Source organism: Silurus meridionalis, chromosome 26 (assembly GCF_014805685.1).
Source record: "Silurus meridionalis isolate SWU-2019-XX chromosome 26, ASM1480568v1, whole genome shotgun sequence".
NCBI lineage: Eukaryota > Metazoa > Chordata > Actinopteri > Siluriformes > Siluridae > Silurus > Silurus meridionalis.
In genome coordinates, this window is record NC_060909.1 from 13,273,319 (window position 1) to 13,345,407 (window position 72,089).

Sequence of the window (72,089 nt, forward strand, 5' to 3'; positions counted from 1 at the left end):
AGTCTCCCAACTTCTTTCAGGGTCAGAGCTCACTTAGCTCGGACTCTCATTCCCAGGGCACTGCGTCTTCATGCCACACTGTCTGCGTCCCTGCAGTGCTTCCTTCCCTTTTCAGAAGCTATTTATAGCTTTCTGGTCATGACTGCTAGTGACGCCTTGCTTCCCATTTGACTGATTACAAACGTGATTCAGAGCGTGGACAACTTCTAAGCGTTCCCAAATCGTTGCTGACGCAGCGTGTTGTTCCTCGGGAAACCATGGGTACATACGTAACCTGGAGACGATCTTTGCCATTTTGTTTATTTGCCATTTTTGTTTTTCGCGCTCTCTCTCTCTCTCTCTCTCTCTCTCTCTTTTCTCTCTCTTCCCTGATAACTAATTTAAACCTGAACAGTTTTATAACTTCGCTATTTTACATCATCTTCCAATTTCATTTTCATTCCACACATCCTGGTGTTACTGGAAGATTTCATCACGGATTTTATATGATGCAAAAGAGAGAGAGAAAGAGAGAGAGACTTGAAGCCCCTCAACTCCTCACATGATCCCAGCTCTGTCGTGCGATTGGTTGATGGCCTTCTCTCCCATCACCAGCTGTATATTTGCATTCACATCTATAAAAATGTACTGAAACATGATGACATGCAGAAGTATTTATTCAGGTTACGTATGTGCAAATCAAATGATAAAGCTTCTAAACAGCTTTTTAGATTGTTTATTTATGAATTTATGCTGATCTCATTTTTCTCAACATTCACAATATTAAGTTCTGGAGCTGTTAATAGTTGTCAAGCATTTTTTTAAGAATGTTTATTATATATCTAATCTAATCTATTTATTATTATTATCATTATTTATTTATAGTATTTTGTTTATTTATTTATTATAGAAGTGATCTGTCCATAGGAAAAAAGTTTAAGATGTAAAGTAAAAGTAAAAAGTAAAAATGTTTATAAATAAAATTGTAATGAGAAATTATTAAATAACATTTTATATCAATTTAACTTGAATTTATCTTCACTTGCTATATTTATCTTTGTATTTGTTAGTTTTAATACATTATTTATCTTTTAGTCTTTAACATATATTTGTGGTCATTATTATTATTATAAATCATGAATGTAGTGTAGCTATTTTTCCAATGCACTTCTATCACTTCATTTTTTCCATTTTATCCCCAACATTAAACATTCAACTTTATTTCATTCCCTTTATCATTCTACTTTACTTCAGCCAGTAACATCTGAGAATTTATAAATGGCATTAACCCACACTCTAATATTATTAATATTATGTTATGATGATGATGATGATGTTATAATTATAATTATCATTATAATTATTGTTGTTGCTGTTGTCATTTGATGATGGTGATTTCTTTCTCTGTTTGTATATGTGTTTAAAATTGGAGAATCTTACAGTGCAGATTTCCACCCACTTGGATTAAAACACACCCGTGTGTAGCAGTAAACTGATCTCTTTCGCATACATTAAACATAATATTTATATACATGCATTAAATAACTAATACATTAAACACAACCATATTATACCATTGCTGTTTTTTTTTTGCACCTCTCGACTGCTGCTATTGCTGTTTTGCACTGCATTGTGTTTGTTTACATATACTCTTGTTCATAGTCTTTTATAGTCCTCTTTGCACAGTAGTGTATATTCAGAGTATACAGTAGGTTTACTGGTCGGCGCTATTTTGTGTTATGTGTATTGTCCCGCACTGTCTTGTGTTGTCTTTCTGCACTGTTTTTTTGTCTGCACTGTTTGCACTCGGTTGCATTCGATGCACTTTATGTAGCTTTATGTTGTGTGTTGTTCTGGAGGAAAGTTATCTCATTTTCACTGTGTACTGTGTTCCACTGTGTATGGTAAAAATGACAATAAAAGCCTCTTGACTTGACGAAACATTTTTTTCCACTGTGTTGTCTTTAACTTAAACTGCTTTGATGTAATGAGAGTTTAATAAGCCAGACTTCATATCGGCCTTCTAAACGACCACATTTATTTCTATTAATGATTTAAATAACAATTTTGACATATCTACTACTACTACAAATAATAATAATAAGATGATGATGAGTATTTACAATGACAGAGGGCAGTAGAGAAATATTTTACACCTCTAAAGCTTTTTAAATAAAGTTCAGGAAGTGTGTGTTGAAATTAATAGTCCTTTCCCGCCATATGTTATCAGAAGTTTATGCCATCCGTGCTGGAAGTCCATCCTCCTGCTTCTACTTCCTCCTCCATCTACGCCTGGTTCCTGTAAGCTTCACCTATTTGATTGAGATTATTACAGTCCAGAGAGGGTTCTCCGTTTCAGGTCGTGTCTGGATTCTCCCCTCTCGCTGCTCACACTTTGAACCGCTAATCGAAAACACGCTAACTGCTAGATGTCACAGCAAAATGGGAACTTGAGAAGTGTAATCAAAACAATTCATAAATTTACACTTCAAAGCTTTCTTGCCTTGGCAATGATAACGCTTTTATTCACTTCGAATTTTAATTTGTGTTTATGTAATAAAATGACTGGGAAGTGTTTTAAATTTTTTGTTAAAATTATGTTATTAAGTTATGTTAAATAACTTTATTTAAAATGTTTTATGATTGTCATGCTAAACGATGATTATGTCTTTTTTGATATCCTAATTATGTGGCATTTTTTATATTTGTAAATTTGTAAATTGTGTAAAAAGGAGGATGGTGAGCGAACAACTGCACTAATATCAGTGAGAATAGGAAATATCGTGCTTCCCCCGATGTCCTGTAACACTGATTGTGTACTATAACAGATAAAAATTTAATCGATGGCCATTTGCAGTGGTATAAGAGGAACAGGAAAGATAAATTGCAGAGAAACACAGGCTAAACCCACTGTGAGGTTAGAAAGCATTTTGTGATGTTTAAGGGTTTGCTTGAGTTCTCTGCTGTCTTGGTTGCTCTCGTATTCCTCACCATGGCTCCGTCTCAAATACATCAGATGGGCTTTAGAAGTTCTAAGTCAGTGATAACTTTGACTGCAGATAAATGATTTTGGAGAGGGTGTATAATTCACAGATAGCAATAAAGATGAGGACGGCCGAGCCACACGATGAGGAGGACTTTGAAGATTACTAAAAAACGGTTTACTTATTTATATATTTTTTTTTTCCATGCAGGAGATTTGAGGGTTTTTCTTTGATGCAAAGTGTCACAAAATTCAGGGTGAAAAATCAATGCCTTTCAAATCATGACACGTTATTTATATTATCGGCTGTTTATGCCAGAGAGTCAGAATAAGTGGATTTCAAATGTCTTATTATTTATTCATTCATTCATTCATTCATTGACTCATTCATTCACTTATTTGATTTAGATAGATAGATAGATAGATAGATAGATAGATAGATAGATAGATAGATAGATAGATAGATAGATAGATAGATAGATAGATAGATGGATGGATGGATGGATGGATGGATGGATGTGTGGAAACCAAGTCATGTAGTCAGTCACAATATTTCCTGTTACATGTTTCCTTCTGGTGGCGAAATTGTTGTTATGGTAGCCAGAAGAGGCAGTATGCTTTACTGATATATAGAACAGCTGAATTTTACAGGACTGGAGCATCATTGCTGTGATTAACTGAACCCCTTGTCACCCCTTCTCCTCAGACTCCCACTGGAATCTTCACCTGATTACTCTCCCTTATCTCTCTTGAAACTTGCACCTGACCCCGCCCCTTCAGCCTTGACAAATGTGTAGTATTATTAATTTATGCAGACTTATATTGCCTTTTCCTTCCTGTTGTGTGAATTATTTATTGCTCTCACATCTCAACCTCCACGTTTGCACGTGTGTGCATTCTCTTAACCAAAATACACACTATATGCTAATTATTTATGTAAATATATGATAAATACCTATGAATTCATTCATTACATATTACAAATCTTCTGCTCATGTTTCTGTGATGATTGTAATATACCTGTTGTTCTGCAAAACCCCAGTTTCCCTCCAATACTCTTCTTGTTTCTCCTGATGACTGACTCCTGAAGTGAACAGGAGCCAAGTTTCACAATGGAAAGCATTTTCTTTTTTTCCTTTTAGTGCACGTCAGCGTTGGCATGAATGGACCGCTCTTCCCGTAACCTCGGCCTGGCACGGAAACCCTCCGTTGCGATCCCAACTAATTAATAATGAGATGGGGTATAAAGAGTGATGTAATGTTTGAGGAGCAAATCAAATCTGCATCGCGGCCTAACTCATTTATGAACACATTAGTTCTCCATCTGAAGATGGATGAGAGCACGAGGGGGCAGAAGAAGATGCACTGCGGCTGGAGAGAGAGATAAACTGATTAACAAAGAACTCCTTTTTCCTGTATGCACCGGGGCTGATGGGTGAAATGGACTGGCGTGCCCGGTACTCGCGTCCTCCGATTAGACTTTTCCCGGAATGCGCTCGAGATCGTTCCCGACGATTGTAACACTTCTGTTCCCGCAGCTCTTTAAAAAGAAACCCGATCTGCACATTCGGACGAATCCTCAAGCCTTTTAACTCTGATTGTGTGTGTGTGTGTGTGTGTGTGTGTGTGTGTGTGTGTGTGTGTGTGCAGAATGGAGAATGGAGAGAAGAGTACTTAGCAGAGCTCTTCATATTTTTACTCTCTCTGCTCTCTGATGGGTGAAACACGACAAAACAGTGCAGTGTGTGTCAATATAGTGCACGATATTTATGAAGCAGCCCTAATGGAGGTCACAGAGTTGAACCTGAAGGTCAGTCTGCCTTCGATTCCTCCTTTCAATGTCAGCTCCTAAGGTCTGAGTACAATCCTAGCAAATGCTTTTCTTTTTGTTTATGAATAACTTATATTAAAACATTGTAGAAGCATAAAAAATATAAAAATCTACAGTATAAACACATCACTATTAATATTAAACACAAATGTACTTCTCATTCAATGCATAGTGAATTAATTTTTACAGCAGAAAATCAAGATTATTTTGTAATTAAATGTTTTAAACTGCAAAGTTAGCAAATTTTGGAAAACCATTAGACTCTAATTATTCCATAAACATGCAATGTTTATGACTATAATGCATGCCAAATATGTATATTATACCACAGTTATTGACCACAATTATAATTAGTATTTATTAAAGAATGATGTCATATTTTATTTTTTATAAATATAAGAATATATATAAAAACCTGTAATTTTTCTGTTACTTAGAAACGCAAACTGAGTATAAATTCTCTGTCTTGAAGATGTCAGAAAACTTGTCAAACCCCTATAGCTTTGTATCTCTGACTGCAACAAAGCACTGGTACTGGAGACTCCTTCCATCACACCAAAAACACTCATGCATTCATGAGTTAAAATGTTTTATTATTAACGGAGAGTCCGCTGTCAATTATCTATTATTATCGAAACTATAATTTTTTAGAACGAGCTGGGTCTTTATGATGGCCAGATCAGAATGCAGGACGGAGCTGTTATTATGTAGTATAAAACAAGCACAAAGACTTGGTTAAAGATATTAACGAAACAAAACAAAAAAATGATGATGATGATGATGATGAAAATGATGACAGTTGTACAATGTGTGTGCCTAGGTAAAGTAGTGTGTCTTGGGTTCACATAGCTGCTGTCTCCAATGCTAACCCAGCAAGCATTAGCTCATTTCCCGGTGCAGTGGGAGCTTAATTAATCTGCTCACTAGGACACGGTGCAGCGACGAGGCTCCCTGAGGAACACATACAGCTCGCCAGGAAGAGTGTGACACCAACACGTGTTCAACAACCTCTTATTATTACACAAACATGTGTCACGTCGCTCCGAGATGTCGCAGTGTTACAGCCAGAAAGTGTGGCCTTACATCATTTCATCATTTCATCAAGAGAACGCACAGAACCGTGTGTCTATACCTCACGTCTTACATCATTTATACCTCTGACAGTGTTTAATGTCATTGCACAAGCACAGTAAAGTTAAATTTCTCTTTTTATTTTAGTCTATTGTCCTTATCTATGAGATAAGAGAGACATCAGCACAAGCACACTAACAGATCATATACACTTTTGACATTCTCACACACACACACACACACACACACACACACACACACACACACAGACACACCAATTCGTGCATGTGTGTTTCCTTACTGATGCAAAATGCTTGTGTGAATGATTGTTTCCGTGTGTGTGTGTGCAAGTGTATGGGTGTGTACAAACTAATTAACACACACACACGCACATGGAAACAATAAATCCCACAACAGTTATCACAGCAAAAAGTATTGCACACTGACACGACACACACTTATATGCAGGCACACACACGACACACACTTACAGTATATGTTGATCCGCACAAGCACATAGAAACAATAAACTGTTACACACATCACACAAGTATTGCTAAACTGACATGATACACTTATATGCAGGCACACACAAACACACACACAGAACAGACGCCTTAAACAAATAACACCCTGTTACACACGTCAGACCCCGCAATAAAACTGTAATCATGACGTCAGAATCACATGATGGATGGAGCAAATATATTGTTCTTATTAATGCCCTCTTATGTTTAGACTTTATTCACACTTTAACATTTTGTCACACCTCCTGGGTAGGAACTTGCTCCCTAATTCCTTAATGTGAGTGATCCATGTTCTTTTTCTGTTTTTTTTTTTTTTTTCTTTATAACTTTTTAAACATGTAATGCTATTAGAGGAGTGTCCAGTGTGGACAAAATGATGGATTTTATTTTTTTGCAGAAGTCTCCAAGAAGCAGTTGAAATGAAACAGCTAATTCTGAAAGTGCTCAATTTTAAGCATGATAAAATATTAACATGCTAACACAGCTGTTAAACTGCTAAAGCAATTTTGCAATGTAACTAGCAACTAGCAAAACCGGCTAGTTACACAGAAATGGAAGCATGTATGAGGTGGATATAAAACGAGAAGAGTATGGAGAAGGATTGGAAACATGGAGCTGAAGGAGGCTTCGTGGAGTGCATAAGGCAATTCTTGCATTTTTAGATCCTCATATAGAAGATAGTACAGGATCCAATTTTATCTTGGAGGAGATGGAGTTCCTTCTGGACCTAGTGAGTTCAGCAAGAGAGAATCAGGAGTTAAAAATAAAAAATGTGATAAAATAGGACACAATATATTGAAATGAAAGTGAAAGAGTTTATACACAGTAGTACAGGTGCCAATCGTGGGGATATATTAATATACCAGTAATTATACTTATTCCAATACGTTATCATTTCTATAGCAACAGCTAATTCTAATCTAATCTATAACTTATACAATTTAAACTTCCTTTCGGCTTCTCCCATTAGGGGTCGCCACAGCGGACCATCCGCATGTTTGATTTGGCACATGTTTTTACGCTGGATGCCCTTCCTAACGCAACCCTCCCCATTTATCCGGGCTTGGGACCGGCACTAAGGCTTGTGCAACCCTAATGGCTGGTTCCCTGACTGGGGATCGAACCCGGGCCGCAGCGTTGAGAGCGCCGCATCCTAACCACTAGACCACCAGGAAACCTTATAACTTATACAATTTATGTTTCTAAATTACATTTCTAACTATATATTTGTCTCTACATTAAATTCTATCTGGGGTTAATTTATTTTGTTAGTTTAAATGTTTTTTTTGGGCTTAATTTATTAATCGATCAGTCTTAGTAAAATATTTAATGTTACTTGTTAATGTTACAATATTGATTGTTCCAAAGTAGCTTCATAGAAGTAAATAGATTATAAATATATATTTTAAATGTATAAATCAGTTTATACCCTAAGTTTATACCCTGAGATGGTATGAGGAATAAAACCTTTAGAGGAACCAGATTCAAAATGGAACCCATCCTTATCTGGACGATCCTGACTGTTTATTATAGTTCCATCATTTTTAATGTTATAAACTGTTTATTGATTGAATGCAAAAATGGCAACTGTAGTCATAACAGAATTAGTCTTTTTATATTATTTGCAGTCCAAATCCATTTTCACGGTTCTTAAGTTTAACCCTGCTACGTAACCTCATGGATCTTTAGACTGTTCATGTGGAACCATCTTTAGATGCACGGGATGGTCTCAAATTGAAAAAAACTCCATCCAGAGGTAGGACGTCAGTATGAATAAGGCAGATCCGGGAAGAAGAATGGGACTTGATCACTGGTACCTCAGGATCATGTTTAACTTGATGAGGTGGATAGAAAGAAACATGCATTATTAGGTATCCTTATTAGTACATAATATATAAGGTGTAAGTAGGAACTCTGGCAAGACTAGCTATGAGAGCTAAGTACAAGGAGAAGCCAAAAGGTAATGCAGACCTAAGGGAGCTCTGAATGCAACTAAATACATAAAAGGTAAATAAAATATTGTTTTTTTTGGCAGCCTGCATTGGTGTAAGAAAAAAAAAAACACTTAAGTATGTGCTGTTAGGGGAAAGTAATCAACTTGGGAATAGTAACTCTACCTTTACTGTTACTTGATTTTAGAGACACACACAGAGTGCTTTGTTTATATTAAACTTTCTGCTTTTTTCTATTTAAATACACTTTATTCATCTATGCATGTATATTAACCTTCACACAGACTTGCACAAACACACACACACACACACACACACACACACACACACACACACACACACACACACACAGAGTTAATTAGTCACCAGATCGTTAGCACTAATAGACTTAGTGTTTATATGCTGCATGAGTTTCAGGCCGTTATTCAAACCTGACACAAACAGCATGGTCTCTAAACTCCTGTAAAAGTAAAGCACTTAAATGAACAAAGAATGCCACCTTCACACAACTCACTGAACCCTACAGAGTGGAAATGAAACGCAGCCCTGTGTGCAAGCTTTATGGCCCATCTAGTCCAGGAGCGTTAAATAAACACAGACACACAGCTGGTGATTAGAATGCTTTCTCCATTTCAGCTTAAATGCTGTATTTGTAATTTAAACCCGGACGTTTAGGCTCCACTTTTTCTCCAAAGTGTCTCAAAACTGGCTACTAGGAGGATTTTCATGCGAGACTAGAATTACATGTTTGTCTGAGCTGAGATTTGTGACCGCACGTGTCTAGTGTTTCAAAGGAAACAAGGCAACAGGCCTCTGTAGCAACAAGACTTTATTACAACAGTATCGTCAGTGCAACATGACACCCACAGCTTCAGCAACATCAGAGCTGTATTGCAATGTAATATCGCTGCCTCTAACTCTAATCTCTAGCTCTACTTTCTCTATTTCTAACACTAAGCACTATCTCTAGTACTAACTATATCTCTATTCTATCTCTAATCTCTGTTACTAATTTTGGTTCTATTTCTAAATCTATCCTTAATCTCTATCACTAACTTTGATTTATCTCTTGCTCTATACCTAACGCTAATCTTTCAATTCAATTCATTTTTATTTGTATAGCGCTTTTAACAATGAACATTGTCTCAAAGCAGCTTTACACAGATAATGTAGTGATTAAAAGTGAATATGTTCTTTATAAGTAAGTTTGTCCCTGAGGAGCAACGGGGAGGCAACTGTGAAAGGGAAAACTCCCTGAGATGGCATAAGGAAGAAACCGTGAGAGGAACCAGACTCAAGAGGGAACCCATCCTCATCTGGGTTGCACCAAATGTCCAAGTCTTTGAATCTATCTCTAACACTAATCTCTAATTCTAACCTCTGACTCTTTCTTTAATACTTATTTCTAACTCTACAGCCAACATCTCTCTTTATCTCTAACTTAAACTCTAACTTTAATTTCTAATTTTAACCCTATCGCTAATTTCTATCTCAATCTCTAATCTCTATCTTAAATCTGCATCTGCAACTCTAATGTCTAACCTTTACTCTATCTTTAACTCTAATTTCTTACTGTACTCTCTGACTTAAGTTCTGATTCAATATCTAATGTTAATTTCTAACTCTAACCCTAACTTCAAAATTAATTCTGATTTTCAAACTGTAATCTCCCTAACTGTATAACTCTATCTATTATTTTGAATTATCTCTAACTTTAATTTGTAATTCTATTCTATAACTGTAATTCTAATTTTTATTTCTAAATCTATTTTCTAACTATGTCTTAGTCTTTAACTCAAATTATATCTAGGGTTAATTTATTTTGTTAGTTTAAATGTTTACTTTGGGCTTAACTTAACTAATTTATTGTTCAGTTTCAGTTAATTTATTGTTCAGTTTTAGTAATAGAAGTAAAAGTAGACATATAAAAGTTTCAGAAACAGAAAGTTTTCCACACATTAGCATACATGTTGATGATAAAAATCAATCACCTAGAAATTACCAGGTGCATCCATAAGACAGCTGATCTTCCTTTCCTGATGCCCACAAAAGTTTACTGATGCTCGACCATCAGGATTTAAATGATTTATATAAGAATTTTTTTATTATTTGCAGGATAACTACCAAAAGAAAATTAAAAGGGCTGAACGTATTTTATAATATAACTCTATCCATCTCCAGTGGAACTTTCTGGAAATCTTCTATTTAACATGACTGAGTGAGCAATAAATGAAACCACATTTCTTTTTGTCTGTACAGAAGGATGGTAGAAATCTGGTTTTATTTTGGAAGTCATTAAGGCTGGGTTAAGGTTGAGCTACTGGAGCTAACCGCTGAATAGAATCTTCTGTTAGTGTCATGCTAAAGAACTTGATCTTTGTGCTGTGAGCACTACTGCCAGGTTCCACGAAGAATAATCAGAAATGTATGTGCACCAATCTGAGCTGTTTTTCCTACACACACACACACACACACACACACACACACACACACACACACACACACACACAGCCTGAAGCTTTCTGGCAAAAGGAAACAAACAAATAAAAGGGCTCCTCCTGTTTATATCGGATTGTTTTACACGGACTATAAAAAAGAAAAATAGGAATCAAGGAATTGTATGTTTATGCATATTAAATTATACAGTTATTTCTAAATAAAAAAAGACTGACACTGAAACAGATTTTTATTTAGGACCTATAGAAAGGAAATATTTTCTTTCATTTATTTTTCTTTGTTCAAAAATTCTGTTTGAATTCAGCAATGTTATAAAACGCATGATATAACCTCACATTCATAGACAATGTGGAATTTTACTGCATTTTCAAACCGAGGTCATTATATCTTTGTGTCATTTCAATACAAACTGACAAGCAACATGTTGTATCTATTACATGCACACACACACACACGCTCGCACACACACACACACACACACACACACACACACACACATTTACTGAACAGAGAACAAGAACAAGTTCACTTTTGTTCAGCTTTGAGAAGCAAGAAGAACAGGAGCGACTGTTCAGAAAGAAAGTGTGTGTGTGTGTGTGTGTGTGTGTGTGTGTGTGTGTGTGTGTGTGTGTGACATTTGGTTACACAAGACAGAATCAGAACAATAAAAAGCATCTCTCAACAGGTCGAAGGGACTGTCAGCGAGATGCTAATGCAAATAAGAAGCACTTAAAGAGAGAGAGAAAAACAGAGAGAGAGAGAGAGAGAGAGAGAGAGAGAGAGAGAGAGAGATACATACACTGAAAAAGATAGACAGTACAGACAATAAAACAGCAAGAGAAAAAAAAAATTGAAATGGAGAGAGACAGAGATGAGAGAGGAGAGAGTCAGAGAGACTTTTGATTTTTACAATACTTTATTTGACATTAGTCATTAGTTTAATGCCAGATGGTATCAAGTTTGATTTGTCAATTGAATAAATAGATAAAGAAATATCAGGTAATGCCATTCAAAGGTTGGGGAGGGGGGTCATTTAGTTCAGTTCTGTTGAAAAATGCAGTTCTTTGTCTCTCACAGAACACAGAAATTCTCTGCAACACCACACAGCTTCAAACATCTTCACATACCCCATACTCTTATGAAAATTAGAATCAACCAAAATCCTTGATTTCGTTAGTCTTGAGAACATTCTGACTGCATCAGTCAGTATTTTTTGCATTATTTTGCTTTTTCTGCTCAGGTATATTGCCATTTTCACCTGCCCAAAAATTAAAATGAATCAGTTGGCACATATACATGTTACTCCTGAAGTACTTAAAACAAAGAATAAACAACTGAAAAAGTAAAATTACATGAAAATAACTTAAAATATGTTTTAAAAGCTCCAACAGTGACTGTAATCTGGAGCAGTTAATAAAAGCATGAAAAAAAAATTCACATTCTCCCTGTGAACAGCATGGACAGCCTGTCAGTCTTTTTTGGTTAACAGTGGTTTGCATTGGGCCTTTTTACTCTGGTTTAATAGTATCATATATACCAAAAAAAAAATTCCACTGGGTGTCTACCCTCCCACTCATCTTATTTAAAGCATTAACACAGGCTCTATAAAGCAGCTTTCCCAACACTGTCCCAAAGTTCACCCCTGCACTCCAGGAGTGGACCTTCAAACCCATCAAGGTTGGGAGCAATGTCCAGCTGGGGAAAGGGTTCCTTCTGTGCAGGACCGATCTCACCAGTTTTGTAGTCCTTCAACTGAACACGCTCTCTGCTCTTAGGGTGGACCCTCAGCAATGTAGGAGCTGGTTGGCAGTGCGCAGATACCAGAGTCCTGTACATGCTGCCAGGTCCCCACCCCAGGTCTGTCCCTGTGACAATCAACAGCTCTTGGAGTGTGATGATCTTTGAGGAGATCAGAGCACTGGACAGTGTGGGGGTGGTCGCATCAGAGATGTCCAAACAACACCCGTAGACCAGGGGCTCCTCCAGCAGCCAGTGTAGTGTTCTGCAGCCCTTAGGCCGTTTTTTCTTTTTTTTAAGTCCATATTTTAAAAGGTCTGCGGTAAAACACTGGTAATCCAGAAACATCCGCCGTATTTGTGTACATTAAAAACAAAGTTCTGTCCAGCCCTATTCCTCCCACCATGTGCAAAAGTTCACTGGCCGCTGTTCTCCATACCAGGTTCCTGGGCCTAGTCTCTGGATGAACTGGAGGCGAAAGGCTGCAGTTCTGCTGGTGAGATAAACCAGTCTTTGCCCCTCTTCCTGCTTGGGAAGATGGCGTGCCAGGTTGTTGATGACCAGCGTTTGCCCCCTGTAGGACATCTTTGGAACCAGCCGCTTCCACCTGCCTAGTCTGCCCTGGATGTGCTCTACAATGCCCCCCTCTCCCCAACTAAAAAAGCTTCATTCTTTCAGCAGTTTACCTTTACTGATGATAAAAACTTAAAGTCTCTTAAAATATCACTTAAAACATTAACATCAGTCTGGGATACCACCATTACAGCCAGGTTGTCTGCATATGCATACAAGTGAGGCATTAGAGTGTGGAATATAGAAACCAGAAAGATGACTTCTCAGATTAATTGAAGGGGTTTGATTGCCATAGAGTACAGTACAGTATTCCTGACAGTGAACAACCTTGTCTTATACCTCGGTAAATTTTAAAAGGGGCACATAAACCACCATTAACCTTGAGTACACCTTCAATTTCACTGTACAACACCTTGATCATTTCTATGAAACCAGGGTTGAACCCAAAGCTTTCCAGCACCTTCCACACACATGCTCAAACCCGGTCAAAACCCTTTTCCTGGTCTAGGAAAATCAGACCAGTCGTTAAGCCCAATAGCTTGGAGATGTCTAAAATGTCATGAATTGATTAGACATTATTAAATATCGACCTGCCAGGCACACACTACATCTGGTCATGGTAAATGATCTTCTCCATCACCTTCTTCAGTCTCGAGGCTAATGCATTTGACAGCAGCTTGTAGTCACTGCACAGTAGTGACACTGGACACCAGTTTTTCAGGTGGGTCAGGTCTCCCTTCTTTGGCAGCAGGGTCAGGACGGCTCTACTGCAGCTCGACGGGAGCTGACCTCCACTCAGTCGGTCCTTTAGGACCTTTAGCACATCCTGCCCTATTACTGCCCAGAAGGCCTTAAAAAACTCCATGGGGAGAACATCTATACCTGGCACCTTTCGGTTCTCCATGCCCTGGAGAGCCTCCTGAAGCTTAGCCAGTGTCAGCTCCTTACCTAACTCCCTGGCCACTGACTGCCCCTGACCTCTATACAGTTTTGACTAGAAGCTGACTAAATAGCTGGCGAAATTAGTAGGACACGAGATCACCTGATTCTGTTTGCACGGCATGCATGAATCTTTTCTGTCTATTCTTTTGTTTAAAATTGAAGAAGAACTTAGTAGGAGCATCCATCTCAGTGATGCTTTTAAAGTGTAGTGTAGGGAGTTAAAAGCTGCCTTCTCGAGTTTAAAACAATTAGGAAACAGTAGGCACTCTTAGGTTTTATGTTATTTTTACTGATTGTACACTGTACAATGCTGTGGTTTCTTATTCAGTTTTTCCATATGTCACAGAGATCGTGGGCCTCTACCAACTTCCAGAGGTGTTTACGGGAAGCTAGATGAGGCTCATGATTCCTGTATTAAGTTGTCTGCTGTACAATTAAATCACCTCCACCACCTTTAATCTGCAGTGCTGCAGTTTAAAATAACATTGTTGAGTTTGTCTAAAAACTCATTCTCTCCACTGCACTGGTGAGAGCATATACATACATAAAAACAAAAACCTAATTCTTGTAAAAAGCATTTACTTTTAAAAGGCTCCTGTTTAAAATTTCTTCTACAGTTTAAGAAACAAATATAAAATTGTGAGTAAAAAGCAAGGCAACACCACCACTAAGTAATGGGCTGTGACTTAAAATTGTCAACCCGTCCCACTCCTTCACCCAATCAGCAGTGTTTCTGATATCGCTGTGGGTTTCCTGCAACATAGCAACATTGACACGTTTGTACTTAATAAGCTCATATAGCTTAGCTCTCTTTCCATATTCCCTTACTCAATTTATATTAAAACTCGCAAACTGGTTCCTGTTTATTCTAATGGAATAAAAGTTAAACAAACAAATGGTAAAAACTGATGCATTCTTTTGCCACAAAATTCTTTGAAGTCCTTAGCATTATCAAACATGTTCAATGGTTCCTTCTGTGATTCTGAGTTAAAAACTGAGTCTGACATTGTATGTTCAATGTCTTACTCTATTTCATCAACCTTTAAATCTTTTTTAGCTGGATTTTTCTTTGTCCCTTGCTTCCTTCTCTTAGTTGGTACTTTTAAAAGGGGCTCATTTTCGATCTCCTTGTCTCCTTGTCCCCTTGCACTGGTCTAGTGACTGGTGTTTCCTGGCGACAGCTCTGCAACCCTTTACCTGCCTCTGACAGTGCAGGCAGCTCCAGCAATGCTCCAGAGTCCACTGTGACTTTTCAGTTTCTGCACAATTTATTTGGGTCTGGTTCAGCCCAGCAGGTCTTCTCTGGGCCCTCAATCCTGAACTTAAAAACCATGTTTAGCTTTTTAAGACCTTCATTAAGGACCATAAAAACCCTTCTCCTGAAAGACACAATTCCTTTTTGGATCAGTTTGGTCACTTTGTCAAAATTATAAAAAAACAACAAAAAAACAAATTGCACTGTTCATAAGGGGGCAGAGACAATATTCTTATGTCCCACCACATCTCCAGCGCTAACCACACTCCCCTACACTTGCCCTGCACACCACCCGCACACCGTGCCGGCAAGTCAAACTCTCACACAGCCTCGTGCTCGGAGACACCATGCTGCACACACATGCGCAGAAAGCGAGAGAGGAAAAAAATAGACAGTTCATTCTAGAGGTGCCAAAAGTACACACATCCTTCAATTAAGTAGAAGTACAGATACTCATGTTTAAAAAATACTCTGATAAACGTTGAAGTACTGACTATACTTACTGTAAGTTAAAGTTAAAGTAAAGAATTTTGGGCTCTGACATGTACTTAAGTAAAAAGTAGCCTTTACTATTACCTGTTTTAGTGTCATGCTGATAACTGGACACCACGTCATATTAATATTAGGTCTGTCAATCCATTAAATCTTTTTAATTTGCACAGTTCTATGTACATTAAATTAATACTTTACAATTTTTAATACTCTAATCAACATGGGCATGGACAAATATTGATGCTTTATGTAAATGCATGTTTATTATTCATGAAACCAAACTGAACATAGAGCGTGAAAACAAAATATTCTTGTAAAAGTTTTAAAGTAATTATGGTGCTTTAAAATTACGTAAATTATCAGGACACCAAACGGAACCTTTGCTATGTTTCCACACGGACGGTAAATAGGGTGATATAATAAATGTATCCAGGCTGAACAACCATCATATAAAACACAAGCAGAGAAAAGATGATTATCAGGTGATCAGGAATGTCTCTGTTCTTAGTCATCTTTACATCACTGACTCCCTCTGTCTCATCCACATTACCCCCATACTTCTTGTTGCCTTCTGACTGCTCATTATTAGCTTCATAAACTAGTCTACTTCTGTGGTGTGTGAGAGCCAGGAAATTATACACCAGTGGTAGATTGAAAAAGCCATGCAGTGACAGGAAATAGGCTGATGGTCTGAAAACGGTGCACAATAAGAAGGAAAAAATTTACATTTCACCAAATAGATTAAAACAAAAGTAACGAGTATGTTTTGAAAATGGAAGAAATAGACAGTACAAATATAACATTATGTAAAAATGTAAAGAATGAAAGTTTAAACTAAAAATAAATTGTGAAGTAAAGTACTAATACCAGAAAAATCTACTTAAGTACAGTAATGAAGTATTTGTAGTTCATTACTTCCCACCTTTAGTTCAGACTAATACAGCAAGAGAAAAATAATTAGAAATGGAGAGAGACAGGGATGAAAGAGTTAGAGTAGAGTGAGAAATGACAAAGAGAGAGAGAGAGAGAGAGAGAGAGAGATACTGAATAATGAAAAGAAAGAAAGAAAAACAAACAAATGACTACATTTTAAACCCAGTTTATGTTATATCTGAAATAATTCATCCTAATCTCCAATCTCATAATCTTAAACCCTTTATCCCTAATATTTAACCCCCAAATCCTTTAGAATGAGCCCCAGACCTTAACTTGTAACCAACCTTAATTTCTAGATACTAACTTTAAATCTAAATCTTTGTTGCTCCTCTCATCTTTAATCTCAAATCTCTTAATTCTGACCTTACAAATGGAAGTAGGAAGGACACAATAGGTGGTGTGTTAATTTAGTGGAGCAGTAGGTGGTTTGGGATGAAGCCGAAAAGAAGATGGATTGACCTTACAGTTTAGTCCTGAAGCAATGCAGAGGTAATAAATACTTTCTTTTTTTTTTTTTTTTTAATTCAGGTTTATTTGAAGTCTCCACATTGAATTTTATTAAATTGCACTAATTGCTTGACAAACGTTGGTGAGTCTATTATCGCTTAACGAGACACTAGTGTGTGTGTGTTTTCTTGACAGATGTGACCATGTTTGTTTGTCAATTTAATCCCCACTGACACCGGCAGTTGTTTTTACTCTTGTTGGCATTCCAGACGTTAGCATTGACTGATTGTGCTACATGCTACATTAGCACCTTCCAAAACCTAATTCCAAATCCTACAGACTAGAGACTAAACCGCAAATACTAAAATGCACATCCTTAATCCTAATACCTAAACATCAGAGTACTTCTTTCTTTCTTTCTTTCTTTCTTTCTTTTTACATTTTTAAGTTCACAAGTAAAAAATGACACCAAGAATAATTTTTTTTTTATTAAATAAACAATAATGAAAACACATTTCCTTTAATTCTGTTCAGGTGGTTGTACATTCAGTTCAATTTATTTCTGTTGTTTTTATTCAGATTTATTTTGTGTGTGAATTCAACATCAACACTGAATCTCGCTCTGTGTCTCGGCACTGCGTAATGCCTGGTGATGGTATGAATCTTAATATTGTCCCACTTTGTCGTCTCGTTGTTGCCGGATTGGGAATCTAATAATCCCTGATTGTCAACACGCCACTGTTTGTTGTTTTCTGACTGCAATTAGACTCCCTCGTTCCCTTGCCACCACGCTGATGAAAAAAAAATGAACACAGCAGCAGCAGCAAATCATTCTGGCACTCGGGGATGAAGGTCAAGCGCTTCAGAGAGGAAGGACAATTAATTGGAGGAGGCACACATTCCCTGGATACTGGACACAACAAACACACTGACGAGACGAGACCTTCATGCTAATATGTTAATATTGGGTTTTGATTTTAATTTTGTTGATACATTTGAAATCAGTGCTGTAATGTTCAGGAATCCTGGCTTTAAATTCACTTCTGATTACGCTAACACAAAGTAATTTCTAGCAAATTATAATATGGTTTAAAATTGCATACATGTAATTGGTGAAGTGATAAATTTTGTACTAATAGATAATAAATTCAGAAAGTAATATTTTCTTTACATATATATATATATATATATATATATATATATATATATATATATATATATATATATATATATATATATATATAATGTATGTAGCTGATGTAGGTGAGAAATTAGAGACCTGGGCAGCAATCAGCATATATATATATATATATATATATATATATATATATATATATATATATATATATATATATATATATATATCTGAATATATCACAAGGATTTCTGAAATAAACAACAAAACAAGCTGAATAATATATTCACAATCAAAAACTAAAGTGGCTTCTGCTGTTGTGTTGAGCTCTTAAAAATGTTCCTTTCACAGCTAAAGTATGAAAACAATGTAAAACAGAACACCGGGTTAGCTTCTAGCTCCTAGCTTCTAGCCTCTAGCATGGAGTTTTTGAAGGAGCTTCAACAGATTGGAGTTGCTGTTTATCGCAGTAAATACGAGCTTCGAACCAGAAAGACACAGCTTACATTTGACTTAAAAGTTTTTGTCTTTATACTCAACTAAAGTGAAATAATGAGCATATTTCCACTTTGAGAAACTCGTCTTGCTCTCGCTTCGACTCGCCATTACTGCCGCACAGACCTGAATAAACGGAGACATGCCCACAGTGCGTCTTCTTCGTGAATACAGAGGGTAATCCACCAATCCTACAATGCAATGCTGCTGTAAGCAAGTTAGGCTGTAGTCTACACTTCAGCTGAAATTAATTAATTTATAAAAGTAACGGGTAACGCACCATACGGTAACGTAACGAAGTTACTTTATTTTTAAAAGTAACGCGTTACATTATTAGTTACTGTAAAAAGTAACGCATTATTGGTGACCGTGATTGGACTTGATTGGGAAAGCCACACACCTGTCTATATAAGACCTTACAGATCACAATGCATGTCAGAGCAAATGAGAATCATGAGGTCAAAGGAATTGAAGAGCCTGAAGACAGAATTGTGGCAATGCACAGATCTGGCCAAGGTTACAAAAAAATCTCTGCTGCACTTAAGGTTCCTAAGAGCACAGTGGCCTCCATAATCCACAAATGGAAGCCGCCTGGGATGACCAGAACCCTTCCTAGAGCTGGCCGTCCAGCCAAACTGAGCTATCGGGGAAGAAGAGCCTTGGTGAGAGAGGTGAAGAAGAACCCAAAGATCTGGCTGAGCTCCAGAGATGCAGTCGGGAGATGGGAGAAAGTTGTAGAAAGTCAACCATCACTGCAGCCCTTCACCAGTCGGGGCTTTATGGCAGAGTGGCCCGAGAGAAGCCCTTCCTCAGTGCAAGACACATGAAAGCCCGCATGGAGTTCTCCAAGATGGTGAGAAATAAGATTCTCTGGTCTCATGAGACCAAGATAGAACTTTTTAGCCTTAATTCTAAGCGGTATGTGTGGAGAAAACCAGGCACTGCTCATTACCTGTCCAATACAGTCCCAACAGTGAAGCATTGTGGTGGCAGCATCATGCTGTGGGGTGTTTTTCAGCTGCAGGAACAGGACGACTGGTTGCAATCGAGGGAAAGATGAATGCGGCCAAGTACAGGGATATCCGAAGGTTTACCTTCCAACAAGACAATGACCCTAAGCACACAGCTAAAATAATGAAGAAGTGGCTTTACAACAACTCTGTGATTGTTCTTGAATGGCTCAGCCAGAGCCCTGATTTAAACCCAATTGAGCATCTCTGGAGAGACCTAAAAATGGCTGTCCAAAAAATGTTTACCATCCAACCTGACAGAACTGGAGAGGATCTGCAAGGAGGAATGGCAGAGGATCCCCAAATCCAGGTGTGAAGAACTTGTCGCATCTTTCCCAAAAAGACTCATAGCTGTATTAGTTCAAAAGGGTGCTTCTACTAAACACTGAGCAAAGGGTCTGAATACTTAGGACCATGTGATATTTCAGTTTTTCTTTTTTAATAAATCTGCAAAAATGTCAACAATTCTGTGTTTTTCTGTCAATATGGGGTGCTATATGTACATGAGGAAGAAAAATGAACATAAATGATTTTAGCAAACGACTGCAATATAACAAAGAGTGAAAAATGTAAGGGGGTCTGAATACTTTCCGTGCCCACTGTGTATATATATATATATATATATATATATATATATATATATATATATATATATATATATATATATAGGTCAAACGTCTTGTTTTATTAGTGTGTGTTGTTCTGCAGGTGTTTGTTCATTTATTTTACATTTAAATGTATGAAGTCACAAAGGAATTGCTGCGGGTAAATTATTCATCACTGTCACTTAGGCTTCTTCAAGGTCACTGATTTTTTTTAATCCACACAAACAGAGAAACAAGAGCAGCTGTAGGTCTTTAAACATTAAAAATAGAATCAGTATTCAGCATTGTTAGTGTTCTGGATTAGTATTTAAATTTGATGTACACTTTTCTGAACAAATTTCCTCTAACCTGGAGCTCAATAATGCACAAAGAATACGTTTACGACACGGGAGAAACACAAGGATTTTTTTTTCAGTGGATATAAAACAGGATGAAGTTATCAGGAAAAAAAATTGTTGAATTAAAGCCAAATAATTAAATAAAGTAAATAATATTTTACCTAAAAATGTTATCTATTTTAGTGTGGAACTTCAGTTATATTTATGTGTCTGTAGCATAAGTGTGTTATTAAAACAGTGTTTTATTCCTCTTAAACCACAACACCACAACATTTCAGAATGATTACACAGCTTCATTTTAGATATTAATAATTACATTTAAGGTTTATGAAACATTATAGCAGCTAGACAGTTGTTTCCTCACCAAACATTTATTCAATTTAAAACACATATAAAGACCCATTTTTTATTTTTCTAAATGAACAAGAACATTATAATTTCCATAGTATATAGTGTACATATTTAACTTTACCATTCACAATAACCAAATTAAATATTTTTCACATGCTGCTCAATCACTTGTAAATAACTGTGAGACACTACTAAAACTTCAAACTACTCAGTGCTGTTTTTATTTAAAATGATATACTGAATAATATACATTTGATTTGATTTCCCATTACTGAAGCTGCAAAAAGGCTACAGGTGCTACCCCTGCTCTCCTGCCCTGATCCCAGCCAAGCAGAACCATTTGCACCTGTTCCACTTCACAATCAGGAGCCTGTGTTCACATTTTCTCAAATCCTGTTTTCTTTCCTTTCAAAAATCTGACTCGCTGTCTGAGTGCTGTTTCTCACAAGAGCTTTCTCAGATTACTGTCTTTTTTTCCTGGAGAAAACCCGTTACTGTGGCCATCACTCCTGCCGCGATCAGGCCTCAATCAAAATCAAAAGATTTCTCCTTTCTGTTCAGAGAGGAGAAGCCGAGAGCAGCTCGTTTTCACCGATATGTGATGGGCTTCGGACAGACGAGAGTCTGATTAAACAACTTTTTTTCTCTCTTTCTGTTTCAAGCTGAAACGTGGGCAGAATTCTGTTCAGAACATTACTGTGCGGTTTCTTGGCAAAACCATGCAATAATACATCACCTTGTGTTGCGCCGAAGGAGCTCTAACGGCTTCATGCATTATACATTTAAAGACAAAAGCCTCTGTGATGAAGATTGCATGAGAGTGAAGTCGTGACGCTTGTAAATAAACCCAACTGCTGAATAAACAACAGAAACTCGCAAGTTATAATAAGTTAGCGTGATGTGGAGGACAAACTGTCCAACATGGACACATCCTTAACATGATCTTTAGTTCTCCATTCGGGAACTTCGAGCTGCATCGTAACGGTTTGGGATCGCCCCTGCGTTATGACGCAGCATCTTGTTCCATCGGGGAACTAGGGTTACATTCGTAACCTAGAGACGTTCCCCATTCGGGAATTTCGAGCTGCGTCGTAATGCAGGGGCGATCCCAAACCGTTACGAGGCAGCGTCTCGTTCCCTCAGGGAACTAGGGTTACATTCATAACCTAGAGACGGTGGTTTAAGTCTGCTACCAAGTGAACTCTAGTGAGGAAATTACATGACTGAATCTTGTTGATTTGATTGAGTTGTTTCAACGTTTTATTTTTCTTTATTTTTTGGGGTTATGTTGTTGTTGCTGCTTGTTTTGGGTTTTTTGTACATTTTTTAGGTTGAACTACTGTCGATCTAAAGAAATTTTGCATGATCTGGAATTTTAAGTAAATGAAAGCTGGATGTGACAGGCAAAATGTTTTAACCTTATTATTTATATAATTATCTTATCATGTATTGACTTTTTACAGCACTTGGAAGACAGCCTTATCCAGAGCAACTTTTATTTGAACTATTATTTATAACTCAGCAGCTATGGGGTTAAGGGCCTTGCTCAGAGAACCAGTAGTGGCAACTCGGTGTTGCTGAGATTTAAACTCATGACCATCTGATAAAAAGTATGTTGTGGGAATGATTTCAGTCTTAATTTGCCTTATTTATCTAATTGTTCGTTTATGTGCAGCTTGCCACTAAACCAAACCCTGTAGCATATATATTATAAAAGTCATTTTACCTCTGATTCAAAATGGGCACCCATACATTTGAAATAACTCTTATTTTCAGCACTATTAAATAGCTAAATAAATAAATTATATTTCCTTCATCCTATTTGTGCCCAGAATGTAATCTATTTATAGTTGCACAACAAATTTAGTCAGATACAACACATCGGTATTCAATGAAAATCTGGCCGAATTTGAAACGCTTCTTTCGTGGAGAATTTTGTCTGACTGATCTCTATCTGGTGTCTCGTTGATAAAACTCTTTAAAACAAGAATATGCTCTCACAGTGTAGAGTTCTTGTAGACGTAATTGCACAAATTGCTGATAAGAGAAGCTGCACTTTCTTTTCACCACATGAATGGAGGTTAAACGTGGCCACACACTTCACCTCATTCCACTATTATTCATTGACACGTAGACATACATTTATTTCTTACATACAATAAGGAACAAAAATCATCATTCAAGTCATCTTTAATATTAAACACTTATCAGTAATTGCTTTTCAGAGCACTTTTAGGCATTCATTTTAGCAGAACGACTTGAACGATAATTATTATTAAATCCCCACTCATTGTCCTTACACAGGTTATTAGCACTGAGGGCTTTTGTTCAATTTCTAGCATGTGGGATGTGAACGTAGAGAAGGGAGATGTGTAACCAGAGAAAACGAGGTGCAGTGATGAAATATTAAAGTGTTGCATCATTCTGCTGATGCGGTTATTTATTATGCGCTAATAAACCTCTTAGTGCCGGATATCATTTAAATGAATGCACTGGAAAAGAACAGAGAAAAATGAGCTGCCTGCAGGCATACGCATACACATATACACACACATGCGCACACACACATCATGTTGTCACTTAGCCGGGAGATTAGTGAATGTTGGTGCATTATTTAAGGAGCAGCAAAAACAAACAAACCTGGGCTTTGTCCCAAATAGTAAAAATCACATTTATCTAGGGTTCTAATAAGAATATTGACTATATTCAGGCTCCATCTCAAATGCTGAGTTCAGCTCAACTAATGTCAGCCATTTTAAAGGATAATATTCATAACTGTTTAGAGTTTCTACTGAATCCTGTTACTATAATGAAAAATCAATGTCAGCCATTTTAAGGGACTGCAGCAACAATCCATGCAGTTACTGTGTCAGACATTCTGCTCTCATTTATTATACTCCATATTTTACATTTACATTCATGGAATTTGGCAGATGCCCTTATCCAGAGTGACTTAGAAAGTGCTTTGAAGTCTCCATCACTAAATATATTTTCATACTGTTCGCTAGGACACAGACTAAGAAAAGAATAAGGAGAATTGTTAGAATAGGAACAGCAGCCAGTTTAAGATTCAGTCTAACTTAATAACACTGGTAATACTGGTACTTATTACAATAAACACTTGATGTTAGTCATATAGTGTTTGTGAGAAAACTTTTTATGGGTCTATACTGAACGTTATATCTAGTTAGTGTCTAGTTCTTATCTAGTCTTACTAAACTGACATAAATCCTTTTACTACTTAGGGTTACCAGAATAGAATACTACCAGTCCCCATATCTAGTTGAGGTTCTTTTCCAAATACGTGTATTTTATAATTTTTTACTAAAAGTATTGAATTTGAAACTCTAAGTCTCTAAAGGTTCTTGGATAGATTTGCAGCACATTAGCAATTTCACGGCTCTTTCTCATACACAACAATTTATATCTTGTCAGTATGTAATGTTCTTAAAAGAATGGAACATTGGTTTACCTTAAGGCTTTGTCCCAAACATTAAATTAGGATTACTACAAGAACATAGTCATTTTAAAACTCAAATGTATATGTTGATAATTCAATTGTTTTAGTAGTTAGGGTTTAGTTTCTTCCATTTGGGGGACTCTTAATATAGTGACTTTGCTCAGTACCTGTTGGTCTGTGACTCTGAGCAGTGCTAGCTGATGTATGTGTAGATGTTTAGTGGAGTTCTGATCCTGACCCTGAGTCCCAAGTGTCTTGTTTTTGACATGAACACAGCTGAAGAAGACATAAAACTAACTGAGTAATGCCTGAGGGCACTAAGGGTTCATGAGGTTCAGCTAGTCACTGAGGCCAAGTATGTTTTTGACCTGGAGTTTTCCGCAATTTCTCAGTCAGGAAGCATTCTGACCCTCGGAGACCTCCGTCTGCTGTAACACAACACCGAGCATAAAAACCACTTCGACACCACCATATAAATCTTATTTATGAACAGTTTTAAATCAGGTGCTCCAGCTGAGTCACAAAGAGACACAGAATGCAAGGCCAAGAATGACTTATCGCATGCCAAGCTTAAACTATTGTAAGTATTATGACAGTAGTATATTAAATAAAAGTAAAGCAGGTTCAATTAAATTATATGCTTTTAATTTATTGTTATATGTTTACAGGCCTGGGGAAATAAAATAAATAAACATGATTTAATGATAAAGGATGTATATATAGGTTTTTTTTTTTTGATAGGTGCTTTCTGTTCCAAACCTTATTGACCTGACTACACTGGAGTGTGGTTCTATCTTAATAACTAGACTCCATATGTAAGCACTTAGGGTTCTATACAAATGGAACAAAATAATTTGCTATTTTTAAGCTCTGTCCCAAACACTAGTTCAGCTCCAGTAAGTGCTTTTATTAGAATTGAACTTCAGCGTCAGCCCTGTTAAATCTCTCTCTAAACACTAACTGTTTGGGATTCCTACCAAATCAAGTTATGCTTCGAACTGCAATCAGAGGAAATCAATGTTGATCATTCTGAGGCTCTGTATTGAGTTAGTGTTTGTGAAAGAAAGTCCGTTTTTGGACTGTTTTGGAAACAGGAGGTGTGTAAGTACTGGTTGTTCACAGATTTACACTACAGGGTGTTTAGGATCGATATCTCCAACTGAGCAGTGTTCGGAAAGCATGAAACAACACACACACACACACACACACACACACACACACACACACACACACACACACACATTCTGTTCAGACATGCCATTGTTAGGAGAAAACACACACAGAGGTGTGAAAGGTGTGTTATACTGCCTGTTTGTACACAATCAGTCACGACAAGACCAACAATGAACAACAATAGACATGAAATACATATGAAGTAAATAATGTGTGTGTGTTTGTGTGTGTGTGAGTAAGAGAGAGAGAGAGAGAGAGAGAGAGAGAGAGAGAAAGAAAGAGAGAGAGTGGTGTTAAATCAGTGATACTGTTTTTGGTATAATAGCTGCATGTAAAGTTTGTGTAACAGGTTTGTTCCTGATGTCACTTACATTATAGCAGCTATAAAGTAAATAGTATACAATGGAACCCCATTGTACGAGCAACCTATAGTATGAGCAAACGGAGATACGAGCAACCTTGCTCGCAAAATGTTACCGTTTCATGAGCAAATTTCGAAGGCACGAGCAAACTCACGCTGCCGGTTCCACGTTTTTAGCGGAGGGTCGCATTAGTCTCTTAGTTGATGACGTATCACACGGTCGCTCTCTTTGTTGTTCAGTGCAGCAAAAACGTAACTGTGGCAACGGGGGCGTGGCCGGGCGGGGGTTTGTGAATAGAGGGCGGGTCCGGGAGCAGATAGGCAGGGGATTGCCTCACTTGAAGTTAATGTGACCTAATGATTGTTCTCTCTTTTCAAGTGATCGGAGGGTGCATTTAAGGAGGAGAGCATGTGTGTGCGTGTGTGCGCGTGCGTGTGCGCGAGACGTGCTGCGTGGGGCACTAAGCAGACCGACACAAAAAAAACAAATAAAAGTGGATGTGAAGCCTTTGCACCTGACCTGTTGTGGTGTTCCTTATTCCCGTATTCATATGCTCTCCGAAAGTAACTTTTTTTAGTTTTATATTTTTATTTCACTAGAAATCTTGAAAAATGTCTTCCAAGAAAATCAGTGATGGTGCTGTGAAAACCAAGGAGGTTATATGCGTTTGTGCGTCTCACACTCGCAATCAACCACTACCACATGGGTAAGTGTTAAATTATCTTTATATTACGATCGTTTGCGGTGTATTTGTTTGTTAAATTAGGCTACAAATACTTTTAAGTGCAGAAATAAGCGATCGAATGAGGTCTCGGAACGGATTAAATCACTTTTACATTCATTCCTATGGGGAAAATCAGTTTGAACATATGACAAATGGACACACGAGCAATTTCCAAGAACGAATTATGCTCGTACAACGGGGTTCCACTGTACTATATAGTCGTTCACTCTCAATTATCGCTTTACTCTTCCTACTGAAGTTAATAAGACAAAATTTTACACAGTTTGATGTGTTACTAATAAAACAAAAAGCATGAACTTCTTTGCCCTGAAGATGCCAAAAAATAAATATAAACATCTCCTTATATAAAGTAATTTTTAATCCATTTATGTTGAGTCTATGCAATACATGTCACTGTGAATGAGCTGTTACTATAGAAAAGTATAAAATATTAGAACGAGTGCATTAATATAAATCTGCCCTGTCTGCAGTACTGTCAGCACTACTCTCTGCACTGCTATTATAGAAAAGTAATCAACACTTTCTGACCAATAGGATGTTGTAAATTACAGTGATTGTCCCCACCCCCTTGTCCACCACTCTGTCCTTAATTTCCCTTAAGCAGGTGTAAAATATTGCATTATGCACCGAATTTGAAGTGGACTGTAAGTGTGTGTGTGTGTGTGCGTGAGCTCACAGTGAAACACAAGGAGAGCTTTTACACTCTTTATTTCAGCAGAATGAATGAGAGCTAAAAATATAGCTGAGTAAAGTGAACACTTTGAATGAGAAACAAAGCAGTGAGTCATCTGTAGCTGCAGGCTTTCATTGTGTCTCTGTGTGTGTGTGTGTGTGTGTGTGTGTGTGTGTGTATGCACATATACGCATGTAATGTTCTAATACAGGAACGTGCACCACTGTTCAGTTAAACAGATTTCTATTGGCTTGAATGTTAAAAATCACAAGTTAGAATAACTTCCACAGTTTTATTAGAACATTGTAGGTACCGTCAGGTTAGGCTTCAGGTGAGACCTGTAAGTGAACCTGCTCATATGTATGTGTGTATTTATACACACATACATATATACATATATATATATATATATATATATGTTGCATAAATAAAAGAAAATATATATGTTGCATAAATAAAAGAAAAAATTGAAATACATTTTTACACTGATGACTCTCTTGTATCGTAACATTTCCCAGTGGCCTTCCTGACGCTTTTCTCTCCACACATTTCTCCACTTTAACACGCCTGACTCAGCTCATGAAGGAGTTGATAATTAGTTGATGATCTGAGTCAGGTGTGGTAGTGCAGGAAAACAACAACATGAAAGTATGCAAATATCCAAAGCTTCCATAATTTGAGCAGACAAAGAAAGCAACTAGAAGAAAAACTGTCAACTGACAACATTTCCCTGTTTTCCTGAGTGAACTAAACACTGTGTCAAGAACGCTTTGGGAAGGCTGTCCATTCTCTAAATCATGTGTGTAAACCGTCCAACCATCCGCCTCAGGGGTTACAGCTCAGAGTCTCCACAGATCTGAGCAGGGGTGAACTATTGTGCCCCCTGCCTGAACTATTGTGCCCCCTGCCTGAAACTCTCTCCAGAACTCCCAGAGGCAGCACTTTGGGGGGAATGGCGTACAAGTGCAACTTTGGCCATGCCTGTGCCATGGCATCCAGCTCTATGGGGGGCTGGAGGTGTAAGGGAGAACCAGAGGGAACAGTGCAACTCTTGAGTCCTGCAGCTCTAGGAGCCTCCAAGGAGGCAGCAAGTTCTCCAGGTTCGCTACGATACCGGGCGAAAACCAAGGAGGGTGCTCGCTGGAGCTGGCCATGCCCTGAAGCATGGATTGTGGCAGGGTTAACAGACCAGGTCCCTTGGGGCAGGCACCGTGTGATAAGGTGCACCACGGCAGAATCCCCAGAATGTCCCGTTTCATGACTTCTTGGAGCACTCCTATTAAAAATGACAGTCCTCAGATCTGTCATCTCACAGGACTTAGGCATCTTAGGCCTCCCCCTGCTAGGGATCCTGTGTTATGCTTTGTTTTTAAACCTGCCCCTCATGTCTACCTGTCACAGCAGGTCAGCCTGATATGCCTGTAACACCGTCATGTCAGTGTCGGGGCCTTAAGGGACGATGCAACACCCGGGCTAGCATCTCTTCAACCCGGGGCACCGACCCGTAACCAAACTCTTTCAGTCCCACTACGTTAGTCTAACATGGATTTGGAACTGAAGAGGCAGGCCAAATACAGCTTATCCCAGGATCTGGAAACCTTGGGAAAGAACGGCAGACCCCGATGTGGAGGTTTTGACATAGGTTGCAGAAAGCGCGCTCATCAAGCATACTGGGTGGAGCAGCTTTCTGTTCATTAGCCAGCTAATTCAGATCTAACTTGAGTACAGCATGGGTCACAACCTCCATAACTAGCTTCCGAAACAGGCAGGTGAGCCAGGAGAAAGGGACAAGCCTGTCTCGAAACCCTCTGCAATCGCAGGAACTAGTGCACTGCTCTGCCTCAGTAAAAGCGAGGCCAGAACTGCGAGGAGCGGGGCACCCTCCTCAAAGCACCAGCATTTGCAAAGACATGCAAGTGCAATCTAGAACCAACATAGCGTGCTCCACTCCTAGGAAAGCCACACCCTGGCTGTGTGAGCAAAAGCTTTACCAAAGCATTGTTGATGCAGCTTGGGTTCCTGAAAGCTTTAATTCATGCAGATAGAAGTTAGTAAACTTCAGAAAGTTCTGAGGAATTTATATCATCCTCTCAAAACATTTAATTTGTTTTCCCAGTGTATGATGTGTACCTGATATTGTATTCAAGGTTTATTTTAGAGCACACTAGCATCTCAGATTGAAAAGATGTTTAAAAGTCTTACACAATTTAAAGTGGAAGCCAAAAAAGTACTGGAATCGATGTTAGTCGAACCTGGCTTTAGCCAAGAAAACAGGCTAACTTAGTTTTGTGACAATGTCATTGTTAAAAGCTCTATACTAATAAAATTACAATTGAATTAAATATAACCAAATGGAACTTTTTTTAAATGGGACAAAGTTATAAAGAAATTAAATTAAAGCATGCCTCATTTTATCTGAATCTTTGTTTTCTCCAGGATATTAAAACTAAGTGAAATGCTTAGATGCTAATCTAAGCTTCTTGTATTGATAGATAGCCTACAGTGTGTGGTCAAATAAGAGCACAGAGTGAAAATTTACAAATAAAATATACAATTTTATTTTTGTTACTATGTATTCAATTTCCAATAACAAACATTGACGTATGGCCGGTGTTTTTTTGAAAAACATACAGAGAAAAGGTTTTTCCCCTTCTGAGCCACACGTTTATGAAATACATGTTAGAAATGAAAGTGTGGTTTTATTTTAGCTGAAATTGAACAAAGTGCTTCTACTTAAATATTTATAAATCCGATTTCATTTTCTCCTCTTTCCTCCTCCTCCTCCTCCTCCTCACACTTTATTCTCAACAGATGTCTCAATCTAACTGCCATTTATACGTGAGATTTTTATTCCATTTGTTCTTCAGGACACAATAAGTGGTGACTGCAGTTTAACTTACACTGAAGGAAAACATCTTTAGTCTCTCTTATAAAGAGAATGGATTGTTTTCTTTTACATTTTTTTGTTTTGTGTTAGCAAGAAAGCAACTCAGTTTTTTGGAAATCTGTATTGTCTGTTTTTTTGTATTATTATTAAAAAAATGGAAATATCACATGTACATAAGTACTCAGACCCTTTGCAACAACACTTTGCTGAGATGTTTCAACACTTTGATTAGAGTCCACCTGTGAAAAAATGTGTTGATTAGACATAATTAGCAAAAGCACACACCTTTCTATAGAAGGACTCACAGCTGACAATCAATATCAGCGCAAAAACCAAGCCATGAAGTCGAGGAAATGACAACAACAACAAGCACACCAGAATTACACTGGAGTGTCTTAGGCACAACTCTGTGAATGTCCTAGACTGGCCCAGCAAAAGCCCTGACATGAACTGTATTGAACATCTCTGGAGAGATCTGAAAGTGTCTGTCAACAGACAGTCTCCATTCAAACGGACCCAGCTTGAGAAGAACTGCCATTAAGAATGACTGAAATTCCCCGAATCCAGGTGTGCAGAGCTTGTTGTGTTCTACCCTAAAAGGCTGTAATTGTAACTGTAAAAAGTGCTGATATAGTAATTATATATATATATATATATATATATATATATATATATATATATATATATATATATATATATACTGTATATGTTATCTTTCAATAGTGACTGTTCAGAGATGTGCATAGCAGCTTCACATAATCACATACAATATACTTAAAAAAAAAAAAAAGTCAGAAGATATTAATGTAACATTAATGAAAGGAGATTGCAGTGTCAGCACTGTGTAAGTCTGAGGTTGTAACTAAAAGTTGTAACTTTTAGTTTTCTGACATTTTTGCATAGAAAAGCTTTTGTTTGCAGTTTCCTGGTGCTAGATTTATTTTAATCTTCAAGCGAGAGAAAAAAGAGAGGCTGGTAACTAAACGTATGTGTATAGCTGCTATAATGTAAGTGAGTACAGGAAGTAACATCTAGCAAGGAGGATGTCATGATTATGCTGAAATCTGCACAATGATTACATTAGCGATCGGCCCCCTGCATGTCACAATGCCTGTCACACTTCACAGAGCACTCACACCTGTTCTGTTTTGCCACTAATTAGCACCCACACCTACAGTAGGTTCTGTTTTTGTATCTCTCATTGTTAAGCATTTGTTTTTGCCTTGGAATCTTTTCATGTTCCACTGTCTTGCCCACCGTTTTGTTGAATATCCAGTATTTACAGTATGTTTGTGCTTCTTGCTTCATTCTTTTTTGTTGGTTGTTTGTTACTTGTTTATTTCTACAAATAAAATCTGCATTTGTATCTGCCATTTCCTAAATGACCTGACAGATGTTCAACATCACTAAATATGTGATTTTCTTTTCATAAATAAAGAAATTCTGCTTGTTTGTAAGTATAAGTGGAATAAAGCATTTGGTTGACATGCTGTTCTAGGAAAATTATCAACTACAGGGTGTTTACTGTAAGGCTGCTTCATCACAACGTTTAAATTAACAAGCACACAAGTAAAGCTGATGTCGATTAATTATTTGCATGAATACAGCTGTCTAGCTCAAGTTGTATAAAGCATTTCCTCTTATTCCTCCTGCTGATTAGCAATCCTACACTGCATTTACAATAAATAAATAATCAAATAAATAATAAATGAAGTGTTGTGCCTGTAAAGACTCCATCTGGCAGGTGTAGGAGGTTCTTCTGTCGAGGTTAATCGGAAGGTGATGATTTTCTGAAAATAATGTGGGTCATGTGCATGCTGACGCTTTGAAGAGTCACATGATCACAGTCTAAACACACAACTCATTGAAACAGAAACTTAATGTTCCTTACATGAAGAAAGGCAAGGAACATGTAAAAAGCTTCACTGAAAATGTGATGCAAATATAAAGATGCAAGATCATTCTCACAGCACCTGAGAGGTGACTCTGATGTTAAACTTCATCAGAAGTCCTGAACAGTTCAGAATCCATATTATTAGCTAAAGAAATATATTTGCTTCATCCTTTATAATTTCCCTTGAGTCTCGGACACAGATGGCATTTTATTCACCTATTAAACAGCAATAAAATTACATCTGTTCTGTATTTAACTTTACGGTAGAAAAGGATAAAGTAATAAAATGTACGTTTGTTCCACATGATTGAGTGAAATTTATAATTCAGCTCTTTGGTAGAAGAACTGTTCAAGAAATGTAAAATGTCCAACCAAACGAACATAGGTATGTTGTTTTTATTTGATTCTTTTGCTGCATGATTCTTTTTTAATTATTTATTAAATATTATGTTCTTTAATGAAGACATTTTATACAAGAATTAAACTATAAGTACAATTGTTTTATGTGTGCAATTTGAAAATTTAATTCTGCATTTAGTCCCATTTGCCCTTATAATAACCTCCACTCTTCTGGGAAGATGTTCCACTAGATTTTGTGTGCTTGTGGAGATTCTTGCTCATTTAGTCACAAGGGCATTAAAAAGTCAGGAAGGAGGGTGAGGAGGCCTGGGGTGCAGTCAGTGTTTCATTTTATCCCAAAATCTGTTCAATAGAGTTGAGGTCAGAGCTCTCAAGCAGGCCACTCAAGATGTTCCACTCCAAACCATGTAAACCTGGGTTGTCCAATCTTTTTCACAAAGGGGTGGTGTGGCTGCAGCTTTTCATTCCAACCATTCAAGGGCCACACCTTATAGTAATTGAAAATAAAATTCTTTAGATTTACACAGGTAGAATTTAATGTGGACTTGCTTGGTTTGAATGAAAACCTGCACCCATACCTGCCTTTTGTAGAAAAAATTGGACACACATGATGTAAGCCATATCTTTATTAGGTTAACCGCTCACCGCTGCGACCCGGGTTCGATTCCCGGTCAGAGAACCATCCCCAGCCACTCTCAGTGCCGGTCCCAACCCCGGATAAATTGGGGAGGGTTGCGTTAGGAAGGGCATCCAGCGTTAAACGTGACAAATCAAAACGTGCGGAGGATCCGTTGTGGCGACCCCTAACGGGAGAAGCCGAAAGAAAGTTAGTTAGTTAAATAAACGCTTTGCAGGTTAGGTTCAACCAGTTTGAAAATAAATGCATTCATTATAAAGAGCTAAATCCTGAACCAGTTCTCTAGATAACTCATCATAACTGATTCTATATTACTATTCATCTCTCGTGTTTATTCCCTTATTCCCTCACTCTGTTGATATATAGACAAAAACCTCATTCACAAGTGATGTGACCTTTACACTGACCTTTGAACTGAAAACTCAGACACATTTCACATTGTTTCTTTTGACTCTGGCAGCTGTAATTGCTGTAATTACATGGAATTGATAAATATGACCTTCTGGACAAAAGGTTAGTGTTCACATTGACAGGTGTTTTATTATGTCATTTTTGGTTTTATTTATTAATTTTTGTTTTTCTTTCTGCCAGTTTGTTTGTTGCTGACTTTACCTTCATTGCGTTATTTCACTCATGATGAATCAGGGATAGAAAATACAGACTGAAGGACATACGCTATTTTGTTGGCAGATATAAATAATGTGCAACATAAAAACAAAAAATATTAAAAATAAAAACAAAATAAAAAAACCTTTCAGAATTTCTGTATAAAAACATTGTCGGTCAAGAATAAATCTCTGTGATGCATTTATGCAATTTGTGTAACAAAATGGAGTGAATACTAAATTTTATTCTCATGTCACGTATGGTATAAATACAGCAAAAAAACACAGTACCAAAATCAAACTACGCACATCTGAATAAAGATCACAAACACGTATTGCCTCTGGGTGTTTTTAGCTCCTGGTGATTTTTTCCCCACCAGTCGATTCCGGTGAGGAGAGTCTACCCCCTCTGTTTCTTGATATTTTAGAAAATTTTATTTTCCCCATGAATTCACTCCAGTTTTCTGTGACTCAGTAAACATGTCTCTCACAGGCAGCACAATATGGGTTCCCTGTGTTTTTTTGCCATTTTTCCTCTCACTTTGCCACGTCTCGGGGGAGAAACACAGCGACATGAGCAGCTCCGGGAACAGGGAGAGCACGGAGCAGGTGGAGGATGACTAACACAGTGAGACGAGAGAGAAAGAGAGAGCACTGAGGCTGCCATCCACCTGTTTTTGTGCAAAATTCAAATACTATTTTATTTAAAAAGGGAAATGTAAAAAATACATAAGAAGAAAAGAAAAAACAGAAATGTAAACAGAATTTTGAATAACAAAAAAATTGGCATGTGGATTAACAATAAAAATCATAAATGTGTTTATACTGTATTGGGACACATGGAAATTTTCTTTGAGTGCCAATACTCTTGCTTTATTACTTTAAAAAAGAAATGAATAACAGACCAAACACATAACAAACAAACAAAAAATTTTAATAAACACAGTGGCAGATCACAGGTTACTGAGCATGTTTTTAGGCAAGGCAGGTGGTCATAAATGAGAAATAATGTAAAGCGTGTGGCCTTTACATTATATACATCCTGCTTCACCATCTCCACATCATCCAACCTTCTCTCTCTCTGATTTTCCTCATTCATCAGCTGCTCAAAATACTCCCTCCACCTTCTCAACACACTCTCCTCACTAGTCAACACATTTCCCTCTCCATCCTTTACTGCTCTAACTTGCAGTACATCCTTTCCAGCTCGGTCCCTCTGCCTGGCCAATCGGTACAAATCCTTTTCTCCTTCCTTAGTGTCCAACCTCTCATACAGCTCCTCATATGCCTTTTCCTTGGCTTTCGCCACATCCCTCTTAACCTGCCGCATCTCCTTGTACTCCTGCCTACTTTTCTCATCACTCTGTCTATCCCACTTCTGTTTTGCCAACCTCTTTCTCCTTATGCTCTCCTGCACTTCCTCATTCCACCACCACGTCTCCTTGTCTTCCTTTCTATTTCCAGATGTCACACCAAGTACTTTTCTAGCTGCCTCCCTCATCACTCCTGCAGTAGTTGCCCAATCATCCAACACCTCCTTAACACCACTGAGCCTCTCTCTGACCTCTTCCCTGAACCTCACTACACTCTTCCTCCTTCAGTTTCCACCATCTTATTCTTCTTTCAGTCCTCACTCTCCTCCTCTTCATCCTCGCCTCCAAAACCATCCTACAGACCACCATCCTATGCTGTCTAGCTACACTGTCCCCTGCCAACACCTTACAGTGTAATCTCCTTCAGGTTGCATCTCCTGCATAGCACATAGTCCACCTGTGTGCACCTTCCTCCACTCTTATCGTCACCCTATGATCCTCCTTCTTTTTAAAATAAGTGTTCACCACTGCCATTTCCATCCTTTTAGCAAAATCTACCACCATCTGCCCTTCCACATTCCTCTCCTTAAAACCATACCTACCCATCACCTCCTCATCACCTCTGTTCCCTTCACCCACATGCCCATTAAAGTCCGCCCCAATCACTAACCGTTCTTTCCTAGGTATCTACCACTTCATCTAATTCACTCCAGAATCTTTCCTTCTCCTCCATCTCACAGCCAACTTGTGGAGCATAGGCACTGATGACATTTATCATCATCCTTCAACTTCCACCTTCACGATCATCACCCTATCAGAAACTCTCTTCACCTCCACTACACTCTTACTGTACTCTTCCTTCAGAATCACCCCTACACCATTTCTCTTTCCATCCACACCATGATAAAACAGTTTAAACCCACCTCCAATGTTCCTGGCCTTACTCCCTTTCCACTTGGTCTCCTGAACACACAACATATCTACCTTTCTCCTCTCCATCATATCAGCTACCTCTCTCCCTTTACCCGTCATAGTACCAACATTTAAAGTACCAACCCGAACCTCCACTCTCCTACACTGCTCCTTTCCCTGCCGTCTCTGTAGGCGTCTTCCTCCTCTCCTTCTCCTCCTTGACCAACAGTAGCCCAATTTCCACGGTACCCTGTCGGCTAACGATACCTGTGGCGGTCGTTGTTAACCCGGGCCTCGACCGATCCGGTATGAAATTCTCATTTGTGATCCGCATATTTGATTTGGCACGTGTTTTACGCTGGATGCCCTTCCTAACGCAACCCTCCCCATTTACCGGGCTTGGGACCGGCACTAAGAATGCACTGGCTTGTGCCTCCCTAATGGCTGGGTTATATATATATATATATATATATATATATATATATATATATATATATATATATATATATATATATATATATATATATATATATATATATATATATATATATATATATATATATATATATATATATATATATATATATATATATATATATATATATATATATATATATATATATATATATATATATATATATATATATATATATATATATATATATATATATATATATATATATATATATATATATATATATATATATATATATATATATATATATATATATATATATATATATATATATATATATATATATATATATATATATATATATATATATATATATATATATATATATATATATATATATATATATATATATATATATATATATATATATATATATATATATATATATATATATATATATATATATATATATATATATATATATATATATATATATATATATATATATATATATATATATATATATATATATATATATATATATATATATATATATATATATATATATATATATATATATATATATATATATATATATATATATATATATATATATATATATATATATATATATATATATATATATATATATATATATATATATATATATATATATATATATATATATATATATATATATATATATATATATATATATATATATATATATATATATATATATATATATATATATATATATATATATATATATATATATATATATATATATATATATATATATATATATATATATATATATATATATATATATATATATATATATATATATATATATATATATATATATATATATATATATATATATATATATATATATATATATATATATATATATATATATATATATATATATATATATATATATATATATATATATATATATATATATATATATATATATATATATATATATATATATATATATATATATATATATATATATATATATATATATATATATATATATATATATATATATATATATATATATATATATATATATATATATATATATATATATATATATATATATATATATATATATATATATATATATATATATATATATATATATATATATATATATATATATATATATATATATATATATATATATATATATATATATATATATATATATATATATATATATATATATATATATATATATATATATATATATATATATATATATATATATATATATATATATATATATATATATATATATATATATATATATATATATATATATATATATATATATATATATATATAGCTGCTATAATGTAAGTGAGTACAGGAAGTAACATCTAGCAAGGAGGATGTCATGATTATGCTGAAATCTGCACAATGATTACATTAGCGATCGGCCCCTGCATGTCACAATGCCTGTCACACTTCACAGAGCACTCACACCTATTCTGTTTTGCCACTAATTAGCACCCACACCTACAGTAGGTTCTGTTTTGTATCTCTCATTGTTAAGCATTTGTTTTTGCCTTGGAATCTTTTCATGTTCCACTGTCTTGCCCACCGTTTTGTTGAATATCCAGTATTTACAGTATGTTTGTGCTTCTTGCTTCATTCTTTTTTGTTGGTTGTTTGTTACTTGTTTATTTCTACAAATAAAATCTGCATTTGTATCTGCCATTTCCTAAATGACCTGACAGATGTTCAACATCACTAAATATGTGATTTTCTTTTCATAAATAAAGAAATTCTGCTTGTTTGTAAGTATAAGTGGAATAAAGCATTTGGTTGACATGCTGTTCTAGGAAAATTATCAACTACAGGGTGTTTACTGTAAGGCTGCTTCATCACAACGTTTAAATTAACAAGCACACAAGTAAAGCTGATGTCGATTAATTATTTGCATGAATACAGCTGTCTAGCTCAAGTTGTATAAAGCATTTCCTCTTATTCCTCCTGCTGATTAGCAATCCTACACTGCATTTACAATAAATAAATAAATAAAATATGCCACTTTTAAAAAGCTAAAATGTATTTATTTTTATTTGGTAACCAAATAGCACAAGCATACCTAAGAAAAACAAGCGGTTAAAATTCCCAGTTATTTGTGTTGCTTTATGACTTGCTGAAGGTAAATTAGCTTTCCTCTCATGTTTGTTTGCTAGGAAAAGTTCTCGGTAAGTGTTTAATAGAAAACACGTTTCGGTGAGTGGTGGGTTTTTTTTTTTTAGGCTCAACTTTAAATGCTTGTTCTCCTTGAGAGGTCAAGTGTCTAAAGTAGACAGTGCATACAGAGAAGTGCACTTATGCTGGAGATTGGACAACAACCGTAGTCCGGATTCATCGACTAACAGAAGTGGAAAGAACAAAAGCATTGAAGGTCAATTTGTAAAGTTTGTACTGTAAGAGAACTGATCTGAGGACAGTGTACCTGCAAACCAATAACCAAGAGGATCGTTAGTCACAGTTTCGTACTTACATTCTGCTTCGTCATATTATAGCAGTTGTTTTTATTTATAGTGAGTGAAATGTTTAGCAGTAAGTAAAAAGTTGAAGTATAAATGTTTCTCTACTCACATGAGACTTCTCACAAATTCTCACAAATTTAAAATGAAGGTCTACAAAATATTTGAAGTCAATCAGGTGCCAACAATAGCCATGTGTCACATTAGGAATATTCATGATATTGTGAATCTTAGTTACCATAGTCACCCAATAAATATTAACAGTATCACAAAGAATTAGTAAACAACCATTTGTGTCTTAATGTTTATAGTAAAAAAAAGTTTTAACCATTAATCAAAAAATCAAATATAAGATATCCTTTACTACATTTTGCCAGAAATTTATATACACTATTTATATGAGAAAGATTTGTGGTATTCAGAGTTGTTTAAGTGTGTATTTTGATCTCCACATACAGATTATTAAAATAACTATGTGAAGTTCACACCTCCCAGGTTTTGTTCTTGAATAGAATCATGTAGAAAATATTTTTACACTTTCAAACGCAAATATTCCTCTTTTGCAATGAAAAAAAAAAATTAATCTGGGATATAAAATGCAGAATGGAAAAGATGATACCATAGGCAAAATATGCTAAAAGTTGGAGATACTAATACTAAAACAAATCAAACAGGAGTGTTATCACCAATATTTCAATGTGTAAATAGTCCTTGTAATTTTCACATTAAACACTAGTTGAATAGAAATAAATGGATTTGATGCACACTATTTAGCAGCAAGTGATCCTGTACATCCTATTATTGTACATTTAATTGTTTTAAAACTATCCCTGATAGTTACTCACACTTTCAATTCACATTGTTGATTTGTGGACTTAATAAAATCAATGTTTATGGTCACTCAATGTGCTCTGCTGTACAGAAAACTCTGTTATGCTTACATATGATATATAATATAAAATGATTATATTCTTTCTGTGCATTGTTTTACATCCTTATAGCTTTTTTTACATTCTATAAAAGTCAAACATTGCAAAATTTCAGTTTGGAAAATGTATGCTTTGTTTTATAATCTTTTTTATACAATTGTTTGCTATAATATATATATATATATATATATATATATATATATATATATATATATATATATATATATATATATATATATATATATTTTTTTTTTTTTCCTGGTATGCCTTGTACAATAAACATATTTAGGTAAGTTAATACATAAAGGAACTTCTTGTCCAAACATTATTCCTTTAACAGATTTAATGACATCATTGTTGGAATATTAAACACTGATATTTTAAATGTCAGACAATTTTTTACACACAGTTGAGCAGAAAATCCGGGGAAGCATGTCCACGTCTAGTCGCTCTGATTTACTGTGACTAGATAATTGAATTAAAGTTTTGTGTGTATAGTGCATGGACTGGGGAGGAGCAGCAGGAAAACCTGACACCCGAACATCCCACCATCTCACCGCACTTCATTTTTATCCATGTCCTGATGATCGGATTACATAAACCCCATTCGATTTATGACTTTTTTGGGTTCCTGTGTGAAATCCAGTCATGTTTGTTCAGACTGCAGAGCAGAAAGGTGACACTGAAAGGCCAGAGCATATTAAATGAATTATAAACAGATTAATTGCTTTTTCTTAGAAGCAGTCATGATGTGGAATCATTTGATTATAATTACATTAACAATGGATGAACCATGCAGGAAGGAACTTAAATTAAAAATATTAGCTTCATTAAATGTACTTTTGTTCCACACCCTTGTTGTTCTGTTCAAATATCAGACAAAGCCACAGTGTCTCTCTAAACATTAAGATAAAAACTGTTGATAAAAAACACTGTTATGGCATTTAAAATTTAAATGTAATACAGTAGTAAAGTATATTTTACATTTAAATATAAATTATATGTACTGAATACCAGTGGTAGGCCATGAATTTCACACCTAGGCCTTCAGTGATGTCTTACCTGAATGAGTCCACCTCCTAATGCCATCAATATGACACCGCAGCTATAGAAACCATCGACATTATACAGTATACAGTATTTATACATAAGAGTATGCCCCTCAGAGTGGTATCTCATGCAATGAGAACAAATGGCATTATTAAAGCAAGAAAACCAAAGAACACAGCCTGCATACATCATCTCTAGCAGAAGCATTAATAACCTCATAATTTTAATCTGACCCTGGGTTTTCCGAGCATTATTGTGCATTTTTATTCTGTGAATTATGGTTTTCCTGTGTATTTCAAAAGAAGGCAAATTGTGGTGTTTTTGTGAAAATACTGTGGCAAAGAAAACAAAAAACAAAAGTATTAGCAGTTAATGAAAAAGCTTGATAAATCTTTGAACTGTGTTGGCCAACCTCATGATGTCCAGCTTTTCTTGAAAAGTCAATCTTGTAAATGTCCATCTTACTGCAACCAAATCAATGTCTTCTTTGCTGTCAGCCACTGTGGAATGAAAAACTGAGATTATATTCACATGAATATATATGAGCTTGTGCATCATCCAATCAAAGGGAGAAACACTATAAAATTAAGACAATTGACAACTAAGAATGATTTAATACATACTGGACAAAAATATATTCAAACGTAAGTCAGTAATTCTGATTCACCTTGCTGGTACTGACAACCCACTGCTGAATACAAATACTTCGGTTCATACTCTTTGAATTTATACAATGTGAAAAAAAATCAATAGAAAATGTCGTTTTATGTTACAGTATTTAATCATCTTGTTATGCTATCACTTAAAGTGCAATATATTTAAATGAATACGATTTTTTTTGTTATGAATAATAACAGAAAATATCATATTTTCATATCTCCAAATGTCAGAAAGCTTTACTTCTAACTGTTACAAAACAGTGACACTGGAGACATAATAAATGTTCCTCACCATAAAACCTCACTATATCAATGAGTACATACAATTCATTTAAAAAGACTTATGAATAGGTTCCTTGAATAAGCTGTTACAACAGATAACACATTAGAATGAGCACATTAATATAAACCTGCAATACATTTAAGAGCTGCTTTTATAGAAAACTAATCAGCACATTCTGACCAATCACAATCCAGAATGCAACAGTTCTGTTCAAATATCAAGCACACACCACTGCTAAATACACACTAGCAAGTTAAATAAAGTCCTAACAATGTGAATAAGTAATGATGAACAGCTTTATTTTCTTCAGCAGGAGAATGAAATTTTACACTTTTACATTTACAATACACTCCAGGATGTTGGTCACTGTGAATAAATTTCCCTTTGTGTATTTTCTGCAGAACAAACACGTTATTTTGACATCTCATGCAAGGAGGTGAAATCTGAAATCTGAAAAGCCTGCAGGCTGCCGTGATTTGAAAGTCTAATTGGAGGCAACAAAAGTGAAATCCATCTACCTGTTTTTTTTTTTCCTTTAATGCAAATTTTGATTTTGTGCATAAAAATATCTTAATGCGAGCTACAAGAAACGTGAATAAATGTCTGAAATAATGTCATGATTTGTAATGTGTCACAGATGAGAATAAAAAGATGGAAGATGTGATAAAAATGGCAGAAGGAAATAGACTTTTGGTAAAATTGATCACATACTGAGTGTAAGTTCTAGTTTCTCCCTTGCTACTTCTCAAATCGCACACTTGGATACTGAATAATGCACTGAAATACTATACTTTGTGAGTAATACTATTATACTAAGCTTTTTAAAGCCCCAGGTAACTTCTGAAAAAAAATCTGAAAACTTATCGTGATATATATATATATATATATATATATATATATATATATATATATATATATATATATATATAATATTTAGAATTTTGAAGGTTGTTTTTTAAAAGTGTAGGCTGTATTGATATTTGAATCCAAAGAATGCTACATTTATAGTTGTCTGAGAGCTAAAGCGAGCATACTTGGCTGAAAGTACTGCATTAGTGGTATCATCATACTCCATGTACAAACAATGTTGAACAGGATTCCACCTGAAATATAACAATTCTGATCACTGTGTTATGTAAAAGGAAGCTAGATTAGAGGTGCCATGCCCAAGATTGTGATTGGTCAGGATTAATAAATTAGTTAAGTCTAAAGTGATTCATAAAGATTGTCACTATATATTATATCATTGCTAAATATAACACTACTTGCACTACTGGAGCACTTGTATATCATACTTAGTACAAAACTGTGAAATTATTAGCTCATGATGTTTTTGTTTCTTCAACAATATATACTAAACAAAATTGTGTGACAACATTAACCGCAGTTAAAAAAATATTTTGCTTCATGTGTTTTGAAGAAGGAATATTGTAGCCTTCTTCCTTGTGTAAATAAGTTTGATAGCGGTAGAGGTGGTGGTAAGAGGTTACTTTTGTCACGGAGATAGTGTTACACACCTCTCCCTTTGTCACATCTAACCATTTCTTCTTTTGAATTCCATGCAGTTTCAGTTACCTCTCCAATCAATCTCCTCATCATTGTCATCTACCGCCTTCCTGGTCCCCTTGGAGACTTCCCAGAAGAGATGGAGCCACTTCTTAGTACTTTCCTTTCTGACAACACCCCTCTGACAGTTCTTGGTGACTTCAACCTCCCATCTGACAAACTTCAGTCAACTTGCCTCCTGACTTTTCTGAATATCTTCTCCTTGACATTCAACAGCTGCCCTCCCACACACAAGGGAGGTAATGTCCTGGACCTGGTTTTCACCCGCCCTACCCTGGCTACAGACATGACTGCTACTCCGCTTCAAATTTCTGATCATCACCTGGTTTCCTTTTCAATCACTCTTCCTATTCTACCTAAAAACAATTTTACCATGCACTTCTGACCAAATTTTCTTCGGATGTGACTTCTGCTAAGGCTGCCTTCTACAAGAAAAAGCTCAAGGCCTCTGCACAAGATCCTCGTAAGCTCCACAACATCTTCTCTTCACTACTTAACCCCCCTGCCACACCTGCTCCATCCTCCCTGACTGGTGATGACTTTGTGTCCTTCTATGATCAAAACAAAGATTAAGGAAATCTGCCAGACCTTCACTTCCTCCCCAACAATGACTACACAACACAGCCAGGAATCCTTTACTATCCTTCATTGTCAAGCTTCTCAACCATAACAGAAGATGAGATGCTGCAAGTCATCCAATCTTGCAATACCACCACCTGCCCTCTGGGTCCAATCCCTTTAACTACGATTCAGACCATCTCACAAGATCTCCTGCCCTTCATCTTCACAATCATCAATGGGTCCCTAATATCTGGCTATGTGAACACTACCTTCAAGCAAGGGTTATTCCCATCTTGAAGAAACCTGCTCTGGATCCATCAGACATCAACAAATACAGACCAGTATCACTTCTCTCCTTTCTTACTAAATCTCTTGAATGCACTGTTTTCAACCACCTGTCTATCTATCTCTCACAGAACAACTTCCATGATCCAAACCAGTCTGGCTTCAAAATGGCACATTCCACAGAGACAGCTCTGTTTCTGAGAAACTGCATGCTGCTCGATCAGCCAAGCTGTGCTCTATACTTATCTTCCTCACCCTTTCATCTGACACAGTCAACCACAAGACTCTATTATCTACCCTTAGGAGCCTTGGTATCCGAGGAACAGCATAGGAAAGCCTTGTTTATTACCTGCAAGGTCACTCATAACAGGTAACATGGAAGGGGTCCACATCTGCCCTATGCAGACTCACCACTGGTGTCCCACAAGGCTCGATACTTGGTCCCCTTCTTTTCTCCCTCTGGTCATCCCAGGTGATTCATCTCCAGGTCAAGATCTCCTAATAACACTTCATGACTCTTTGCTCTCCAATTCAGCCACCGCTCACAACCTTGGAGTAACTATGGACAATCAACCGTCCTTCTCCTCACATTTTACTAATGTGGCTCGTTCTGTCAATTTCTTTTCTACAACATCCGACAGATTTAACCATTTCTGTCAGCACAGGCTGCCCAGGTGCTTGTTCAGTTCCTTGTCATTCTGAGACTGGACTACTGCAACTCTCAGCTGACAGGTCTATCTCTGAATGCTATTCGTCTACTGCAAATGATCCAAAATGCAGCTGCACGACTTGTGTTCAATCTGCTCAAGTTCTCCCACACTACCACAATGATGTGCTCCCTTCACTGGCTTCCAGTAGCTGCAGGTATCAGATTCAAAACACTGATGCAGCACCATCTTACCTCAGAGACCTCACCTGGCACTGAGGGGGTGGAATTAAGTCAACTCAAGTCAAGATGTCCGAACAAAGGAGTGCCTTTAAGTGACAGTTGAAGACTTTCCTCTTTCTGAAACACTTAAATTAGCACTTTTCAAGCTTGTTTTGATAAAAGAGTTGTAGTCTGATTTATCTTAAGTTTCTAACCTGCCGTACCAGTGTAGATTTATTCATTGCTAGAGATTTAAAGCACTTTTGTATGTCGCTCTGGACAAGGGTGTCTGCTAAATGCCACCAATGTAAATGAAAATAGATAGTTGATTAGAATTAGTAATTAACATGAAAGCAGAATTTGGAGGAAAAAAATTTTAAGCACAACAGGATGTAGAGTTGCTCACCATTACCACATACCAAAAATATAAATAATGTAATGTTATTAAAACAATGTTTAGTTTCACAGTGATTAGTAGAGCACTTATTACACTAATTAATCTGGGGAAAATGAGCCATGACATATTTTAATGTCTGTTTTTCTGTGTGATCCTTGTTCAATGTTAATCTTAATTATTGAGCAACGCAGGATTGAATTAAAACATTTGTCTTTCCTTTTGAAGACTTTTGAGTACACAGAGGGCATGCCGCATCATTTTGGTTGGCATGTTCGGCAGGATGGTGGCAGATTGAAAAAGAACAATATTGAACACGACTTTTTAACAGATTGTCCTCGTTGCTGTTATTGATCTCCAGTCAAACTGCCAGAGAGTGCTTGTGTCCTAGATGCAACCCTATTTGTTGGAGGAAAAGAAGAGAAGAGAGGACGGAAAGAGGGAGTGAGCCTCTGAGTGGACTTGGCATTCGGCCTCGTTTGTAGTAGTAAGCTGTCAAGTTCGAGACGTCCCTAGGGTGCGAATAAACGAATATGGTCTTACTCGCATTCTCTCTCAGCCTGAGAAAAGAGAGAACAAAAAAATCCTTTCACCAGCTCTGTTTTCTTTTTATAGAATTCCCCAAAGCAAATGGCGTATGCAGTTGGGTGACTACCTGCCACTCAGACACACACACTGTATTATACAGCAGAAACCACTGCAAGGAACTGCACTCATTTCATTATTAATCAAACAATCAGGTAAATTCACAATTCAAATTAAATATATAGCATTACTAAAACAATTTAGAAACAGAAACACAAATATAGTTTAACTGAATAGGAATTACATATCCTTTATGGGGTCTGGGGTTTCAACCACTAAAAATCTTGTGAAAACTTTTATTTTGTGTTCTCAAATTATTTAAATGTGGATGTAGAAATGTCAGAATTTCTGGAAAAAAAAAAGTTTATATATATATATATATATATATATATATATATATATATATATATATATATATATAGACATTTATATAGACATATATATAGACATTTATGTTGCATGCAAAATCAGTTTCCACACTAAAAAGGATGTCAGTAACTTTACATTAACTTTTACACAAAGCACACATTTCACCATTCAAAATGAAGTTAAGTTCAACTTAAATTTTACATAAATTAATAAACGTTTGTAAACGTTAAGGCCGGACAATAACTATTGCATTAATCTAAGACAGCACTGATATGTAATGATTGCACATGATTATGTTTATGTGGATTGGACGTTGTTTGCATCCATAATAATAGACTGTTTCTATATAAAAGATTGCATATAAGAAGTGCATTACTAATAAACCTGTGGTATTGTCACAGTTGCTGTTATAGAAAATCAATCATCAACAATGTCTGACCAATAACAATCCAGAATTCAGCAGTGCTGTGAGGCACAACTGGTTAAATATTTAATGGGAACTGGTGATAACAGTAATGTGTGTCATAATAAGAGTAGGTATTTAAGCCTTATTTAAAAAATTAAGTGTATACTTATCAGCAACCTCCATGATTAGTTTGCCCATAAATACATTTAAAAACATCCCTGTGCTTTACTGACAAGCTATTTAATACATGGTGCTTTCTGTGATGGCCATTCTGTCTCTTCCAAGATATAGAAGATTAAAAGATAGATAAATACAAGTAGTGAAATAACACCAGATGGTGCGAAACCACGCTATAGGCGAAGATTCACTGCAGCCAAATGTTGAGTCGAGCCCATAAACATCCAGCATCATGGCTCCTCCGTACTCTACTCATGGTATTTCCCTGTGATGACCATAAAAGCAGAATAAGCAGCCTGCTGACTTCAGCCCACATCTCTCACGTTGAGTGGGTGAAACCAGATAATTAGGCAGTTCTCAAAATTGCTGGTCTTTTTATTCAGGTTCTTATGTATGTAAATTCAGCGTTTCCAACAACCACATTTACAGAAACAAACTTTATGGTTACAAAAATCAAATGTTGCTTTATTGTTGCAGGAGTTAGGTGCAGTCCATATGCCATAGAACAGTTAGAATCATGTGTTCACACCAGTGGCAACACATTAAACCTGGCAGAAGACATTTATTTTTAATGACAGCTGGTGATCTACAGTGGCAGAAGGCTTAAATTGCTATTCATGTGAAGTGAGTGCTGTGAGTGATGGTATATAAAAAAAAAAAGGTGGGTGGAATTGTATTTAATGTAAATTAGAAGTAAAGTGATGTGATTAGCATCAGTATAAGTGCTAAGAATGAACAGAAAAGTCAGATTGTTCACTAGTGAATGGTGTATAGCTTTATGTAACAAAAGAGAACACAGTTTAGGTTTGAAATGTGTAACAGATATGAAGATGTATACATCTGTATAAAAACATGACAGCTTACAGGTAGTTTGGTGGTACATTGGTGCTGCCTCACTGTGTTCTCCTGAGGTTACCTGTTCTCCTCCTCTATATGTGTTTTCTCTGGGTTCTCTTGTTTCCTTCCACCTCCCAAAACATTCCAATAGTCAGTAATATGTGTGTGTGTGTGTGTGGATGTGTGTGTGTGTGTTTGATTTCCTTCAGCTGACTGACATTTAATTTCAGTTTAAAAAGTCAGTTCCTTATCCATTGTGACTGAAAATGGATGACAACTAAAGTTTTTTTTGGATTGACATAATATTGCTTGTATTTGTACAGCTATTACAATTTTTCATGTTCCACTTGAAAGTCAAGTCAAAAACCCACACATTTGGTCAAGTTTTAGCATAATTCAGTTGTAATAAGGTCAGGTCTAGTTCATACACCAACAAGCATAGCTGCCAAACGCACAAAAACACTAAAGTGGCCTATAGTTCTTTGCTGACCAACATAACAATTGTGTTATTGCTGCATTTGACTGATCTTAGAAACAGGAAGTTAAAGCTCAGAGCTCCCAATGTACTACTACTAGACTTCCATGTACTATTAAAAAAGCATGGGTGTCTCCATGTTCACCTACTGGTAGCTGCAATCTATCAAGCAAACTGTGAAATATAGTCAGTGTAATAAATTGAAACATAAGCACGTCTGTATGCAGATTAGTCTAAAGATAATACACATACATACAGTATAAATTATTTACAGGTGAGACCTGTTTAATTCAATTCAATTAAATTCATTTTCATTTGTATAGCGCTTTTAACAATGAACATTGTCTCAAAGCAGCTTTACACATATAATGTGGTGATTAAAAGTGAATATGTTCTTTATAAGTAAGTTTGTCCCTGATTAGCAAGCCGGTGGCGACTGTGACAAGAAAAACTCCCCAAGATGGCATAAGGAAGAAAACTTGAGAGGAACCAGACTCAAGAGGGAACCCAACCTCATCTGGGTTGCACCGAATGTCAATTTATTGCAGATATTTGATGTTGCGGGGTACAGTGATGATGATCAGAAGCGAAAAGTAGTCCTGAGTCTATCTAGCAGACTGTTGAGATTAACTACAGTCTAATCCTCCTCAAAGCTTCTGTTCTTACTCCGGAATTTCATGGAACCACGCAAGGTGTTGATGAGAAACCATTCCAAGCTGCACAGAGTGGCCTCCAGTCGAAGGAAACACTATCCAGAGGCAGGCCTGGACGAAGTGGGAAGATCCACTGAGCCTGGAGCATGTTTAGCTCGACAAAGAGAGAGAGAGAGAGAGAGAGAGGGGTGACAGGAAGAGAAAGATATGGATTATTAAGTGTCTTTATTGTTGTATGAAAGTTAATATCACTGTGCAGTTTGGACCCCGGCAAGACTCGCTATGGCAGCATAACTAAAGGGAGAACCAGAAGGTAACACCAACATGGGGGATTTTTTGGGATAAGACACGACCCACCACACCACCATTTACAGCTTTGAGAGCAGCCATTTTAATTTAGACATAAATATATGACACAAGGCATGATAATAGTAAAATGGATAAAGTGGATTTTATTCTTAAAATCTGGTAATCCACATTAAGGCCATGGTTGTATAAAAATATTTTGCAAGGTTTGGAAAAAAGGTGTTGTATGAATAATTTATTTATTATAAAACAAACCTATCGTAAACTAATTAATGACCATACATGTTTAAAAAAACACAACACAGACTTATAATGGACTTACAAAAATGCAAAGTTTAATAAAGTAATGACAAAGTTTGTAAAGCTGTAAAATCACCTGCGTTTGCAAACCATTCAGATACAGTTGGATGGAAAACAGTATGGTAGCTGATGTTTCAGGGGTCACAGGACATGCATCATCATGCCTCACTTAACAGTGTTTCACACATATACCTGTGTGTTTTAAGGGTTTTCCTCCATCTATAATAGTCTGTTTACCAAATGCCAGTGTGAAATACGCAGCAGCTGACTTTTAATTATTATAAAACAGGTGGATGGAAATCATAACAGGCAAGCGAGCAAGATGACAGCAGCAAGACTCAATTCTGGATCTAATCAAAACTGAACACTCATCTGACTTTCATTTGGCTGGATGAATTGAATCATTCTTGGATTTTTTTTTTTTTTTGCATATCCATTTTAGTCTTGTTACTGAGAAATTGACATGAAATTGGTCTTGGAGAAGCAGACTATTGAAGCTCAGTAGTGGAGGTGAGTCAGGTACAGCTCAGTCAGCAGGAAGCTTCGGATTTTCTCTAACCATTTTTTTCTGTCCGTGTTTCTCAGCTCCTTGTCCACCCAGGAAGCTGTACATCCTAATAAAACCTGAAAACTCTAGTGCAGAATGAGCAGCTAGACAACTTTTTGGCCCACCTCTCAGGTTTTGAACTCGAACCCGTCACCTCTCGCTCTCCTGCGATCCTCAGCATCTGGCCTTTTCTCTGCAGGGAGCCTGGCACCGCTTCATTCGCCTGCCACCGTATCAATTTATATCATATTACCTTCCTCTCAGAAGCACCAGGTGCTCGATTAGGACAGCGGCCGAGGGCCAACAGCGACACTGAGACGTTCAATATATCATTCTCCATTAGGAGCCTGCTGGGTTTCCCTTCCCTCCAACGCCACGCTCACTGCCTTCCTACTGATGAAACAAGGTTTTTAAAAAAAAGGAAAGAGAGAGAGAGGGTATAAGCTAAAATTACATACTAACTTCCTTACAATTTAACCTGGTTTGTAATTTTCCCATTTTGTGTCTTTGTTCTCTTTATTAATTTCTGTATTGTTTTGTGAGTAGTTACTTTATTTTATTTAGTGGTATTTACATAATTTAATAAATGAATAAGATTTAACAAATGTTTTTATATTTAATTACATAATTGTATTATTATAATAATACAATTATGTTGTATTAATAATACAACATAATTGTATTATTACTATGTGTAATTTCTAAATTATTATTATACAATTTTATATATATATATATATATATATATATATATATATATATATATATATATATATATATATATATATAATGTATGTTAAAAATAAAATTATATAATTACATTATTTTCAACATTGTACATTAATACTAACACTAAATATATATTTTGAATAATCAAAAATATAATCCATAGTCTGAGTTGGTTAAAATGTTTTTGTTTAATACATAATTGCATTAAACAAAAACATTTTAACCAACTCAGACTATGGATTATATTTTTGATTATTCAAAATATCCCCCTTTTACTTTGATGACAGCTTTGCACACACTTTTAGCAATATCTCAGTCAGCCTCATGAGGTAGTCACCTGGAATGGTTTTCCAACAATCTTGAGGAGTTCCCAGAGGTGCTGAGTGCTTGTTGGCTGCTTTCCTCGCTTTCCCATCTAACTCATCCCAAACCATCTCAACTGGATTTAGATTGGGTGATTGTGGAGGCCAGGTTATCCGATACACTCCATCACTCTTCTTCTTAATCAACTGGCTCTTACATAACCTAGATGTGTGTTTGGGGTCATCGGCCAGTGGAACAACAATTGATGGTACCAATATGTGCAAACCAGATGGAATAGCATGTTGCTGCAAAATGCTGTGGCAGCCATGCTGGTTAGTGTCCCTAAATTTTGACTGTCACCAACAGTGTGACCAGCAAAGCATACTCACACCTTTACACATCATGCTTCATAGTGGAACAAAACATTTAACTGTTTATTGACCCTCTGTATTCCTAACAAAGGCATGGCAGTTAGAACCAACAATATAAAATGTTTACTTACACCAGACCAAAGGACAGTTTTTCACTGATCTAATGTCCATTCCTTGTGTTTTCCTGCCTAAGTAAGTCTCTTCTGCTTGTTGCTCTTCTGAAGTAATGCTTTCTTTGCTGCAATTTGACCATTAAGGCCGACTCATGCAGGCTCTGAATAGTGGACGTTAAAACATCTGCCACTTAAACTCAGAGAAGCATTTATATTTTATATTATATACAGATATTTTCTGACACTTTCTAGACCGTGTTACTAAATTTTGAATAAACACAGCTTACAAAGGCTTTCGTTGTTCAATTTGTTCTTTAGTTTCCCAGTCTTTTCTCAGTTCATTTTTTTTTAATTCTTCAATAAAAGCAAGGCCCTATCTAAAAGTAAACACTGACCACAATAACTCTCTACATGTGAGCTCAGTGTGGGTCATAGCCCATGGGCCAATAAACCCCTACTGCCATGCAGCTAAAATAAATAACAGAGTGACGTGTTAATAAAAGTGATTGATATAAAGAGAGATGTTTAAAGAAATAGTGTGTGTTCATATGAGACCCCCATGCTCTCCAGTAAACAGCATCAAAGCACTTATTGTCCTCTGGACATCGTCTGGGGAGATTTACCCTTTATATACGTGGCTTCCTGTTTCCTGCACCATCAGGAAGTGAACCTAAACCGCAACGCTGAGCTTTAAATATTATATGTTATACATTTCTCCCTCATCACGACCCCGAGTGTAATAGTTCCTGGCAGCACAGGATTGTTCACCAGCTCCCTAATCGAGCTCAGCTGCCAGTGTTTCCTGAAAACTTCTGCTCTGAATGTTTTTCCTGTAGGAACTTGTCCAAATAAAACTTTAAAAGTGGCCTTCTGGGAGGAGAGGGAGGCCTGGGAAAGGCCAAACGCCATCGCCTTCATCTGTTATTCTACACTTTTCACTCTCCCGTGAAGTGAAACCCTCAAAAATGTGAGTGAAGCTGAAAACAGAGATAGCAGGACAACAGTGACAATATTAAAATATACACTTCTGAAAAAACATCTCATTTCACTTTGTTGCCCTAAATGGACATATTGCAGTGGAAGTTCTGTTTAAAATAAATATTTAAAAAGAAATTGCTCAGCATGGCTTCCTGTCTGACATTAAATACCAAATAAACATTCCAAAACCAGTGTGAGGATTAAGATGGATTTAGATATTGTTTAACTCCTTAAAATCCTGATAATTTCAGATTAACATTTTTTATCTAATTCCATTTTTTAATTGCATCTTTCAACACAACCCCTTTTAATGTGAAAATGTGTAACATGCAGCAACCAAAAATAAATTAGACACATTTGTGTGCTAACATATATTTACACTCAGCATGGTCAGGAGATTTTCTAGAAGAGCAGCTCTGAAAGTCTGATCACAGCCAGCCAGACTGTTAGATTGTGAACACTAAATTACACACACACACACACACACACACACACACACACACACACACAAACACAATATAAACACATTGTATATATACAGTATATATACAATATGAGATACATTTATTATATATCGTATATACAGTATATAAAATATGATCTAGGATATGCTGAGAATTGTGAATTACATACAGTTGTAATTATACAGAAATAATAGACAATGTTTAGGGTGGAGCTGAACTTATTAATGATTACTGGCTGTAAAATAATTTGAGCATTAGTGAGCCATCAGTTTCCTAACATTGCAGTGTAGAGTTCAGTAGGGTGATGGTTATTGGAACAAAGCTACCCTGGAACCTGGTTATGGTAAATGTTCTATACCTCCGTTTGGATGGAATTAGGTTCAACACTTTGTCACTTGGTTGTGAGGAGTCCCTGATTATGTTGTGTGCTCTGCCTAGAAATCTACTGTGGTGAAGGTGCTCAGTGTTGTATTGGCCATTTTTAACCACCCTTTGCATGGCTTTCTGTTTACACACTGTGGAGCTCCCATACCACACTGTGATGGGGCTGGTTAGGATGCTTTCAATGACACAATTAAAAGCTTAAGTCTCCTCAAGAAGATTTTGATGTAAAATTTATGGAAGGAGTCTTCAGTGTCAGTTTAGTAACAGTCAGATGTATAGCTGAACCTTTATGCTTTCAGTCATCTCAAGGACAGAAGAATGCACACTTCTTTTGTTTCCTTGGCAACACGGATATCTGCGTTAAATGGTTTTCATTGTAACTGGCAGAGACAGAAAAAAGTCCTAAAAACAGTTTATAGCTCCAGTATCATAAACGACAAGAGAAGCTAACTTGTATGTCACACGTGTATGTATTTATGTAATCTTTTATTATTGTATTTTGTATTATTTATGTATCATAAATAAATAAATCCATACAAAATCTAATTGTTTGATTAGTTGTTGTAGTGTAAGAGGAATAAAACTCTTATAGGAAAATAATAATCTCAGAGACAGGAATTGTAGCTCACTATTTGCAGCTACTGCACTATGTAAATGAGACAAAGTGTGTGTGTGTGTGTGTGTGTGTGTGTGTGTGTGTGTGTGTGTGTGTGTGTGTGTGTGTGACTTTGTCCATTCTTCAGTGTCCTCTGTAATGCTAGACTAATTCTTATACACACTATTTCAGGATTAATTTACACTCATTAACACCCAAGCACATGAGTGAACATGTCAATTTTGTTCACACACACATATATTAGCTTTCATTTATATATTTACAATATGTGCAACAATAAAATTAACATTATGCAAAAAAAAAAAAAAAACAGGTTGTATTCAAATAAGTAGATATTGTATTTATTGTTTCTCCTACACTCTTCTCCGTTTGTGTGGAAGAATGCACATTTTTGTGAAAAATTCTCAATTGTTTTTAGTTGCTCCAGTCTGTTTCAGGCTTTGAGTGAAATGTGAAGTAAAAATAATTCTAAGACACACAAACAAACACACACACCCAAAATCTGGGTTTTATATATCCCGCTTCACGTTCAGTCCACATTTGCTGTAATAATAATCTCCACTCTTCTGGAAAGATGTTCCAGTAGATTTTGAAGTGTGATTATGAAGATTTGTGCTCAATAAGCCTAAGGGTATTGGTAAAATCAGGCACTGATGTAGGGTGAGGAGGCCTGGGGTGCAGTTAGCATTCCAATTCATCCCTAAGGCATAGGTCAGTGCTCTTTTGCAGGCATCTTCCACTTCAACCGATGTAAACCATATCTTCATGGAACTTGTTTTGTGCACAGGGGCATTGTCATGCAGAATAATGTCAGGTTCTGGTTTCCTAGTTAAAGTGAAGAGAAAATGTAATGCTACATCTAAAGACATCCTATACAATCATGCGCCTCTATAGGATAGGACATACAATTGTGTGTCTCTATAGGATAGGATATACAATCATGTGCCTCTAAAAGTAACAGATTGGAAAGAACCACATTTCGCTGGAAAGGGCAGGTGTCCCAATACTTTTGTCGATATACTGTGTATATACTGTATTTAGACTTTTTCAAATTTTTTTTGTTTTATTATTTCTTCAATTTTTATGTATTTTAGTATAATTAATAACTTTATCAATTTTTGTTAGACATTTTGTCTTCTTTTTTAATGTATTTTAGTATAATTAATAGCTATCAATTTTTGTTAGACATTTTGTCTCCTTTTAAAATGTATAAATAATAATAATAATAATAATAATAATAATAATAATAATAATAATAATAACAATAATAATAAACCGTAGCTTTTAAACTTAAATATTAATCCTTAATTTTTTCACTCCCATTTGTCAGCAGGATATTGTAAGTGACTAAATCATTGTCATGCTTTGTTTTTATCAGAATTTGATCAGTTTTTAATGAGTAAATGAAAGATAGGAAACTAAAATGGCGGATGTAATTTAAAGAGCCATTCCCGAAGGCGATGAGACACAACATGACTCCGAGTGTGACTATTTTCATCTTCTTTATGTTGTAATGTGAAGAAACCTCGCTTCCACACCATGGTCTGGTTTAATGGCTCGTCTAAAGCATGGCATCTTAATTGCAATGTGATTGTCTCGCCATCTTGGCTTGTAAAGAAGCCGCTCGTGTCCTTCAGGCTCTTAAAGGCAAGAGGAGTTTAAATTAGCATTAGCACGCCGCCCATAAAGAGCCCTCATTTTCATTTGATATGCAGCCGAGCGCCGCTGCTGAATGTATAATTAGTGCCGAGCGAGCGTTGGAGTCTGAATCCCGGCCGGCCTGTAATCTCAAACAATGTGAACGGCTCACAGTGTGAGAGAGGATCGTCTGAGAGATGGAGCGGAGGAGGAAAATAAAGATGGATTTCAGAAAAGAGAATTTTCTCTGTGCACCCGAAACACTGCAATGGCTTTGCTTATACAAACACATTCTAGTGAATGCTTATAAGCATGTATAGAAATAGTAATGGTCTCTGTTGGTTCCTGTGTGTCTCTACTGATATTTTGTGACCTTATATTGATGGCATGTTATGATTCCTTATATTTTCCAGTAGTTACAAATGTGATCTACTAGTTGCAAAAGTGTGCTACTGGTTCCTAATGGTATCCAGTAATCTATTATTGCAACTTGTAAATCACATTTTTGGACACTAATAGGGACAATTAGGAGATCATAAGCATCTAAAATCCACTCTGATTCTACTATTTAGCTGTTGGTTTTAAAATAATGATTAATGATAAACACAGACCTAATACAAAATAGAAATCATTTGGTAATGGTTTTAATAGTTGATGGTTTACAGTGTAGTTTATATTGTAAACCATTAAAACCATTAGTATTGGGAAAATTTCCGGTTTGTCAACGCTCTAAATCATGTGTGTAATCAGTCCAATGAAAAGGGCGGCATCACTGGCGGGGTGATGTCACGACAAGGCAGCTATAAAAAAACGCATGGAGTGAAACCGGCGTTAGCTTCTGAAAAGGGAAAGACACGCTGAAGAAATACAGGCATTGTGGCATGGAGAGGCAGCATCTTATTCCCTCTGGGAACCATGGTTACATACACAACCTGGGGACGTTCCCCTTCAGGAACTTGAGCTGCATTAACAACATCCAAGCATCCACAATCCACCTGATGAGTGTCTGCTTGTTCTTTTCCCAACTTCCTCCACAGTTCCATTCTGTGGATGTACAAGCACTGGACACAGTCGGTTTAGCTTCCCCTGGTCTGGGGCCTGAAAGGGAGGAATAAAGAATGCCAGGATATACTGTATATGAATATCCTGGTCTAGGGTAGATGTAGGCTCTGGCCATGCCTGGGGTAAACTCCGGGAAAGAAGGGGCAACAGAGAGGGCCTGAAGGTGCCTATTCTCTTGAGAGAGGAGATGGCCAAAAGGAACACAGTCTTGACTGTAAGGAACCTCAAAAGCACCTTTCAGTACAGAGCTGACCGGGCAGTTAACTGGATTTAAGTGGTGTTTTTCACACCAAACCTTGAACAGATGCCACATCGTGGTGTACGACCTCTTTGTGGAGGGAGCTCTGGATTGGAGAATGGTTTCTACCACCTCGATGGAGAGACCCCACAGAGGCCAAAGCCACAGCCACAGCTTTCACAACTGTGCCCCCTGCCTGAAATAGAAGATCCCCTTCTGAGAGGAATCTTCCAGGGATGGCCCAACCACCGTAGGGCCTCCAGAAGGAGATGGACTCTATCTTGGCAAACTCTCTCCAAAACTACCGGAAGCAGGGTGACAGGGGTAAGGTGTACAGGTGTAGAGCCTTAGATGGGCTGGGAGTGTCATGGAGAACCAGAGGGGACAGTGCAATGTCTCTCGAGTTGCAAACAGGTACACTTGTGCTCTGTAAAATATCCCCCAAATTTGTTCCACCACCTCGAGGTGGAGACGCCATTCCCAAGGCATTGGCCCTAGTCTCAAGAGGGGGTGTCTGCTCCCTCGTTTAAGTGGCCTAGTATATATGCTGATCTCAAGTAGAGCAGCTTCCCCTGGGCCCACAGGAGGATCTGACATGCCAGCTTGTACAGGAGGCAAGTTTGCAGACCCCCCTGGTGGTTGATGTAGGAAACCACTGAAGTGTAGTTTGTACTGACCAACAAATGGTGGCCCTTGAGGTCTGGAAGGAAATGCTTCAATGTTTTAAGCATGGCCAGCATCTCTGGGCAATTGATATGCCATGTCTAATGGGTCTGATGGGACGATTCATGACCACTCCACAGCACATAAGGGATGCATCTGTCGTTAGCTTTACGTGATGACCAGGAAATCCCAGCAAGGGGCCCAGGTTCTCTCCACACATTTAAGGCACATAAGGCTAGCCGTATGACCTTTATCGTATGGAGTGAATTGCACCTTCGAGAGAACCATCAGGCCCTGTGCCACTTCTGTGCAGAAGGCCAAGTGGAATCACATTGGCCGCCATCAGACCCTTTCTTGATGGCTGTTAGGATGGATTTAACACAAGCGGGTGATAACAACCAACCAATCATCAATATAATTTAGAATGTGGATGCCCCGAAGTCTCAGCAGGGTCAGTCCCGCATCCACACACTTTATGAAGGTGCGAGGTGAGAGGGCAAGACCAAAACGGAAGGACCCGTTATTGGTAAGCTGAAAAGTAAATCTCAGCCCTAAAAGCAAACCTCAGGAACTTCCTGTGAGATGAAAGTATGGATACATTAAAGTATGCATTCTTCAGATCTACTGTAACAAACTGTGTAGGAAACTTTCTTGAGAGACTGCATTACTGTGTAAGTGTGAGGTACACAGTGCTCATTTTTTTCTTATTAACACCTAAAACCTGTCAAGAAATTTACGTTCAGCTTTTGATACAATTATACATTTTTAAAGGTTCTTAAATAGTTCACTGGATAACTAAGGTGTTCCTAGCCTTCAAAATGGGTTTATATACAGTATTTACATTTTCTTTTAGAAATTAGGAAACTATATTGTTTCTCCAGGTTTAGTACTATTAACTGTTTTGTGTGCATTCATGCTCTAGTTGTGTTTTGAGTCTTTACTGTTATGCCATGAAATCACCTCCATGCTGTGAGATCTTATAGAATTTTTTTTGTTACACTCATATTGGTCCGCTGAAAGTCAACATGGACTCTTTGGTGTCTCTGCTTGTCATGGCAGTGACAATAAAAGTTTCAGCTCACCAAACAGTAAATGCAGAGCAAAAATATGATTTTCCATCCTCTTTATTTCATTAATGTAAAACCCCATCACTGCTATACTGCAAGATAGAGAAGTGTGATGAAGAAGTATAATGAAGAAGCTAGATAAGGGCTTGAGATAAAGAGGTGAAGAAGCCTGATGATGTGGAAAAGATGAATAAGATGGCGTAGTTACACACCTGAGTGCTTTTCTGTCCATTTGTAAGTGAAAAGAGGAAATGAAGGGTTAGAGGAAATCACACACACTCTCTTTCTCTCTCTCTCTCTCTCTCTCTCTCTCTCTCTCACACACACACACACACACACACACACACACACCATCTGCATGACAAAACACAGGCCTGATAAACAATCTGCTCACCCTGTCTCAGGCTGCTGTGTTCCAACAAGATGCCAAGAAAAAAATGAACATCAGGTCATCTCTTAGATCCTGACAGTAAAGAGTCGGAGTGATGACGAGGAGGTGGAATAATACTGTGTGCTCACTCTGCTCAGCCCACTCTATTTAACAGTGCTGTTGTGTTCCATACTGTGATTGGTTAGAAGATATTTGCTAATCTTCTATTACAGCATAACCACCATGTTTTTTCAATAAGCAGGAAATTTTTATTCAACATTTATTGAATTATTACAGTGGAGGAGTCACCAGTATCTCTAGTGTTTTTTATTAATTTCAGGACAGAAGATAAAGAGAGGACGGGAACGGGAGCAACTGTTTAGAGATGCTATAGCATAAGTGACACCAGGAACTTCTCTAGGTTACGACCGTAACCCTAGTTCCCCAAGGGAACGAGACGCTGCGTCTCCGTGCCGCACTCCCTGCATCCCTGCGGCGCTTACCTTCTCTCGCAGGAGCTAGCGTCTGGTCCATCTCGCAGCTATTTGTAGCTTCCTGTTTACGCGGCGTCGCCCGCTGATGACGTCACGTTCCAAACGCCTATTGGTCAGATTACACACGTGGTTCAGAGCACGGTCACGCAGGGGCGTTTCGACGCAGCTCGAGTTCCTGAAGGAGAACTAACTGATTTCACTGTTGTTCCATAACATGTACATGCAATAAATTGATGTAATAATTATGCATTGTATTATTAAAAGAAAAGGGCAGCTTTGCTAAATTGCTGAGGAAAATTAAGCAAACAGTAAGCAAAATCTTATGGTATATGTTATGGCACATGCTTCACAAAACCATAATAAAAGAAAAATCCTGTGAATTGTTTCTATCAAGCATTTAATCTAAATGTGGTGTTTTCCCACTGCTTTATCCCCCTGTTTTTTATTTGTGTACATCCTGTTGTAGTTTTTTAAAAGATAAAGCCATTGCATGTTCACACATGACTGAGCCTGTCACATTACTGTATTTTCTCTGCAGCGCTGACCTGCGTGTGACCTTCGGCACCTTCGGTGGAGGTTGAGGCAACCCTCAGACAAGATGCCAGTGATGGAAAAAATGGAGAGACCGATTAAGGCATGCTGCTTAGCTAAAAATTGAAAATTTTCTTGTTTATCCATCTTTCAATCCATCAATCCATACAAAAGCATCTCTTCATCTATGCTTTCAAAATCTTCTCAGCCCTTTCCATATCTGAAGTGTTTTAGATAAGGTTGATAATGATGAAGATGAGTGTCATATTGATGATTAAGGTATGAGTTTGGCACACAGGTGACGTATATTAAAAAACCCAGAGCTCACTTTCTAATTTCCTTTTTGTGGTGAATTAATAATAATTTCTCCTCAGGTGCCATTCAGAGCGGCGACTGGACCAATTCCATCTCCGGCTGCTAAAATTAATCGGACGTCTCCCTAAGAAAGTAAATAAGACGTGCCTTCAGTATAATGGCTACAGAGGGATGGAGGACAAGATGATAAATGAATGGAAGTGGCTTGATGAACGGGTCTTTTTTATTATCCATAACAAGGCAGGAACAGCATCAATAATGGAGAGGATCAGATATCACCCAGAGATAAAAAGAGAAAGAGAGAGAGAGAGAGAGAGAGAGAGAGAGAGAGAGAGAGAGAGAGAGAAAGAAAGAGTCTAGTGTGTAGTTCTTTGGTAAAATAAAGTTTGGTTATTCTATACATATGTAGATCTTTGTAGATATAAATGGGTGTCATTGGGTTGGAGATAAAAATGAATAGATGATAGGAAATGGTTCTTGTGGAAATGAGGAGACAATGATGAGCTTCATTTTCTGATATGTACTATACAGTTTGGCTCCTTTTCGTTGTGTGCCACGAAGAGCTGTAAAGAAAAACTTCTCTAGGTTACGTATGTAACCCTAGTTCCCTGACAGAAGGAGACACTGCATTGAAACACTTTGGGAATGCGTCAGAGTGTTTATGCTCTGAAATAATGTGTGTAATCAGTCAAAAATTGGATGCTGGACGTCACCAGTGAGGTGATGTCACAACCAGGAGTATAAAACATGAATGGGGGCAGCGGCAGCTTCTGTAAGGGAGTATGAAGCTCTGCAGGGATGTCGGAGGTGTGGCATAGAGACAAAACATCTTGTTGCCTTAGGGAACTAGGGTTACATACATAGAGATGTTCCCTTTCAGGAACTCGAGCTGCGTCAAACCGCTTTGGTCTAGATTATAGAACCGCACAAAGGTCAGCTGGGTGGACCAACCCACAGCGTTATATATGTCCAGGGGACCAAAATTTTGAGGCAGTCACACTCCTGGTAAAGTGAGCTCTGACCCCGAAGGGAGCGGGGAGACCAGAGGACACATAAGATGGAATAGAATCAACAATCCACCTGCTCAGAGTCTGCTTATTAGCAGGGATGCCTCTCTTGGGAGGGGCGTAGCAGAAGGGCAGCTGATCTGTCCTTTTTCGAAGACCCTTCCTATGGACGTAGGTGTCCAGTGTGCACTTTCTCCTGGTCTGGGGCCTGGAACAGAGGAGGATAGAATGCCTGTAATCTTACGGGTTGTGGGACGACTGAGGGCACCTTGGGGATGTAACCCGTACGGGGGTACAAAAAGGTACTGGCCATACCCAGGGTAAACTCCAGAAAGGAGGGGGCCACATAAAGGGCCTGCAGGTCCCCTACCCTCTTGATGGAGCAAATGGCCAACAAGAACGCAGTCTTGATTGAAAGGTGCCACCAAGATGCCTCGGCTAAAGGCTCAAATGGAGCCAACCCCTTGGTGATTCTTCCATATAGGGGGCTCGAGGAGAGCTACCAGGTCCGTGAACCATGGTTTGCTCGGCCACCTTGGAGCTACCAGGATGAGATGGACTTCATCCCGGCAAACTCTCTCTAGGACTACTGGAAGCAGAGGGACGGGGGTAAAGACATACAGACGCTGCCTCGGCCATGCCTGAGCCATGGCATCCAGCCCCAGCAGGGCTGTAGGAGTAAGGGACAACCAGAGGGACAGTGCCACGTCACTCGAGACGTGAACAGGTCCATCTGAGCTCTTCCGAATTTCTCCCAAACCTGCTCCACCACATCGGGTGGAGCCGCCATTCCTCTGGTCTCAACCCCTGCCTCGACAGGGTGTCTGCTGCCTTGTTCAACTGGCTCAGGATGTAAACTGCTCTCAAAGAGAAGAGTTTCCCTTGGGCCCAAAGGAGGATCTGGTGTGCCAGCCTCCACAGGGGGTGTGAACGCAGACCTCCTTGATGGTTGATGTAGGAGACCACCACAGAATTGTCTGTACTGACCAACATGTGGTGACCTCTAAGGTCTGCGAGGAACTGCTTCAGTGCTAGAAGCACTGTGCTCACTGTGCTTCAGTGCTCATGATTGCTTCCCACCCCGTGAGGGACGCATCCGTTGTTAGTGTTAAGTGATGACTGGGGACTCCCAGCACAGGGCCTAGAGATAGGAACTGGGGATCTCTCCAAACATTTAAGGCACATAGGCATTGCCGCACCACCTTGATCGTGCGGAGGGGGTTGCCCCTCCATGAGAACCCACGGGTCCTGAGCCACCACCTTTTTCAGCCCCATCACCCCCAGTTCTACTGTGTATTCCCACATTATGGGCCGGAAAGAACATGGTTATGATGCGATACCTTGGGTTGAAGAGACACTTGCCACCTATCTCTCTCCCGGAAATGCCTCCTTCCTTAAGTCACCCATTGCACATTGCACATTAACCCCCTACGCAATACATCAGCACTCGTGGGTAGAGCCAATGCTTTGGCAGGTCAAGGGGCTGCATCCCTGCACACCATGGTGGTGTTGCAGGCATACCAGGCTGACCTGCTGCATAAGTTGGATGTGGGAGGTGCCCTGGGCAGCCATTTTGATGAGCTTCGCCGTACGGTGGATCTGACTTTCAGAGCCACTAAAGAGACCGCTAGGGCCACTGGCTGGCCTATGGCCACCCTGGTGTCCACAAAAAACACCTGTGGCTCACTCTGTCAGAGATGTCTGATAGAGACAGGGCAATACTGCTAGACGCCCCGCTGACCCCTTTTGGCCTCTTTTGCGAATTCGTAAGCTCAGTGGTTGAAAGGTTTCAGGAGAATAAGAAACAGGCTGCGGCATTCCAGCGGTACCTCTCACAAGTCAAGTCAATTCAAGAGGCTTTTATTGTCATTTCTACTATACACAGTGGTACACAGTACACAGTAAAAGTAAAACAATGTTCCTCCGGAACCCTGGTGCTACACTAAACAATAACATAAAGCTACAACACAACACAAGCTACATAAAGTGCATCGAGTGCAACCTGGTGCAAACAGTGCAGACAAAAAACAGTACAGACAGACAACACAAGAGAAAACACAAAACCAAACACGTGTGTGTGTGTGTGTGTGTGTGTGTGTGTGTGTGTGTGTGTGTGTGTGTGTGTGTGAGATCCCTTCAGTTCTGTGTATTAAGTAGCCTGATGGCTTGCGGGAAAAAAGAAAATGGCACTCGGTGTCGAAGCCTCATGTGGTGACAGATCTGAGGACTGTCACCTTTAACAGCAAGGCTTTGACCAAAAGGTCTTGACCTGGTCCCTTAACCCTTTGGTGCTTCAGGGCATGGCCAGCTCCAGCGAGCTCTATTCTTGGTTTCCACCTGGCATCGTTGTGGTGCAGGAGATCTTGCAATCCCTAGAAACTTCTCAGTGCACTGCCCCGGCTCTAGGCACACCGGAGGTCAATCTCGAGGGACTGATACCTATCTATGATGTCCTATCTTAGATCTACGTCAGCTGAACCACTCTCTCATGAGACTCCGGTTCAAGATGCTGACCCTCAAGCAGGTCGTGCGTCAAATCAGATCTGAGGACTGGTTTGTCATGGTAGATCTAAAGGATGTGTATTTATCATGTATCCTACCTTTTCACAGGAAGTTCCTGAGGTTTGCTTTCGGGGCGAAAGCTTACCATAGCCGCACTCCTTCGTTGCCACAACGTTCGCATACCACCAGTTTAGTGGGGTGAAGAGGCGGGTTGCATACGGGCTATCCCAGAACCTGGACACAACGGTGTGCAGATCCAGGAAAAAAGCCCGATGGAAGGCTCAGATGGAAAAGCGTGGAGGCTGTGACGCAGGGAACAGGAAGCACTCATCCAGCTTGCTGGGTGTGCGCTGCTTCGATTCACGCCCAAGCTAACTCGAGCTTGGACACGGCCCGCACACAGTCTGCTTGCTTTAAAAACTCATGCCTGCACAGATTTACACACAAACCTGAACAAACAGAAGCTAGCGTCGGCTCCACTGCATGCGCATTTTGTAGCTTCCTGGTCATGATGTTGGGCTTTGCCGTTGACCGGATTTTACACGTGAGCAACGTGGAAGCATTCCCAAAGCGTTTCGACACAGCTTGAGTTCCTGAAAGGAAACGTAAGCATGCTTTCATTTACCACCAAAAGGTGCATCATAATGAGGTTGGCTTGTCCCTTAGAATTTCTATGTAAAACCATATTACCATAATGATAATTGGTTCTTAGGGGAAAACCATAACTCTTACACACTATATTAATCTTTTTTTCCCTGTAAATATCTAAAGAAAAACCTCAAGATATAGGTTCTGATTCTTGTTTGCCATTTGGTTAAGGTTATTATTCTGGTTCATATTCTGGTTCTCACACATTTTCCTGTTTTATATTGTAGTTAGCCCCCAAAAGATAATATACTGCTCATAACTTTATAACAAAGGGGCTTCTCTAGATTCTGCCTAGAAGATTCTAGTCAGAACCAATTCTAGGTGGTTTCAGCTTTATTAAAAGGTTTTGTTACCAGAGCCAGTAACCATCCAAAGCTAAATGCCATCCAGTAATCCTTGAGAAATCATTTTGAATTGTCTATAGAACCCAGGTGTAGGTTCTACTTCCTATCCTCCATTTGGCTTTGGTTGTTTTTTGGCTTCTGATTTTAGACTCTTAAAATGCTCATAGTGTATTAAAACTGTTTACTTTTTTTGTTATTCTTTGGGGAACCTTATTTTTTTAAAGAAAGTAAATCTTGTTCTGGTTCTTGAAATCTCCGGCGATAATAAACAATCCGTCGGGTGAGCATTCTGCAGGTCGCTAATAGCGCCGTAGAGTTCACTCAGTGCCTCTTTAGCATTAGCACTGGGAGGAATGTACACTCCGACGATGTAAACTGTGGTGAATTCCCGTGGTAAATAAAAAGGTCTGCATCTAACAGTCACAAACTCCACTAGCGATGAGCAGTAACATGAAACAAGCACAGAGCTCTTACACCATTCCGTGTTGATATAAACACACGCCACCACCGCGAGTCTTACCGCACAGAGCTGTGTTTCTGTCGGCTCGAAACACGGTTAGCGCGTCTAGCTGGATGGCGGCGTCCGGAACTCTGTCGCTGAGCCACGTCTCCGTGAAAACAAAGACGCAACAGTCTCTAAACTCTCGCCGTGTGGTTTGCTGGAGTCGGATGTAGTCCAGTTTATTATCCAGGGAGCAGACGTTTGAAAGAAAAATGGACGGGAGAGCCGGCCGGCTAGGGTTAGCATTTAGCCTAGCACGGACACCCGCCCGTTTGCCGCTTCCGCTTCCTCGAACAGCGCTGAGGTCTCCTCTCCCGCCACCGCATCAGGTAACACCGAGGGCTGGGGGCCTGGTCTATGTGGCCGAGGTCGCAGCAAGCCGAGGTCGCGAAGGTTGTTGATAAGATCATCATGCAGATTGTTGGTTGCATGATGCCTGTACCGTAGCAGTGTCTGGTGGTCGTACACCCTGGTGGTCGTACACATGAACACAGCTGACTCTGGTGTCCATGTATTGTGGAAGGTCGGGCTAAATATGGTGAAAGCACCATTTTTGGATCCGGAGAGGCCGCTGCGAGCTACTGCCGCGCCGCCATCTTGGATATGATGTAGTTCCAGTAGTCCTCTCTCTAGGACTACTGGAAGCAGAGGGACGGGGGTAAAGACATACAGACGCTGCCTCGGCCATGCCTGAGCCATGGCATCCAGCCCCAGCAGGGCTGTAGGAGTAAGGGACAACCAGAGGGGACAGTGCCACGTCACTCGAGACGTGAACAGGTCCATCTGAGCTCTTCCGAATTTCTCCCAAACCTGCTCCACCACATCGGGATGGAGCCGCCATTCCTCTGGTCTCAACCCCTGCCTCGACAGGGTGTCTGCTGCCTTGTTCAACTGGCTCAGGATGTAAACTGCTCTCAAAGAGAAGAGTTTCCTTGGGCCCAAAGGAGGATCTGGTGTGCCAGCCTCCACAGGGGGTGTGAACGCAGACCTCCTTGATGGTTGATGTAGGAGACCACCACAGAATTGTCTGTACTGACCAACATGTGGTGACCTCTAAGGTCTGCGAGGAACTGCTTCAGTGCTAGAAGCACTGTGCTCACTGTGCTTCAGTGCTCATGATTGCTTCCCACCCCGTGAGGGACGCATCCGTTGTTAGTGTTAAGTGATGACTGGGGACTCCCAGCACAGGGCCTAGAGATAGGAACTGGGGATCTCTCCAAACATTTAAGGCACATAGGCATTGCCGCACCACCTTGATCGTGCGGAGGGGTTGCCCTCCATGAGAACCCACGGGTCCTGAGCCACCACCTTTTTCAGCCCCATCACCCCCAGTTCTACTGTGTATTCCCACATTATGGGCCGGAAAGAACATGGTTATGATGCGATACCTTGGGTTGAAGAGACACTTGCCACCTATCTCTCTCCCGGAAATGCCTCCTTCCTTAAGCCACCCATTGCACATTGCACATTAACCCCCTACGCAATACATCAGCACTCGTGGGTAGAGCCAATGCTTTGGCAGGTCAAGGGGCTGCATCCCTGCACACCATGGTGGTGTTGCAGGCATACCAGGTTGACCTGCTGCATAAGTTGGATGTGGGAGGTGCCCTGGGCAGCCATTTTGATGAGCTTCGCCGTACGGTGGATCTGACTTTCAGAGCCACTAAAGAGACCGCTAGGGCCACTGGCTGGTGTCCACAAAAAAACACCTGTGGCTCACTCTGTCAGAGATGTCTGATAGAGACAGGGCAATACTGCTAGACGCCCCGCTGACCCCTTTTGGCCTCTTTTGCGAATTCGTAAGCTTTGGTGGTTGAAAGGTTTCAGGAGAATAAGAAACAGGCTGCGGCATTCCAGCGGTACCTCTCACAAGTCAAGTCAATTCAAGAGGCTTTTATTGTCATTTCTACTATACACAGTGGTACACAGTACACAGTAAAAGTAAAACAATGTTCCTCCGGAACCCTGGTGCTACACTAAACAATAACATAAAGCTACAACACAACACAAGCTACATGAAGTGCATCGAGTGCAACCTGGTGCAAACAGTGCAGACAAAAAACAGTACAGACAGACAACACAAGAGAAAACACAAAACCAAACACGTGTGTGTGTGTGTGTGTGTGTGTGTGTGTGTGTGTGTGTGTGTGTGTGTGAGATCCCTTCAGTTCTGTGTATTAAGTAGCCTGATGGCTTGCGGGAAAAAAAAAAATGGCACTCGGTGTCGAAGCCTCATGTGGTGACAGATCTGAGGACTGTCACCTTTAACAGCAAGGCTTTGACCAAAAGGTCTTGACCTGGTCCCTTAACCCTTTGGTGCTTCAGGGCATGGCCAGCTCCAGCGAGCTCTATTCTTGGTTTCCACCTGGCATCGTTGTGGTGCAGGAGATCTTGCAATCCCTAGAAACTTCTCAGTGCACTGCCCCGGCTCTAGGCACACCGGAGGTAAATCTCGAGGGACTGATACCTATCTATGATGTCCTATCTTAGATCTACGTCAGCTGAACCACTCTCTCATGAGACTCCGGTTCAAGATGCTGACCCTCAAGCAGGTCGTGCGTCAAATCAGATCTGAGGACTGGTTTGTCATGGTAGATCTAAAGGATGTGTATTTATCATGTATCCTACCTTTTCACAGGAAGTTCCTGAGGTTTGCTTTCGGGGCGAAAGCTTACCATAGCCGCACTCCTTCGTTGCCACAACGCTCGCATACCACCAGTTTAGTGGGGTGAAGAGGCGGGTTGCATACGGCTATCCCAGAACCTGGACACAACGGTGTGCAGATCCAGGAAAAAGCCCGATGGAAGGCTCAGATGGAAAAGCGTGGAGGCTGTGACGCGGGAACAGGAAGCACTCATCCAGCTTGCTGGGTGTGCGCTGCTTCCGATTCACGTCCAAGCTAACTCGAGCTTGGACACGGCCCGCACACAGTCTGCTTGCTTTAAAACTCATGCCTGCACAGATTTACACACAAACCTGAACAAACAGAAGCTAGCGCCGGCTCCACTGCATGCGCATTTTGTAGCTTCCTGGTCATGATGTTGGGCTTTGCCGTTGACCGGATTTTACACGTGAGCAACGTGGAAGCATTCCCAAAGCGTTTCGACACAGCTTGAGTTCCTGAAAGGAAACGTAAGCATGCTTTCATTTACCACCAAAAGGTGCATCATAATGAGGTTGGCTTGTCCTTAGAATTTCTATGTAAAACCATATTACCATAATGATAATTGGTTCTTAGGGGAAAACCATAACTCTTACACACTATATTAATCTTTTTTCCTGTAAATATCTAAAGAAAACCTCAAGATATAGGTTCTGATTCTTGTTTGCCATTTGGTTAAGGTTATTATTCTGGTTCATATTCTGGTTCTCACATTTTCCTGTTTTATATTGTAGTTAGCCCCAAAAGATAATATACTGCTCATAACTTTATAACAAAGGGCTTCTCTAGATTCTGCCTAGAAGATTCTAGTCAGAACCAATTCTAGGTGGTTTCAGCTTTATTAAAAGGTTTTGTTACCAGAGCCAGTAACCATCCAAAGCTAAATGCCATCCAGTAATCCTTGAGAAATCATTTTGAATTGTCTATAGAACCCAGGTGTAGGTTCTACTTCCTATCCTCCATTTGGCTTTGGTTGTTTTTTGGCTTCTGATTTTAGACTCTTAAAATGCTCATAGTGTATTAAAACTGTTTACTTTTTTTGTTATTCTTTGGGGAACCTTATTTTTTTAAAGAAAGTAAATCTTGTTCTGGTTCTTGTTCTACTCCTTGTAGTAGATGCCACACAACCACTGGGTAATATCAGCACTTTTTTTTTTACAGCTGTTTTATATTCAGAATTTTTGCAGCATTGAGATGCAGGAGATGCGGGATTAAGCAGTGCCGGCCATACAGGTGAGCAGGTGCTTGTCCAGATCACACTATTAGAACACCTGTGATAAAGTCACACACAGAGAAATGACCTCTGCATTCACAAGGAGACACAGATATTTTACATAGAGAGCTGATAAAGTGAGCAGACCTTCAGGAGACCCGTTGCTCAGTGATCCGTACAGTACAATCCTGAATGCATTATACACACACAGGCTTAACGATGATGTCTTCATAATGCAGAAAAAACCCGGCATGATGCATGAATTTGGTTCCTGTGACAGGATGGAATTAAATATGAAGTACAATCTCTAAAGACTGATAGAATGTTATAGAAGAAGAACCTGCATTTAACCAAGTGAATCAATAAACAGTGTATGAAGATGTGATTCACCTTCTTCCACTGCACACTGCCCATATAAACACATCAGAGAACCAGCAGAGGGGGTTCTCACTTATACATGGAGAACCAAGAACAATACAGCCACAAGTAGTAAAATAAGAAGACTGAAAGGTGGCTAAGCAATGAAATAGATGGCTTTTATATACTGTTACCAAAATAGTACCTTAGGGGTAGTTCATCCTTTAAAATCATGATTTAAACTTTAGTTATTTATTTTACTTTATTAAAAAAAAAGAAAAAGCCTGTTTTTTAAAATAAAGTAAAATAAATAAATAAATAAAAATGAAAACAGGCTTTTTCTTTTTTTTTTTTTTATCTCTGTATGACTGTATCTGCTATTTGAAATTGTTTCAGCACAATCCCCTTCTTTCAGTAGCTTTGAACCAGTTCCTGATCTCAGTAAGGTTTTGGTTTCTAGTTCTGACAAAGTTTTAGTATTGGTATTGTTTTTTCTTCTGTCATAGTTGTTATTTCAGTTCAATTTTAAGCTCGGCTTGTGTGTGTGTGTGTGTGTGTGTGTGTGTGTGTGTGTGTGTAATAAATATAATATATAATAACCCTATTTAATATTATAACATCAACCAGTGATGAATTTGAGTCATTGCTGCCTTCAAGAGACGATCGATCTTGTACCAGGCTGAATAAAATCAATAAGGATAAGATTAAAAATTGATTTTATTTGATTTTATTTCATTTATTTTATTATAGCATGGATTGTTGTAGTAGAGATAATGAGCTGGACATCTATGTCTGGGTTTTTTAATGTTTTATAAAACACATGGTAAACCCAGGTGTAATTACTTTATGGAATGATTCTATAATAAAATTATCTTATTTTCCACATTTAGTCTAATTTTTAGCACATTTACAGTCCTGAGTCTATTACCAAGACAATGTTCTCCTCTCTTTCTCTTTCTCATTCAACAAGGCATAATTTAACTCAATGGTTTCCTGTGTCGCTGAATAATGGCACCTTGTTTTAGAAAAATAAGTCCTTGGTACAGAGACATTTGGACACGCCAGAGCTGAAAGGAAGAAGTTTTATAATAGTGTATAATGGTGAAGCGACCTCGCATAACCTTTTAAAAAAGAAATCAATAAGTGAAAGAAAAGTAAATCTTAAAGAGTAACTGAATTAAGGTAAATTAGGTTGAGAGGAGCCGTGCATGAGAGGAATGAAAAGAGTACCCTAATTCTGAGACACTACATAAAGACTTGAGGCTGAGGGACAAGTCTGTAATCACAGAGATAAACAACGACATTTAAGAGGCTCCACTCAGGCTGATTAGACAGGTTCTCTTCTCTATAACCTCTGACACAGCGTGCAAAATAAGAGCAATCATTGACCCCTCAGTCCTCCACACTGTGAATCGCTCTCTCATTGTTCTGAACTAAGAACTGAAAAGCTCATTGCACTCAAGAAAAATCCACCAGTTGCTCATCAGGATTCTTCTTAACAGCTAAAATTCCAGTGTTCACACAAGAACCAAAATGGAAAATTCTAAGAAAAGTGTACACTTTTTTATTTTTTTAAATATCCAAACCAAAGATGTTTCTGCTTATTTAATAAGAAATCACAAACAAATTGAACAAACATATATCCAGAAACAGAACCAAAATAATACAATCTGGATTTCAGAAATGTTGGACGTTTTTAGATTTAAATAAAATGAAAACTAAAAGACATGCAAATCACTTCAGCCAATATATTATTCACAATAGAACATAAATGTTTAAACTGAGAAATTTTACACTTTTATGCACAAAATTTGCTTCTTTCAAATTTAATGTCTGCTACAGGTCTCAAAAAGTTGGCACAGGGAAATGTTTACCATAGGGTAGAATCTTCTCTTCTTCTCCTCTCTTGTCTGGGCATTGAGGTTATGAGTTTCTGGAGTTTTGCTGTTGGAATCTTGCCTGATTTAGGTTTCCAGCTGCTGGAGAGTTCGTTGTCATCTTTTTTGTTTAATGATGTGCCAAATGTTCTCTACAGGTGAAAGATCTGGACTGCAGGCAGGCCAATTCAGCACCTGGACTCTTCTACTACAAAGCGATGCTATTGTAATAGTTGCAGTACATTTACATTTGCGGCATTTAGCAGACGCCCTTATCCAGAGCGACGTACAAAAGTGCTTTGAGTCTCTAGAATTGAATA

General features: G+C 38.1%; 1 long non-coding RNA gene across 1 annotated transcript; it reads right to left on the minus strand.

Annotated features, from left to right (window-relative positions):
- Window positions 1-6,740: 6,740 nt before the first annotated feature.
- Window positions 6,741-26,297, minus strand: LOC124380200. Its single transcript, XR_006924625.1, has 3 exons — window positions 26,266-26,297; window positions 8,066-8,225; window positions 6,741-7,118 (listed from the first exon to the last, which is right to left on the minus strand). It is a non-coding gene; the product is annotated as an uncharacterized LOC124380200 (long non-coding RNA).
- Between the last annotated feature and the right edge of the window lie 45,792 nt (window positions 26,298-72,089).